Source organism: Saccostrea echinata, unplaced genomic scaffold (genome assembly GCF_033153115.1).
Source record: "Saccostrea echinata isolate AGI-Se365-2 ecotype Australia unplaced genomic scaffold, CSIRO_AGI_Sech_v1 ptg000041l, whole genome shotgun sequence".
Taxonomy (NCBI): Eukaryota; Metazoa; Mollusca; class Bivalvia; order Ostreida; family Ostreidae; genus Saccostrea; species Saccostrea echinata.
In genome coordinates, this window is record NW_026889790.1 from 2,814,251 (window position 1) to 2,884,345 (window position 70,095).

Sequence of the window (70,095 nt, forward strand, 5' to 3'; positions counted from 1 at the left end):
AACCTATCCCCGGGGGTTATAATTTTAACAAACTTGAACATACACTACCTGAGGATGCTTCATATCAAAATGACTAATCATGGCTTTGCAGTTCTTCAGAAGTAGATATTTTCGTATATATTTCTATTTAAGACTTTGATCCTCCATTGTGGCCCCACCCTACCCTGGGGGGTCATGATTTGAACAAAATAGAATCTACACTACCCCAGGATGCTTCCATATAAATATGACTCATCATGGCTTTGCTGTTCTTGAGAAGAAGATTTTTAAAGATTTTTCCTACATATTTCTATGTAAAACTTTGATCCTGCATTGTGGCCTCGCCCTACCCCCAGGGGTCATGATTTGAACAAACTTGAATCTACACTACCTGAAGATGCTTCCATATAAATATGACCAATCATGGCTTTGCTGTTCTTGAGAAGAAGATTTTTAATGGTTTTTCCTATATATTTCTATGTAAAACTTTGATCCTCCATTGTGGCCCCGCCCTACCCCCAGGGGTCATGATTTGAACAAAATGGAATCTACACTACCTGAGGATGCTTCCAAATAAATATGACTCACCATGGCTTTGCTGTTCTTGAGAAGAAGATTTTTAAAAGTTTTTCCTACATATTTCTATGTAAAACTTTGATCCTCCATTGTGGCCCCACCCTACCCCCAGGGGTCATGATTTGGACAAATTTGAATCTACACTACCTTAGGATGATTCCACATGAGTTTCATCTTTCCTGGCCCTGTGGTTCTTGAGAAGAAGATATTTAAAAGATGCTATTAATTTTTCACTAATTCTTTATTATCTCCCCTTGAAAGAGGGCGTGGCCCTTCATTTGAACAAACTTGAATCCCCTTTACCCAGGGATACTTTGTGGCAAGTTTGGTTGAAATTGGCCCAGTGGTTCTTGAGAAGAAGTCGAAAATATTAAAAGTTTACAGACAGACAGACAGACGGACGCCGGACAAAAAGTGATCAGAAACGCTCACTTGAGCCTTTGGCTCAGGTGAGCTAAAAACAATGTGCCATCTTCAAAGTCGGGACTGCATAAAACAGAAATAGCTAAAAATCCTCCGAGTCTCTATAACAAAATTTGTGACAAGCCTTAAGTAAGGAGCTAATTAAATTAAGCGAATGATGGTTTTATCGAATAAGATGTATTTTCATATACTTATAAAAATCAACTGAGGCTAGCTTGGAATACTGCTTCTCAGAGTAACAATACATATATATCACCCAAGGAACATTGATACCCCATTTTAAAATTTGTGTAGCTTTTCTAGAATAGTTGGAAGTGTTCTTATGTGAGCGGAGTATGAATGAAGAATGGATTACAAACTGATTAAAGATTGGGTTTGATCAGATGAGGTCAACTGAGCCTCCATTCATGTGAGGTAAATTATTTAATGAGGTAACTGTTCAGCTCTATCAGGTTAACATATAGATAGTATTTGTAGAAAATTCCCAATAATGTTAGAGAAAGTAAATGGCACGCTAAAAATGAATTTAATTCAAATCAAGGAAATAAATTCAAAAAGAACTCAATATATTGTCTAACACCTGGATTGGTCTTCTTTCTTCCTGAACAAGGATGACTGACTGACTGAGATGATCTGAGTAGATGTCTGTTCACTGCAGACAGCAGTAGATAATGGCGTAATACAATGTCCTTCAGCTGCCTCACCAAGGTTAAATAAGTCTCTATGCCTTTAGTTTTATTGTGAATGCTGATATATTGAAATGATCACACATTTCTTGAACCTAAAAAAAAAAAAGTAATAACTGATATGTTAAATGATTTCCATTTGATAAAATCTTAAGTTTATTCATTTGAACATTAATACAACAATGTACCACACGTCATCCCCAATTTGTACTTAAATTCTGAAGGTTTATTTGAAGTTTTACTTCTCGACAAGATCCTAAAGCATTCAGTACGATTTTCCTTACCACATGGACCCCAAAGTGAAGATGAGCAGCAGTGACTAGAAAGCAATAGCCCCAGAGAAGGTACACCTCTACATGTCCGAGTGACAGCAGTGAACATGCCGTTACTATAGTAACCAGGGGTAGGAGGAGCCAGTTGATGAGTTCACATCGCGTATCACTCATCTGACTGATGATTAGATGACACTGAAATTCACATTTAATGAATCATTATATAAATCATCGACCAAATGATTTGAGCTAAAATCAGGATGAAATCTATAAAGTCTTTTTTCCAAGTGTTGCTACAGGCAATAAACATGTACAAACTGGGTATCCTCTATTTATAGATAACAATAGTATTACATTAAATATTGCTAGACAGAATTCTTTAGTATCCTACAGTGTATGTAGAATAAATAATAGATTTATTTCCCATAGTATTCCACCAGAGTTCTTTATTCATTCATAAGTACAACCTACCAAAGTTACACTTAAATCAAGCTCTAGCAAATCAATGTGCTTTACAGCATTACTGCATGTGAAAGATGTGTAGGTATGATTACCAATTTTAAAGCAATAGTGGCATTTTGTAATCAGTCCTACAAATATCTACTCCTCTGTCAGTTAGGTAGACAATACTTACAGCAATGTTAGAGAAAGCAGTCCCTGTGGTCCAGTAAAAGAGGCGGGGCTGTAACTCCATCACCTGGCAGCTGGACACGCGTGCCCAAAAGACCATTAGAAAGAATAAGATAAATGTGGACACCAGGGGGCGCATCATCTCCCATGGATCATACATTTTACCTGTCTTATCCCGATAAGATCTAAAATAAACATAACAGTGAGACCTACATTTTAAATTTTATATTTTGTGTGGAAGATACTGTTATATAAATTGAAGGCATGCATGCACAAAACATGCACATAGAGATCAACCTTACGGATGTGTACATTGATCCTGTTACTAACTTGTTTTAAGCTCCAATCACTTACTTGTATATATTCCAGAAAGTTGCAGGGAAAGTCAAAACAAAGAATCCAACTGTAAAAATATGAAATTTTTTTAAAGACTGCTTAACGAAATACTGATATACTGGATATCTCAAACTTAATGGAATTGTCTACAAACTTTGAGATATCCAAGGGTTCAAGATATCAAAGTTGTTTCTTTAATTATATTACCATTGGGACACACATTGGTATACCCCCCAGCCTGGTATTTGACAAACAGCCTACTTAGTGTTCAAGACACCACTGCTTAACTCTAGTATTACAGAAACTTTTAAAATTACAAGTTCTGTGTACAAAATGAAATACATAATTGTACAATAATACCGTGGTACACCAATATTTAATCTGAATGATAAACCAAAAAACTGGCATATATAACGCAAGGCATCTTACAGGTATGAACAGGGAAAAAAGTACATAGTACATGTATAACAACTGACAGTTAATAATTACTATGTGCCATTGATGGCTATTTTTGCTGAGTAAGTAGTGGAGAGAGATGACTAAGCTCTACTTACCATACATCCCTGTCTCTATAAACTCTGAGCAGTAGATATCAATTACTGAGTAAGTAGTGGAGAGAGATGACTAAGCTCTACTTACCATACATACCTATCTCTATAAACTCTGAGCAGTAGATATCAATCACTGAGTAAGTAGTGGAGAGAGATGACTAAGCTCTACTTACCATACATACCTATCTCTATAAACTCTGAGCAGTACATATCAATCACTGAGTAAGTAGTGGAGAGAGATGACTAAGCTCTACTTACCATACATCCCTATCTCTATAAACTCTGAGCAGTAGATATCAATCACTGAGTAAGTAGTGGAGAGAGATGACTAAGCTCTACTTACCATACATTCCTATCTCTATAAACTCTGAACAGTAGATATCAATCACTGAGTAAGTAGTGGAGAGAGATGACTAAGCTCTACTTACCATACATCCCTATCTCTATAAACTCTGAGCAGTAGATATCAATCACTGAGTAAGTAGTGGAGAGAGATGACTAAGCTCTACTTACCATACATCCCTATCTCTATAAACTCTGAGCAGTAGATATCAATCACTGAGTAAGTAGTGGAGAGAGATGACTAAGCTCTACTTACCATACATCCCTATCTCTATAAACTCTGAGCAGTAGATATCAATCACTGGAATTTTAAATTTCCACATGTTCTGACCCCCAACAAAGGTCAAAAGATATACTCCTGTCATGGCCTGTGGTAAAATAAAAAAAAGTAGGTTTTTGGACTTTACACATACACAGACTATACATATTTTTATTAACATAAAACTAAAGAATAAATTTCAATAAAGGATGTGATTAAGTCAACATTAATTGCTGAATGTAAACAAAATTATAACTTTTTAGATTACTTCAAATCATTTTTTCATATTAAAAGAAGATAACTGGCTATGAAAAGTGGTGAAATTAATCTGACTTGTTTAAAATTCAGACAACAGCACAACAATAAAGCCTTATTGTTGGCGAAATATAATGAAAAGAAACAATTTCAATACTTTTTGTTCCAAAGACTTGCATTATACACAATGAAACAATAGTCGAATAAAATTTTTAACTCAAGGTCATGTTCAATATATATTTTGCTGTACACACTTCTTTAGTGTTACTTTTGAAGTATGACATATATATTCTTTATTATCAAATACTGTTCTGTGAGCAAAATGTTCATATGAGAATTACCAGTTGGCTGAGATCATAGCCCCAGGGTAGAAATAAGACAAAATGTTCACATGAGAATTACCAGTTGGCTGAGATCATAGACCCAGGGTAGAAATAAGACAAAATGTTCATATGAGAATTACCAGTTGGCTGAAATCGTAGCCCCAGGGTAGAAATAAGACAAAATGTTCATATGAGAATTACCAGTTGGCTGAGATCGTAGCCCCAGGGTAGAAATAAGACAAAATGTTCATATGAGAATTACCAGTTGGCTGAGATCGTAGCCCCAGGGTAGAAATAAGATTTTGGTGTTGTATTTCTCCCAGTGAGACAGGATAAAACACAACATGACACCAGTCACGATGAAGTACACTCTAAACACCCCCACTCCATATTCCCCACGGCCAAAAATAGAATACAGAGCCACTGGCAGGAAAAGGGTGGCCCAGCTGTCTAGTCCATGGTCAAATAACTCCCCCAGAGGCGAGCTGGACCCTGTTCTCCGTGCCTGCTTCCCATCAATGCCATCTGTTGAGATTATAGAAAGTGTTTAATTTAAAAAGTATGAAAGAGATTTTTATTTATAAATGTTTGAGGTAATAGATTATATAAACCAATCAATATATACATATTATCAGCTAAATATGACATTCTCATTTAACTCTAACACTGAAAACATAAGTAGGAAGCTCTTTTATTTCAGTTTCTTTAATGATTAATTATTAACACAGCTACCCTAAAAAAAAATTGCATGTTCTTTATACTAGTAAATCAAATATTTTACCAGGGTTGTCTCTAAGATTTAAAATAGCTGGGGACATTAAACAAGAGGCTCAAGGGCCTTAACGGTCACTTGAGTACAACAATTTAGAGGATCCATAAACTGATAAATGAAGCTTTGTTGTCCAAAAGCAAGAAAAATAGTATGATTAAGATCAACAAAATAATTGGTCTATCTATCTGTCCCCCATTCATCATTATTACCATGCACACTTTTAACAAAATATCTATTTTTAACCCCATATTATTACCTCTCACATTGGCCTCACTTGGCCTAATTGAAGAACATTTAAGAAGATAAGTTATTTTTGTTTCATTTTTATTCATCTATTATTTCCAAGTCTACCTGATCATTAAAACTATGAAAGTACTTTTTGTATTATACAATTAATGTTCTTGCATAATAATCTTTCAGATACATTATCTACAGTGATTAATTATCAAAGGTGAATGGCAAAGGGGAATAACTTCACTCAGTAGAATACAAATTAATAGAGCCCTAGCCAGGACCAGAACACTTGACCAAATGGTCCAGATGTTTAAAATTCTGGTAAAAATACCCTTGCTTATTAAAACTTTTACTCTGTTTGCCTCCAATATGCCCAGGAGCAGAGAAGATTTTCCAGAAATAATGCATTTTCACTATTGAACACAGTCCTAACCTAACACCAGAACCCATGACCCAGGGTCATGAAATTTACAAATTTGGAAGAGGTACCCTCATCATCATACCTATGCAATTAGTTGAAGATTTTCAAAGAATTCACACATTTTCACTATATTATCAATAGAGCCCCCCCCCCCCTCTCAGAGAAACAACAGAACCCCTGTGACCACAAGTTTTAAAAATTTTGTAAAAGCATCCTTGCTCATCATAACTATACATTTGTTTCTTTGCTTTATAACCAGGAGTAGAAAAAAATATTTTGAAAGAAATAATGATTTTTCACTTTATAATCAGTAGAGTCCCCCCCCCCTTTTACCAGAACCCCTGACCCTGGGGCCATGAATTTCACAATTTTGGAAGAGACATTCTTGCTTATCATAACCATGCACTTCCTTTGCTTAAATAATACCCAGAAGCAGAGAAGACTTTCAAAGAATTGATGCATTTTCACTGTATAATCAATAGAGCCCCACCCTAACACCAGAACCCCTGACCCTGGGGCCATGAATTTCACAATTTTGGAAGAGGCACTCTTGTTCATCATAACTATATTCTTAGTTAGTTTATTTAATACCCAGGAGCAGAGAAGAAGATTTCCAAAGATTTAATGCATTTTCACTATATAATCAATAGAGCCCCACCCTAACACCAGAACCCCTGACCCTGGGGCCATAAAATTTACAATTTTGGGAGAGGCACTCTTGCTCATCATAACTATGTTCTTAGTTAGTTTATTTAATACCCAGGAGCAGAGAAGAAGATTTTCAAAGATTTAATGCATTTTCACTATATAATCAATAGAGCCCCACCCTAACACCAGAACCCCTGACCCTGGGGCCATGAATTTCACAATTTTGGAAGAGGCACTCTTGCTCATCATAACTATGTTCTTAGTTAGTTTATTTCACACCAGGAGCAGAGAAGAAGATTTTCAAAGAATTAATGCATTTAAACTTTATAATCAATAGAGCCCCGCCCTAACACCAGAACCCCAGACCCAGGGGCCATCAAATTCACAATTTTGGAAAAGGCATTCTTGCTTATCATAACTATGTACTTAGTTAGTTTATTCAATACTCAGGAGCAGAGAGGAAGATTTTCAAAGAAATAATGCACTTTACTGTATGATCTATATAGCCCCACCCTAGTCCCAGAACCCCTGACCTTGGGGCCATGAATTTCACAATTTTGGTAGAGGGTTCAATGCTTATTACAATCATGCCAACAGTTTGACTGCTTGATGTCCAGGAGTAAAGAAGAAGATTTTTAAAGATTGCATTGATTTTAGTGTTTTTTGCCCCACCCCTAAGGCCCCAGGGGGACAGGGACCATGAAATTCATAAATTTTGTCCCCCTTCACCCATACATGCTATATGCCAAATTTGGTTGAAATTGGTTGAGCGGTTTCAGAGAAGAAGCTGAAAATGTTCAAATGTTAACGCACGACGCGCGCCGATGGACGAAAACAGATAGCAATAGGTCACCTGAGTAAACTCAGATGACCTAAAAAGGATGTCTGGTGCTCCTCCCCTAAGAGGGAGTTGAGGGGGAATACCAGAATAATCATTATAGGCAGGAAAATTTCCCAAACTCCAGGTCTTAGGGACAACCCTATTTACAGAACTTGTGATCTTGAATATATGTAGCTACACATGTTTGTTTGATTTTTACCTAAGGTGTGTGACATGAAGTTGTTAAATGCACAGACAAGCCACACCCAGTTAGGAATGGGGGGACATTCAGGATGGTCTCTACTGGCAGAAAAAAAGTGGGGATCATAGTAGGTCAAAAGGACAAAGTTCATCATCAGCTGACCAAATCCTGTCAAGGTTAATACATTTGGTGCGATCCATTTTGGAACAAACTGAAAAGAAAATCAATAGTAACTGTTATAATATTAAATGGGCTCATTATAATATTAAATAGGCTCAAAGGCCTTTTTAACTGAGTATTGTGAGTTATGAAACAACCAAATAATAGCCCCACCTAAGATAGAAACTTTGGATTCATTTTCAGAAGAGTTTTAAATTTTTGGTATAGAATACCTTGCTTATATCTTAATGAATATAAAAAGTTTATCTTCTAGATGTCAAGGTGCAAAGAAAGTTCTTAAAATATTATGTATTTTCAATTAATCAACTTAGTCTCTCCATTAAGCCTGCATGGTGGACGGACAAGAAAACAGATATTTCACAATCTTTGTATCGGGCTAACTGCTAATAATAATTATACAAACAGTTTGCCTGTTGGATATTCTGGAGTATAGTACAAAAGGTTTCCAAAGACATAAGTATTTTTCAATGTATGTCAACTAGACCCACCTTGGGATATGAACCTTGGATCCAAGGAACATGAATTTCAATTTTGATAGAGGGACAGCTGCTCTTCATAATCATACAGTCTAACTGCATGATGTCCGAGAGCAAAGAAGACGATTTTCAAATCATAATAAATTTTCAAGGTATACCCACTTTCACCCTACTATGCAGCTAAAATCCTGCAAATCCTTGCAGGGCTCTAATGACAATTTATGATATCAAATAGATAAAGTTTGATTTACCTCAACCACCCAGTTCCAAAAAGGGTGTGTTATGTATATGCTAACTGGGCTTGTGTCTACTGCACTATACTGAAAAACAATGAAGAATACTTATTATTTGCAATTGACAATTCCATTTTGCATTGGATACATGTACATATGTGATAGGGTGATTTATTTCATATATTAATTATTATATTTCAGGATTAAATTAATTCAGTTAAATTGTCATATTTATTTCTTTACAGCATTTCATTTATTGAATAAATCCACATGGAATTATTTACATCAATATGTGTTTATTGAGTTATTTATAGATGTATGACATCACAGTGGTCATTTAAACCCCTGTCCCTTTCTATATATATCTTGTGTAGTGTCCACGTAGGCCAACTTGGATTTCATTGGTTGGTTAGTTTCCCTCTCTTTTGGTTTTTACTTAGTTAATTACTTTTGTTGGAGATCTTGGTCTGAGTAGACATATTGGCCTTTTGATATTTTATGATTTATTTATGACAATGACCAAGACAGGACAGAATGTAAGTTTACTTTTACTGATTTCATTATTTCTATATAATTGTTTATCTGCTAAATTACCAAATAATAATATTCTAATATAAAGTATGAAAGTTCAGTTTGTGTGATTATTTTATGACTTTGTAAATATTCAGAGTAATAAGTATATTTTATATCTGTGACAATAAGTGTGTAATATAGTAAAGTTATATTTATATTATTCATACACAGATCACTGAATAGAGTACAGCTGTGTTCAGCTATATATATACATGTATATTGGAGTTATGGCTCTATATCACATATAGGTATGATGTATATATTTTGTATATTGTCAATATAATTATATTATTCTGGAAGAGTTCAGTATAATTTGATCTCATTGTTTTATCTATATATTCCAGAGTGTTCATACTTTGTACATATTATTGATTAAGAAAGATAACTCTTAATGTTTCATCTATTAGCACAATTAAAGGGAAATAACTCTTCATTTGACCGTGCTATCTGGCAAGTGATCTACATGTATGCTTTGTTATAAAATATTTATGATTGTTTATATATATTTCAGAGCTGTGATAATACTGATTATACTGAGAGTGAATATATTTATCAACAACGACAGCATGGCGTTTGTCATTATTTTCATATAAACGAACCCCATTTCACATACATACAAGTTAACAGTATAAATACACTGTAACTCAAGATCTTGGAACAATAGAATTTGTCTGTAAAAAGAGGCTTATTATGAGAACGTTAGCAAAAAAAAGAAGCCTCAATCTGACAGAAATAAAGAAGAGTTACCCCGGTAATTGTCAGTGTTGTATGAGATTGGGGTTATGTGTTTATTCTCGCCAGTTGTATCCATTTGAAAATTGATGCTAGATTCAGATGAGACAATTTATGTAACCACTTAAGTTTCCAAAAATAGGTGCACTTAAGGGAAAATACTTTAGATAGTTGCAATAAACTTATTAAAGCATTTCAATGATTTTCTTAATCTTTAATCTTGCTTTAGTCATATTTAACTAACTCTCTAACCTAACTAATCTTTGCCCTGTAATATTCTTTTTCTTTAATTCTATACTATATAATCTGTCACTATGATCTACATGTATACAGTAAAACACACTTATAGTGAACACACTTACAATGAATTAACGCTTACAGCAAGTGATTTTCATTTCCTTGGCTTTGAAATATATAATTGTGAACTAAATGGATATAACTGAAAACTTTCATAATGAAGCAAAATTGTCCCTGGCACTTTCTTATAAGCATATTTTCATTTATTGTACAGAATTGTGTTGTCATTCTGTCAACGACTAAGGGCTAGTTAAACTCACATTAAGTCATATTTAGTTAATTATAGCCTTTTCAAGTTGATTTAAAACACTTAATACTGTAATTATGTATTCATTTTATATTCATTAATATTTACTTCCTAAATGCAAGAAGTCTTCAAAATGGATACACTTAGATCATATAACAGACACGAGATACTTCTGATGACGTCCAAATCTAGCTTCTGCATTTCTCTATATAGAAAATGTTGGAGAATATACCCATCAGTCTTGAAATTTTGTTGGCAAATAAAAACCTCCCCCTTCAGTCTCTGTTTCTATTTGTCAATGAAATCTCTCGACCATTGGGGTATATTCGCCAACAATACCTGCGATGCTGGAATAATTTCTGAAGTCTACTCCAAACATTATCCAAAAATGATGAAGTCAGGCCTCCATATATAAAAAAAAATGCACCAGCTCAAAAGGATATGCCACTGATTTTGGAACCCCTCTGATTTAGAAACAAGCATTTATGGGCAAAATTAAAATTTAAAGCTTTTCAAAATATTTTCCTCTTCTACTATTCTTTTCTTTTCCAATCCAAGCCAGAGGAATGAGTTTTTTTTTCAGATGAAAAAGTGTTTATTCACGCCAAAAAGAAATCAGCATCTTCGTATCACAAAATTTGTTGAAAAAAGTCCATGTATTCACGGATAGACCAGTCAATGCATGTTGTAAAGTATTAAAAGGTATTCTGCAATATATCGATGTCTTAATTATTTTTCACTATATCCGGGCTTGACCACACATTTCTGATTACATCTGAAGAACTATGGTTTCAGTTTTTACCTTATATTTGTCAAATCCAGACAAAACTTCTGGGGAAAGATATTTGTATGTTGTCATGCTGCTGAAGTCTCATTCTCCGAAGTGAAAGAAGACAAATCCTCATTGGCCTTTTCATAAGTAATAACCAATCAAAAGCCTCGTTCCGAAACGTCGAAGTCGTCTGCAGCGAGTTGTTCGGAAGTTTTCGGTGTTTATATTAGGACAGCCTGAGGGAATATCGACACGCTGTCTGTCATTTCTGTCATATTTACTAATTTTATCTTTGTACCAAGTGTACTTTGTCAAGGCAGGTGAAGTCCATTTACAATGGCAGATAGTCGGAGAGGGTAAAGTATTTTGTTTTATTTGATTGCATAATATTATCAAGATTTAGGTGGGCGTGGCATCCACGTTGCGAGTGTACCGTATATACACACAACTCATGTTCAGTCAAATTGCAACAGACCCACTTAAAATAAATTGAGATGTTTCCATGAATTTTGATATTTCCCAATCTATAATTTAACAAATCACAATTTGTTTCATTTGTAAAATAGGCCTTCAACTTAAGGTGATAAAAATGTGCAGAATTATGAGAATACAAGCCAGCTAGACTACTGTAAACCAACTTTTATTCGCGTGCGAGGAAATATCCGCGAGTTTCGCGACCTTCTTTTCTTGCAGCAAACTATATATATTTCATTGTGTATTTTTGAAGGATAATTCCTCAGTCGCAATAATTACTCGTAGCGGATGGATTTCAAAATTACAAAATTTTAAAGTGAACAAAAGTTGTCACTTGTCAAGACTATAGGTGCTTATTTGGTGGTTTACAGTATTTAGCATACTTAAGTATATACAAGTTTTGATTTGAAATTTCCACTTAATAATTTTTCAATGCCGTTCATACCGATTTCAAAATAAAATCTTTTAATACTATCAACAATCACCTATACTGATCATTGAGCTAGTTAATTTCAATTTTTAAGACTATAGGCATTTATGTGTTTGTCGTCTGTCTGTTTTTCTGTCTGTCTAGCTATATATATTCAGTTACAGTTTTTCAAAATACTGCTCATATTACAGTTTTGGTCAAATTTCAATACAACTGATGGCACACAAGTAATAAAACAAAACCAAGTATTATTCTGTTTATTGGTTTTTGATTTTGATCAACAATGCTGGCATGTTACTTCTCCTTTCCTGGTTACATTTGGTGCCTTGCCATGCCCCGGAAGTGACAGGTGAAAGACCTGTCGGGGAAAAGTCTGGGTTTGTGTCTTTGGGAGCGAAGACATTTAAGGAGGGAGGAATGTGGTGTTCAGATAGGTTGGATTGCCGGTGGCAAGAGAGCTTATTTGGTAGAGCACATGACTAGTGATTATGGGTACCTGGGTTCGTATCCTGATCTGTTCCGTCACATTTTTCACCTTTGCTGTTACAATAATAAGAGTAGAAATTCTGTGAAATCTTTTCAAAACACTGATATATATATATATATATATATATATATATATATATATATATATATATATATATATATATATATATATATCTTCCTATAGTTTTTGGTCTGATAAGATGCATAATTGTGTTTACATGCATCAGTTTTTGATATCAATGAAGAGTATTGCTATGATCACACAAAATAGAAAGAAATGTGAAATCCTTCAAAGTGTCACTCCTTTTACAGTTTTTTTTTTCAGACTTTGTAGACAGTTAAGCTAGATTCTGATTACCAGTATTTTGTTGCCATATGTTTACCAAAATAAAACAACTGTGAAAATCTTTCAAAGTTTCACTCCTTTTACAGTTTTGTTTGATTTCAATAAATCTTGATAAAAGTTAAAAAAAAAAAAACAAACATCAAGATACCTGTACGTAATTATGTAAACATACAATTAAAGGTGTTTCAAGTTCAGGTGGCAACTATTCTCATCCACATCTATAAGGTCAAACCAGAAGAGTTACAGTCTTATTAGAGACATCTGTTTTTTGAATAATTTTTTAATATGCAAGAAAATATACTACATATTTATAAATATCTTGGAAGACCTGTTAGTGTCAGGATTGTATTTTTCAAAGGTCATTCAACATAAGGATTGGAATAACTATATATTTTCAGTGCTAATATTCTTACAGATTTCATCCAGATCCCGAACTCACTGAGATACTTGGGAGACTATGGGAACTGGACACAAACAAATGTTATGCTGGTCAGGACTTTGATATTGATCTGCAAGGTAAGGAATGAAGGAAGATTTTACATAATATACAGATGAAAATTTGGTAAAATTTAATGACCTGTTAATATTGTTAGTATATTTAACCAGATTACCAATTTACCAATTTATTGCATAAAAATCTGAATTCAAGGACAATTAAGATACTTGTATTATACATTCAGTTACTGATTCTTATTAGAACCAATTACCAGATGAATTGGTTAACTGATTAACCATACTGTCCCTAACAACAGAGAAACCAATAAGTAGATGACATGTTTAACTGATAAACCATATACATGTACTGTCTTTAACAGTAAGGAAACTTTATTCATGTTTTTTAAAGTGGGGAAAAGTCAAAATGATTGTATTAGTGGTTACCGTAATAACTTTTTAGCTCACCTGAGCTGAAAGCTCTTGAGCTTTCCTGATCACATTTTGTTTGGCGTCCTTCTGTCTGTCTGTCTGTAAACTTTTCACATTTTCGACTTCTTCTCAAGAACCACTGGGTCAATTTTGACCAAACTTGCCACAAAGCATCCTTGGGTAAAGTGGATTCAAATTTGTTCAAAGGAAGGCCCTCTTTTAAGGGGAGATAATTAAGAATTGGTGAAACTTAATTAAAACCTTCATTACATAGTGTAGATTCAAATTTTTTCAAATCATGACCCTCAGAGGAAGGGTGGAGCCACAATGGGTGATCAAGTTTTAAATGGGTATAAATAGGAAAAAAAACTTTTAAATATCTTCTTCTCAAGAACAACAAAGCCATGATTAGTCATATTGATATGGAAGCATCCTCAGATAGTGTAGATTCAAGTTTATTCAAATCATGACCCCTTCGGTAGGGTGGGGCCACTATGGGGGATCAAAGTTTTACATAGGAATATATAAGAAAAAACTTTAAAAATCTTCTTCTCAAGAAAAACAAAGCCACAGTTAGTCATATTGATATGGAAGCATCCTCAGATAATGTAGATTCAAGTTTGTTCAAATCATGACCCCCATGGTAGGGTGGGTCTACAATGGGGATCAAAGTTTTACATAGGAATATATAGGAAAACTTTTTTGAAAATCTTCTCAAGAACAACAAAGCCACAGTTAAACCTATTGATATGAAAGCATTCCTAGGTAGTGTAGAATCAAATTTGTTCAGATCATCACCCCCGGGGGTAGGGTAGGACCACAATTGGGGGTCAATGTTTTACATAGGAATATTTAGGGGAAAATACTTTTAAAAATTTTCTCAAGAACAACAAAGCCATGATTAGTCATATTGCTATGGAAGCATCCTCAGGTAGTTTAGATTCTAGTTTGTTCAAATTATGACCCCTGGGGGTAGGGTGGGGCCACAATGGAGGATCAAAGTTTTGAATAGGAATATATACATGATATGGAAAAAAATCTTTAAAAAATATTCTCAAGAACAACAAAGCCATGATTACCGGGTAGACATATTGATATAAAAGCATCCTCAGGTAGTGTAGAATCAAATTTGTTCAAATCATGACCCCAGAGGGTAGGGTGGGGCCACAATGGGGGATCAAAATTTTACTTAGGAATATAGAGGAAAAATCTTTAAAATCTTTGAACAACAAAGCCATGATTAGTCATATTGATATGGAAGCATCCCCAAGTATTGTAGATTTAAGTTTGTTCAAGTCATCTTCCAGTAGTAGAGTTGAGCCATAACGGGGAATCGAAGTTTTACGTATGAACATATATAGGAAAATCTTTAAAATTCTTCTTCTTGTAAACAACAAAGCCATGATCAGTCATGGTAGTGTAGATTCAAGTTTGTTCAAATCATGCCCCCCCTCCCCAGGGTAGGGTGGCAGACATTAAAATTCTGTTTTCAAGAACACAAAGCCATGATTGGTCATATGAATATGGAAGTATCCTAAGATAGTGTAGATTCAGTGTCATTCAAAACATGACCCCTGGGGGTAGGTGTGGCTAGAAAGGTGATCAAAGCTTTACATATGAATATGTAGGAGAAGAATCTGCTGATTAAGAACAGCGGGCCATGTTGACTCAGGTGAGCATTGTGACCCATGGGCTTCTTGTTGTAGCTACTGAGCTACGGTTTGTTAGCTACATGTATCTGTCTTGAAAAATAAACAAAATCTAGCATTTTTTGAAAGGATACCTTGTACTTATAGATATAATTCATTATCTTTAACAACTACTATTGAACTTCGTTATCTTGAACACAGATATCTTGAGTACCAGGGATATGTCAATGTAAGATGGTAGTCCCAACTACTTTTTCTTAATGTTTTTACCCTCATTATCTCCAGTCTTTGGATATCTTGAACTTTAACCTTGGTCCCTCTGAGTTGGAGATAATGAGATTTGACTAATTTTTTCAGGGTATGTTACCAGTGGCAGAGAACTCCAGAGAGACAGGGCTCGATACACACTTTTTGCTTGGGTTGATGAAGAAAATGTATTTGAAAGAAAGACCTATAAAAGTACGAACAGAATTATGATATATTTAGATATCTGACTCTTTCATCCTAGTGTTACAATACATGACGTTTTATTAAAAATTCTGCACATTCATAGACTGGACTTTAAAGTATGTATTTGTTTTAACAAATAAACTTAATTGAGTCAAATGAACAGACCAGTGGATGGTTTGGTGATAGATTTTCAACACACAATTTTTTCACACGTTAACAAACATTTACAAAGGTTTCCTTTCACATGTTGACAAACATTTACAAAGATTTCCTTTCACATGTTGACAAACATTTACAAAGATTTCCTTTCACACTTTAACAAACATTTACAGAGGTTTCCTTTCACATGTTGACAAACATTCACAAAGGTTTTCTTTAACATGTTGACAAACATTTACAGAGGTTTCCTTTCACATGTTGACAAACATTTACAAAGGTTTCCTTTCACATATGGACAAACATTTATAAAGGTTTCCTTTCACATGTTGACAAACATTTATAAAGGTTTCCTTTCACATGTTGACAAACATTTACAAAGGTTTCCTTTCATGTGTTGACAAACATTTACCGAGTTTTCCTTTCATGTGTTAACAAACATTTATAAAGGTTTCCTTTCAGAAGTTGACAAACATTTACAAAGGTTTTCTTTCACGTGTTGACAAACATTTATAAAGGTTTCCTTTCACATGTTAACAAACATTTACCAAGGTTTCCTTTCACGTGTTGACAAACATTTACCAAGGTTTCCTTTCACGTGTTGACAAACATTTACCAAGGTTTCCTTTCACGTGTTGACAAACATTTACCACAGTATAAAGGTTTCTTTTCACATGTTGACAAACATTTACAGAGGTTTCCTTATATATTGTACATGATTTACATTGAAGCATTTAAAGCTCTACTAGACAACTATGAACTCGAGTGTGGAAAACAGGAAGTGGTAACAAACGAAGAAAGAAAAGAGAATCGAGACTTCATTGATGCCATCATGGAGACAGATGTAATGCAGGAAGCTCACCGTTATCTCGTAGAGAAGGGAAAAGCACCGGAGGATGAGATTGAGTTCAAAAGACTGCTGTACAGAACCTGGTTCAGTCTCATACGCAGGACAAAGGGGGATAGGTGAGCTTCAGTTCACATCAAGCCTTTAAGAATCACAAGTAACAGTATATTTATAGATCTATGATTCATTAATTTATTTATACTGGTATCTCAGATTAACCGGGGAAGGAATATCTTTGAATTATACTAATTGTACAATTAAACAAATAAATGATTTGGTTTTATGTTTCAAGTATGCAATGACATTTTCTTAGCAGCAGCTATAAGTTTAAATGTTACAGTACATTGTATTTCTGAGAACATTAATTTCATCCTTTGAGATCATGTTGTAAGGATAAATGTCATAAGGATTTTGATTTTTGTGCCGTTTTTTAGGGACTTTGACTCCAGCAGTTTTGAACATGTATTTGTTGGTGAGGGACGTGAGGATGAATTTATTGGGCTTCATAATTGGATTCAGTTCTACCTCCAGGAAAAAGCAGGGAACATTGACTACCATGGATACTTTAGAAGGGAAACGGTGAGTAGTAGATCATTACAGATATGGCACCGGGGCCATAAAACTTAGATGAGCTCACTTTTGATCTCAGTCTCACTTTTCCACTCTATATTCCTTTTATAAAAGTGAGACTGAGATCAAAAGTGAGCTCATCTAAATTTCATGGCCCCGGAGCATGGACTCTAGATGATGTCTAAAGACTATTTATTCCTCTATGATTGAATCAGAGTGTGACAATTACAGTCACCTTTGTTAGGATTCAGATTTTCTTTTTAATAAAAGAAAAAGTCAGATTAAACCAGCATAACTTACTGTATCTTTTGAAGGACAGATTTTTGGGGTTTCCCATAGCAAAGCATGGACACTGCCATATGCATTCTTTCTATAATATTGGGATTAACTGACTCTTATCCACATCTCATATACCACTGAATGAAATTCAATGATACTTTCACAGAATCTTTACTACATACTGTAAACCAACTTTTATTCTTAAATTATACCATAATGCTGTTATCAAGAGTTGTAACAACAATTAAAGCCATCTGTAAATCTAAATACCGTAAACCAGCTTTTATTTGTGTGCGAGAAATATTCGCGAGTTTCGCGACCAACTTTAACTTGTGAATGTTAATCGCCGCAAACCAATTATTTTGCTTTGTATTTGTAGAGAATGATTCCTCAGTTGCAAGAATTAATTGTCGCATATTGATTTCAAACTGACAATTCCTGAATAAATGATGACGCAAATAATAGTTGGTTTACAGTAGTGTCATTGTGCATTTCCTATTTTATGTTCTGATCAGACAAATATTTGGGGTTTCCTGTAGCAAAACTTGTACTCTGCCATTATACTCACATGGGAGCAGGGTTATCATTATGTGAGCTCAGTGCTCACCGTACCTCTAATTTAGGTATAATCTATAGAAATGTTTTATTGTGTAGGTCAAGGATGATGAACATTTCCGGTTGATAGCTCTGCAATTTAATTGGCGGGGAGAGAAAGGTAAGCCAATGAGTTCCTGCTTCCTGGGGACCAGTCCAGAGTTCGAGATCGCAGCTTACACAATCTGCTTCCTGAGTGGTAAGCACGGACGTAACATGGACGTTCAGTTGGGAGAATACGAAGTGGAAATCAGCTGTTTACCTCTGGGAAAGCATTGTATAGGGACGGCTTATATTGCAGCAGCTAGAATGAGTTAGACAGTTACCTCCCCAATGTCAGTCTCTGGCATTGTGTACATATTGGCCTTTAATGAGAACAAGACAACTCCCCCCAATGATAAGTCTATATAAACCCTTCATAGAAACCAAAAACTTTCTTATCAACTTCAAACTATTGCCTTAATCTATATTTTGACTTAGAACATGAAAGTGTGCACTGTTCTGTATCCTTAAATGTTCTGAAATACTCAGCAATACATATCAGAATGTATAGATATCAATTTTTGAAAATGATTTTGATAAACTTTTAAATAGCATTTGCTAAATACTTTAGTTTATCAATTGGTGCTCTTTGGATTATGCAATATTGAAATACTTCTTTTTATTACAGTGGTAAAACTGAAAATCAGTTTTATGTCACAGTAAATTATTGTATGGATTGTAAACAATTAAGATACACGTAGTTATTTCTGTTATTTTGTGATTTTTTTTAGATTTCTAAAATTAATGTCATATACATTTTTGTCATTCTTTTTTCAATAGCATTCTTGTGAATTGTTAGTGATTTTTGAGATCTGATTTATATATTTTATAAATTAAGGAACATGTATTATTTTTTTTATTACTTTCATATTCCTAATTGTATTGTTATACACTGTACTGCTGTTTATTTTGTTTGTACTCAATTCGTCCAGTTATAGTGGGGCATTACTTTAATATTGCAATATTCAATACCTTTTAAATTAGTTATACATGTAACATTTATCTGTCCAGTATTGAGCTGACCAAAGGCTTTCTTAAGACATAACGATGCTCAAAAGTTGATATTTGCTATAGTCTTTCCATTCCCCATTTGTCTGAAGACAGTAAAATTTATTTATGTTGGTTTATTTCCCATGGATATATAAAACAAAATTATAACCATGACAGAATATGAGAGTCTGAAAAAGTAAAATTAGAACTTTTGACTGAGAGAAAAAAAATCATGAATTGACAACCTCAGTGAATATAGATATATATGTAATCCCTGTCTTAAAGAGATGCTTGCCAGAAAACTTATGTCCCTACAAAACTGTAAATATGAGGGCTGTTGGAAAATTATTGTGACATTCTGATTATTTTTCTTTTAGTGAAAATTGGTATATACATTTACCAAACACCAACAATATATAAAAGCAAGAGATATTTAAGAAATATTTTAATTTTTCTTTTAAATGACCCTTTAATGTGTCCATGCATGGTAGAGGTACCTGGTGCAGTCTCGAAGTGTTGGAAGTCTGTAACTACTATGTACTACATCCTCATTGACTCGAATAATGTATGAAAATTCATGAAATTATGCATGTCATGCATGTATTTCGATCTTTATCTTGCCTTTATTTTGTGCAAGTGCAATAAATTTTTTTTTAAAAATACGGATAGCATAAAGATTTTTGATAAGGCTATAAAAATCTTATGGTGACAGCAAAATGAATTTTGGCGTAAAGACTAGCTGAGCAATGGGCATACATTAATTTTTGTGTAGAGTTGATTAGAACTGTTCAAACAAAGGACCTTCTGAAACAAACACAATGCAAAGGAAATTGTATTTTGGCATTTATCTTTGATGTAAACATTTTTCTGACAACAACATAGGAATTGGCTCTTAACTTGAAGCTGGATGACTATCAGTTATTAGGGACAAATTAACATCACCAGTCCTAAAATTGATACCAAATGATGCACGTCTGACTGTAAGAGATATTTCAGGGAAATTTGAAATTGGAGTAAACAACAGGATATAATTGTTTGTATAAAGGGGAAAAATAAAAAATGGAGAGAATTTGGGTTGTTTGGTTTCCAGAGGGTTATCAAGTAATGACAAAAAAGAGAACAGTTGATGTTTCCCGATTGTTTCAGTGTGAGAAAAAAATCTAACAGTGAAGTAATGTCAAAATGATGTTATTATTATCTCTGCAGAGCACTCCGAATCAATAGACATATTCAAGTTTTGAAATTTTACCAGGTTTTATCCAATGATGCTATCAGCAAGATATTTTGCATATTTGTATTATATGTTCTTGATAAAATTCTGGTGAACTTTCATGAATTTATCAGTGTTTCTTCCCTGGAGTCAAAGTTAAAGTCTCAATATTTCCAAACAGCCCTTGTATATAGCAATTCACAAATATTAGCCCACATGAATTCAAGTAATTCCATGGTAAGATAAAATTTCTTATAAGTAGTGATGTTTATGTGACATTGTTAAGATTTAATACATATATACATGCTGGCCTTAATTTGTTACAATATATACTCTATATTTAATAGCTTTATATACAATTAGAGGGATATCTATTATTAGATACATGTAACTATATAAAAGATTTTAAAATATATCTAAATAGGTGGTGGAAGATAATGGAGTCTAGTTTATAGGGGGTACTTGTATTTGCATATCTAAATTTTATTGTCTCATTCTAAAACTAATGAACAGAAGGCATTTCAATGATAATGCTTAAAAAGTCGGTGTAAAGTAAAGTTTAAAGGATTGTGAGACATTTTTGTAGCCTTTCATTTACCATTTGATGTTAAAATGTTGTGAAATCATCATTGTTCATGGGGGACTAATGATTGTAGATTTCATAGTCCCCCTTACCCAAGAATTTACATTCTTATGAATGATTACTTTGTCAACAAATTCCTTCATTGGATCATTGTATATACGATTTACCCACGAAATTATTTTCCCACGAACATGTAAAATTTTGGTTCCCAATGAACATTGCCACAAATTAAAATGATTCTACATAAGTAAAGAGATTTATGACAAGTTCTTTCCTTTCTGAAGATGTTTAAATAATTTTCTAGTCACTGAATGCATTTTTCCTCCTCAATGTTTTATTTTTCTTCTATCTTAGAAAAGGGTTATAACAGGGTACACATCAGAAAGAAAGTACTCCAGTAAGTGTAGAATATAATAGAACACTTTTTTGCAGAATAGTCTTCAAAATTAAGCTTTTCCATTTTAGTTTTTTTTTATTTGCTTATGATATGTTGGAAATTTAATAATCAGAATTATATTCAATCTTTAAACAGACAGTTTGTGTAACCGTAAATATACAAAGTCAGAACCTTCTCTGTCTATACATATTTATCTGTACATTAAAGATCTTTGATGTGCATAGCTGATACAGGATTTTCTTATTTATTGTAATTATCAATATTTATTTTCCTTGTGGTTTCACTTTAAATTTTAAACTTTTTTTTTCGTAAGGATTTTTTTATTTACACCAGATTATGATTTTCAAACATTTTGGTTTTTGTATACATGAATAAAATCTATTGCCTTCATGGATGTTTTTTATTTTTTTTTTAATTTTTTATTAAGAACTAAATATTTTGGTATGAATTAAATCTTTATCATGTAAATGTGTAATCATGGCTTCCTACTAGCTTGGGCTACTGGGTTAACAATTAAGCCCAATAAGGGCATACAAAAGAACTTACGACTAAGACCAAAATTTTATTCTGCTTATAACTTTCTAATTATACCCCCACTCTGAAGGAGAGGGGGGTATACTGTTTTACCCTTGTGTGTCTGTCTGTGTGTCTGTCTGTAACAAATTTTTGGTCACAGTTTTCTCAGCAACTACTCATCGCAGATGCTTGAAATTTTAGCACACACTTTGTTGAGGTATGCCATATGGTGGGATTCATTTTTGTACAAATCGGATGTCAACTTCCTGTTTATCCGTGCGTATGTCTGTACCATACATAACAAACTTTGGTCACAGTTTTCTCAGCAATTACTGATTGCAGATGCTTGAAATTTTAGCACATTCTTTGTTTAGGCATGCCATATGGTGGGATTCATTTTTGTACGAATTCGATGTCAACTTCCTGTTTATCCGTGCATCTGTCCATGCCATACATAGCAAATTTTTGTTGTAGTTTTCTCAGCAACTACTGATTGCAAATGCTTGAAATTTTAGCACACTCTTTGTTTAGGCCTGCAATATGGTGTGATTCATTTTTGTACGAATCTGATGTTAACTTCTTGTTCATCCTTGTGTCTGTCCATAACTGAACTTGTGTACATTCACATCAGAATGTATTATTCACATCAAAGTGGGGGTATTACTAGTGAGCATTGGTTCACAGACTTCTTGTTTACATTAAATTGAAAATGATTTTAATCTTTTTAAAAGGAATGTAGAAAGATATTTCTATGTTAGCAATTTTAAACAGAATCCTTAATTTTGCAAAATTTTACATTCAACTAAAGTTTTTCGTCTTAGTCATAAGTTCTTTTGTAAAACGAACCACAGGGTTCAATCCCAAACAGAGGTACAAACCTATCTCTGTTACATAAATAATAAAACTTTAATTAAATATTTTGTATTTATCTTTTTGAAGAAGACCATTTTTGAATTATGTCCAGTATCGAACTCTTCAGAAAATAATTTTGTTTTGAGTCTAAGGAGGTAAGATATGATGGACATCTGCAGAAAGTATTTTGTGGGTTGACATTACGAAAAGGCCATTGGACTCTTACGGCAACCATGAGAGTGGTACACAAGAGATAGCACCAAAGGCTCTAAAGATGAATCCCGCCAAAATAATTACACAAATAGAAGTTAATTCCATGTTAATCAGTATGTGGCAGAGAAATCAATACACAAATTATGAACTTGTCTTTCTGAATTCAGAATAAATTATTTGAATTACCTTAGGTCTCTATGTTATGTTGGGTATAACATCATTTTTCAGTTAAAGATTGTACCTCATTCTGCATCTTAATTATTTACATACAAGTACACATACTAGGCATTCTTAAATCAATATCATCTTACTGTATACAGGCTTTTATAACTGTGCATCTACATGTATTTACTTGAAATTTATAATATAAGGGTATCTTTTGAATATGACCCATTAGCTAGGAGGTGTCCACAATGTGGCTTGAACCTAAAAACCACAAATTTAAAATCCAATGCTCTACCGACTGAGTTAAAATGAGCAGTTACAGTAAAAGTCTGGAAATATCAGGCTGGAAATATATTCCAAATTAGAGCATTATATCCTGATCAGAGTTTTAAATTTATACAAATGTTTTATAATGAAGTCAAAATTATATTGGATAGTGCTCATAGTACTTTGTAGTATTGCAGTGCTTATTGCGAAAAAAAAAATTGTGTTGCATGTCTATGAAGTTAAGATGAGTAATGCCATATCCCGGCACCAGCGCCCCGTTTAAGGTTTTAGGAGCAGGTCTCATTCCCAAGTAACTGTTAGCCCTACCTGGACCAAACTTGCAAGGATGATACATCTAGGGATGTACACTACCAGAGTTGCTTTGGATGCAGGAAGTGATCTACATTTCCCTGATGAGAGACCAGGTTAAAGTTTTTGGAGCATGCTAAAATATTTTGGATTAAGCTCAAGTTTTAGGAGCAGGTCTCATTTTCAAGTAACTATAAGCCCCATCTGGACCAAACTTGCATGAATGATGCATGTAGGGATGCACATTCATTTACCAGACTTCTTTAGATGCTGGATCTGACCTACATCTTCCGGGTGCATGACAGTTTAAAGTTTGTTAGAGTTTCAGTCTTTAGAGCAGGTTTATTCCCAAGTAACTTAAGCCCTACCTGGACCAAACTTGCATGGATAATGCATCTAGGGCTGTACACTACCACACTTGCTTTTGATGCTGGATAAGACCTACATTTTCTGGATGAGTGACTAGATAAAGCTTATGGAGCAGTTTCACTCTTAAATGTACATCCTTTCTGGACCAAACTTGCATGAATGATGCACCCAGGGATGCACACTATCAGACTTGCTTGGATGCAGGATCTGATGTACATCTGTTGAAGCAGGTTCACTCTCAAGTAACTATAAACCCTATAGTGACATAATGTACAAGGATGTTGTATCTATAGGGATGACAGACTTGTTTCAGATGCTGGATCAGACCTACATTTTCCAGGTTAATGCAATAGGTAAAATTTTCAGAGCTGGTCCATTTCCAAGTTACTATAAGACATATAGTGACTGAGCTTGCATTGATGAGCCATGTTACCAAGAGATGCACCCAACCAGATTTGGAAACTGGATCTGACTTGCATTTACAGGGTGATTGAACAGTAGGAGTTTTGGAGCAGATATATTTTCAAGTATCTACAAATCCTACCTGGACCAAACTTGTATAGATGTTGTACCTAGGAATGCACACTACCAGAACATTTGTTTGGTGTGAGAATTTGCTTTACTTATAGATAACATTTGTCGAGGTGAGCTTTGTAATCTTTGATTACCTATGTTTCCTTTCAGACTAATTCATTGCTAAGTAAACAACATATTATACATGTATGTTCTTAAAAGCAGTTTACAAGAGACTTGTCTAATAGTCCTTGTATATATATTTCATAAGCAAAATTCACACCTTGCCTATTTGTCATTGAAATGTGTATCTTTAGTCAAATTTATAACATCATGTTTTGAAAAAACATCAAATTAAAAATGTTGAGATCTTTTAAAATTCAATTGATTAACCCACAATATAAGCCCAATCATAATTCATCATAACAAGCCCAATCATATTTTTTTCCAAATTGGCTTTAAAATGGAATATTTTCTGATGATGGAATAATTAATATGCGTTCCATGAATACTATTTTATCAAAAAGCATCTGAAAGGGAGACAACTTTCAATAAAACTGAAATGCAATATGATTGAATATAAAATTACCTGGTTTCAAGACCATGAACTGAGTATAGACTTCAGTCAAAATTTCAAATTTAATAATTTTTGAAATAATTTTAAAAATCAAGTATTTGAATTTAAATATACAAACTTTAAACTTTTAAAACATCATTAAGATACTAAAAACCTAAATCTGACAGAAGTCTGTCCTCAGTTTATGGTCATTTTGGTCTGTATTGGGAATTGCCAAAAAGACACCACTGGGAAATATCCAGATTGGGATATGAACCCCACCTGTGATATATTCCAGACCTGTTTGTATATACAATGTACATGTAATATCAGTTTACAGTATATGGATAGTGCATTACCTGAACTGAGCATCATTTAATAGTGTTTAGAATGTCTGCTATTCAAAAATTGTATATAAGTACTTTAACTCTTCCATTCAGAATTTAGTATCAAGTTTATATTACAGTGTTACATGTACCCGTACATGAATAATATAAGCACTATTTCACTCAGAATAACTACTTGTTTCCCAATCCATCACCAATATATTCTGAATTCCAGATAAAGCATTTTCTCTACACAATAGTATGTTAGCTCACAATATAAAATATATATCTTAAGGTATTTCCACCCTCCTGTGATGTCATAGGTTTTTGCAAAAACTGTTACACTGTATTAATTTAATTTCATACCCCATAGAAAAATATCTTTTAGAAGAATGTTTTTCAATGGGTGTAAAAACAAATACTGTTTAGTAAAAGAGTTTAAAAATTGAATATTTTCTTTATTAAATCAATTATTCAATCTTCAAAAAGTGTTGCAAAGGGCAATAACTCTTTCTCATGCATCTATATTCAGACATTTTCCTTAGTGTATTTCTAATGTATAATGGTTTCCCTGATATTCACAATTCAAACATATTTATAAAGCGGCAATTATTCTGGAACTTTCAGCATCAAAATTATGTATTTAAACCAGTTTTTACATTATTTTTATAAAACTGTTTACTAAAATTGTACAATTTTTTAATTCTGAAATACCCCGGTAGACTTCTGTTTATTTATGTCTAACGTCTTAAAAAATATGGCAACCTATATATTTTTTTGTGATTATTCATTAATTTAAACTATATTCAGTGAAAATAAATGCAGTTTTTCTAATTTGAACCCATAAAATTGCGAAGATGGAAATACCTTAAGCAGAAATTACTGCAGAAATTATTCCTTTAGTTACAGTATTCAACCATTAAAATACTCGCATCAACAAACATTATAATAGCAATTTCAATGGACAAGTATTTATTCTGCATACGAAAACACACATGAAACAAATGACATACATGTACTTTATTGATAACCATCACTGATATATGTCCTGAGACATTATTGCATTACCTTGTCCTTTCTATCTATTATCACAAGAGGTACAAAAAAATTTTAGAAAAAAATGTACAAAAAGTGTAGAAATCATTACAAAGCTAGAGATGACATGTCTATAACCAATGGCACGCAATCCGATGACTGAGGGATGAAGTTTAACTGATTGGGTGATGAAAGTTTTCAAAGTCATCAGCTTTATGATCTTCTGGCATTGGTCTAGCTTCGTACGTTGCTATAACAACCTCTTGTCGACGGGCCTTAGACAGAAAACAATTTTATAGATAAGAAAAAGAAACTGTTTTTTCCAGTAACATGTAGCAAACTGAATTTTATCTCTTAGTTTGAGTTAGATCAATATTCTGCCAAAACAATTAAAATTTTTAACAAGAGGCCCATGGGCCTTAACAGTCACCTGATAATCACCAATTTCTTTAGTTATAACCAATTTAACCCCTTCTGAACTGAAACCCTGATCTCTTGTAACAAAAATAATTGTCTGGATAGGATTTAAGGTATTTCCACCCTCCTGTGATGTTATAGGTTTTTGCAAAAACTGTTATTAATTTAAATTCATACGCATAGAAAAATACCTTTAGAAGAATGTTTTTCAATGGGTGTAATAACAAATATTGTTTAGTAAAAGAGTTAAAAAAATTGAATATTTTCTTTAAAAAATTATTCAATCTTTAAAAAGTGTTGCTAAGGGCAATAACTCTTTCTCATGTATCTATATTCAGGCATTTTCCTTATTGAGCTTCTAATGTATAAAGGTTTCCCTGATATTCACAATTTAAACATTTATAAAGAAGCAATTATTTTGAAACTTTCAGCATCACAATTATGTACAGTTGAACTTCGGTATCTCGAACTCTGATATCTTGATTACAATGGATATGTGGAAGTGATTTTGAAGTCCCAACCACGTATTTTTAAGTATTTTACCCCTGATATCTCGAATACTCGGATATCTCGAAGTATTTTCTTGGTCCCATTGAGTTCGAGAAAATGAGGTTTGACTGTATTTGAACCAGTTTTTACATTATTTTTATAATACTGTTTACTAAAAATGTATGATTTTTGAATTCTGACATAGACTACTTCTGTTTAATATGTCTAACATCTTAAAAAATATGGCAGCCTATATATTTTTTGCGAATATTCATTAATTTAAACTATATTCAGTGAAAAAAATGCAGTTTTCTACTGAGAACCCATAAAATTGTGAGGATGGAAATACCTTAATCATTATCAATCATCATATTCATGCAACTTGTCTCCAAGAAGTACAGAAGTAAAGAAGATAAGGTATACTGTATAATAAATTTCTATATACAGTACATGTATGATCAACTTAGCCCCATCCTAGGGCCTGAATCATGGGCCAGTGGGCCATGATATTCACAATTTTGGTAGAGAGCTCATGCAATGTTTATTATAATCATCAAAAAAATTTGTATACTAAAAGACCATGAATACTGAGCAGAGAAGAATATTTTCAAAGATGTAATGTATTTTCAATACTGTGGAATCATTTTAATTCATGGGGGGTTAATGTTTGTGGGTGACCAAAATGTTACTGGTTTGTGGGGACATACTTTTGTGGGTAATCTCACATAAACAGAAGATCAATGAATCAATACGTTGAAAAAACTAATTGTTCATGGAGATGTTAATTCGTGGGTGAGGGTGACCAATAAAATTCATGAACATTGGTCCCCCCACGAACATTGATGATTCCTCAGTACATGACCAACTTATGCCCCACCCTAAAGCCTGAAGTGCCGTGAACTAACTTACTAAGGACCCAGGGACCAAGAGTTTCACAATTTTAGTAAATGGTTGAGTACTCATTATAATTATCGTTTATGGAACAGTTTGCCTGCTAGATATCCATGAGTAAAGAAGTAGATTTTAAAAGATAATGCATTTTCAACATATGAACAACTTAGCCTGAACCCTGAATTTCAAAATTTTGGTAAAAGGGCTTAATACTATAATCATGCACACAGTTTGACTGCTGGATGTCAAGGGGTAAAGAAGATTTTTGTGGAGACAAGCATTAACTTTGCTGGTTTTAACAACACTCCTTAGATCCCCTGGGGACAGGAACCATGAAATTAACAATTTTTGTTTCCCTTTGCCTACATTTACTATGTACCAAATAGGCTGGAATTGGTTCAACCTTCCAGAGAAAAAGCAGAAAATATTCCAATAAGTGGCCTAGGTGACCTGAAATTTATAAATTTCATATATTTTTTTCAGTCTTTTAAACCAAAATTAAAAAAAAAAATTTCAAGTTATGACCAATATTTACATCTGTGCTGCAGTGATCAGTGAAATTCAGTTGTAAATAAAAGAGAGTGGGTGATGGTCCAGCTAACCTGAAACAAATAATCCGACTTAACTCGTATATGAGTTAAATCATGTTATTGAGATGACTAGAGCAAGTCCAAGAAAGATAACTCGTATGATCTCCCATTAGTTCAGCTTCGGTAAATGTCATCAGTTTCCACAACCCTGGTTTCAATGAAGCATGCGCAAACTATTGAACAGTCAGTGATCATTGTTTATATTCATTGTATTGTACCATTGAACAGTCATTTATATTTGTTTGCATTGTATGATTATTCATTTTACATTCTATTTCAAAGTAAAGCCATGACAAAAACTGCCAAATCACTGTTGCTTTATTCTATCGAAATAATACACTAAAATGTCTGTATACTGTTTAATATCACCTAAGATTAGCCTGCTTACCTCTTGAAAGTCCCCCTTCAGTCCAATGTAGTATATCTTCGTGTTTTCACCTCCAAAACTGGATGGAAAATGGATGGTAAGTGTATCTACACTATTGAACCTTGCTGCTCTGTTCAACAAAATGTAGATTCTCATTTACTCCAAATCATACTAATTTTTAGATATATTTCTAAATTGTAAATAAATATTGGGAGAAAAGTTCACATCAACAGCTCTGATTCAGCTTACATGACACCATACTGTAGAGTGCCTTCTGGGTCAGGGGTCAGCTCAAATTCTTGGTCTGCCTTACGACCTACATCATCGAAGGTCATTTCCGGGGCATTTTTGAACCTATGAAAAGTGTTATACCTATATGATATTTCAGTTAATTAACCAGAGAAGAAATGATTCTGTAGATATTCAACTCACAGTCTCATTTTGCTAGGATGGTTTTCCCCTTGTTCTCCAATTACTATGATGCCTTTTAATTTCACATTTCCTGTAAATCTGCAACACAAATACAATTTTAAAAACTTGCATTTATTACAAAATTAAAGTACAGTATTTACTTGCAATTTATGGATCTTTCAAGATTTTTAATAGTGCTGCAATTTCTTCAGATTTCCAATATATAGGTATTTAAAATATTTTGAAGAAGTCTATGTTAAAAATTCCTTTAATATATAAAATAAATGTAGACAGGCTTTGATGATAAGAATCAAAACTAACAATACAAAATTTTTTTTTCCCTTATGTAGCTTTGCTTCATGTCATGAATTTAAAATTGATCTAGGAGCAAAACACTTTCCAATAGCAATTCTTTATCCTGACATAATTTACTTACGGGATTTTGAACAGCAATTCTGGATCAGCATCACTTTCTACAAACTGTTTTAAAAAATGTACGCAATTAAAATTTTTCAGCAGAAATTTGTCACAGCATACTTTAAGTGCATGTAAGTCATATACGATGGTAATCCAAGAAATCAATGTAATTTTCTACCTGCAGATTGAACAGACTGTGATTTCATTGAATTACATCACATAACTGTAAGTGTGATCTGACTTTCTGGATCGCCACACTATCATTCTGACGTTAAAATTTACTATTATAGTAAATAACAACAGATTTCAGATTAGCAATAATCTTCTCCCTACTTTTCATGCAACAATGTATAAAATAATATATGAGAAATAATTTGTGAAACGCCACTTAATTTCAGATCAAGTATCGTCAATTCTCATTATATCGTGGGTTCTATTGTATCACAGTATATTCCAAAAATTAGGATATATAGCTCATATCCTTTTTGTTGATGGACTATCTGTCTGTCATCTGAATGTTGACTAATGTGATGATTAAAAAGCATGGAACACCCGTTTGAATTTTTTTTATTTAAATAAAACGTAATTTTACAGATTTCAATTCCCGTTTTTATTTTATTTGGACCATTGAATTTATATCCTAGTAAAATCCATAATAAAATTCATATTTTGAAAGTCTTATATTTGTATTATTGTTTAGTTTTCATGAAGATTTACATCGTAAATTTAAAAATAAAAATTGTTCTTCGTGACTGCCCCAAGCATCCATGTTTTTCAGTACCATGATACAATGAGACTCTCCACTTTAGGAGGTAAATAAGACTTCCAGTTTTAAAAATAGACCACGAATTAAACGAAGCAAGCTTGGGAAATAATTAGTCACGGAAATGTTAGGCCATTGTTAGGTTTTATTATGAATAGCATTTGATGAAAAGTTAAAGTAAGAATTTGGAATAACTTTTTTTATGCAAAAAAAAAAAAAAAAATAAGTACCGCGATAAAATGAGATACCAGTATACTTTGTTTATCTCTTTTTTATGAATATCGGGGTAAGGCAGATAATTTCAAACTTTAATGCTTTCTATAAAATATACAGCAAATTTCCCATTTGGCCGTGACACTATGATCGACAGCTGTATCATACCCTCTCTTTGTCGAGTCTCTGATCCCAGGGTTTGAAGACAGACTTGGGTGAATTTTCTGTATTCAGACACTGGACAGCTTCCATGTTTATTTTAGTATATAAACTGTACGCATCAGCCAATTGATCTTCTGTCAAGTGATCATCACAATTATGATTCCCACCACATCCCCCGCTGCCATGACTATGACCGTGCCCCGACATCCTTAATTTTACAAATATTTACTGTTCTTCAGAATCTACGCCGTATGTCCTCTACTTTCAATTTGTCAGTCAGTCTTTTCTGGAAGGTTCTATAAAAGTAAGAATAGAATCACCTTGATACCAAACGTGTCAGTGACCAAGCATTTAATCCTTTCGGAGGCCTTCTGACATTATCTTATGCAGAAATCGGTTATAATAGAGAGCTTCGAATAAAAGTAAACATGGCAGAAAATTCTCACGTGGATCTGGGTTTCGTTGAGAAAACAGACACAGGGAAATTATCATGCCAATATTTCCCGAGCAAAGTCGGCGGAAAACCTGCCTGGTTATCACTTTCATCGCTTCCCTCACCAAATCAAATTCTATGTTCTAAATGTAATAACATATGCGTATTTTTACTCCAAGTGTACGCACCGATTGAGGATGATGACAATTCGTTTCACAGAACAGTTTTTGTATTTCTTTGTAAGAATCCGAACTGTCACCAGCCAAACTCCAGTGTTCCTTTTATCGCACTGAGGTCTCAGCTTCCCAGGATCAATGACTTTTACAGCCCAGATCCTCCAACACCTGTCACACCTGTTCCAGACAATGGGGACAAACTCTGTGTGGTCTGCGGAATTTCTGGACCAAAATGTTGTTCTAAATGTCATTCCAGGTCGTACTGCTCCAAAGAACATCAAATTATTGACTGGAAAAAAGGCCACAAACTCAACTGCAATGAGTGCAAAGGTTGTTTTAAACTTTTAATCCCCCCCCCCCTTTTTCAAAACAAAAAATATAAATTCCTGAAATTTACTACATGTCAGGAAGAAACTATAAATATCTTTGCCAGGCTTTGAATCAAATATCAGCAGACTTATTAATAGATAGAACGTTCTATCGTTAAAATGATATTGACCTATGGACCCGGTTTAACGATAGAATTCGTTCCGTGTATTGGCAATGTTGCAAAATAAACGCGGGCGATAACTTGAACGCTGTGTATTTTCTATGAACAATCCAGAGAGTTCTGAATGTCAACATGGCGTTAAATTTGAAGCGAGGAAAAAACGTTGAGAAAATTAGTTAAATTTTCGTATTTATATGGATTATTTTTTAGGTTAAAAGGCATATACAATCTCAAAAAGGTTTGTTATCATTAATTTGGTAGTTATTTTCAGTGCAACTCCTTTTGTATTCTTCAAAATCATTTCAGAGTGGATCCACTCCGATTTGCTACATTGCAAGTATATGGGACGTATTCTAACTGTGATGAGGGCTTGTCCCGAGACACAGTTAGATTATTCTAACTAACTTATTAATGGTTCATGTATATCAGCTGTACATGTACATAAAAAAATGTTGCTGTAAGGCCATCTTTAAAAAATTGTTTGGTTGCCCTCTCCCAACCGACTGGCTAAAAAATGCTGACTCAAAACTTTTTTTAACTTCTAGGAAACAATTAATTTTTTTATACATTCCGGAAAAAGATTTTGAAAACTCAGCATTTATGTTGAAATTTTCTGAGAAAAAGAAATGTCCACCTTTCTACCGACCCAAATTTTAGACTGGGTCAAGTTACTCTGTCTATTAGTTTACTGTCTGTTGAAGCCTCGAAACTGTGTTTTTTAATTTAAATTTTATGTTATAAATATTAAATTATAAAAAAAAAATTAAGTTGGTATCAAACCCCTACATAAAATTTCAACATGCAGTAATGAAATTTGAAAGTAATGAAATTTCTTAATTGATCCATCTTTCAGTACTGTATCAGTACTTTGATTTCATCCTGAGTTGGAAGAGGGCAAACAAGCATTATTTTAAAGTTGGCCTAAGCTAATGCATTTAGTTCTGCTGTTTACTTATACAGAAGATCTTTCAGTAGACCTTTGAATTTGGTAGGAGAATCACATTTATCTCTTTTGAGAATGACCTTGCACTGATCAAAATCTGAGTATTTTAACACATTTCATAACTTTTGGTTGAAGAGCCTCCTGAGTTTGGTCAAAGAGCCCCTTAACAAATTGTTTAATAAATTAGTTGTAATGAAAAAAAAAAAAAAAAAAAAAAAAAAAAAAAAAAAATATATATATATATATATATATATATATATATATATATATATATATATATATATATATATATATATATATATATATATATATATATATTTATATATATATATATATATATATATATATATATATATATATATATATATATATATATATGTGTATATATATATATATATATATATATATATATATATATATATATATATATATATATATATATATATATTATATATGTAGGTGATACTCTAAGTGAATGAGTGAGAAGAAAGAATCAGAGAGTGAATGTTTAATAAAAATCCGCAATGTTTATCTGTATAAATATACTGTTATATGAATATTGAAAAGTGGAAATAAAAAAAAAAAATTAGTTGTAATGAGATCACATCCCAGAAGGTCATAGTCATAGCTCGATCCCTTTGTTTTTGCCTGGCAGTATATTCTACACTTAATAGTTATCATTGTTAATGTTTGTCTTGATTTATTTTGTAGAGGACAAAACTACAAACACCTCACAGGTTCTTTTCCAGGAGTATGAATTGCTGATTGAAGATGAAGAATTTCAGAAGGAGGAAGAGAAGTCAGAACCAGAAAAGAAAGAGGAACTTCATTCTTTTCTGAAATCAGAAAAGGCTAGCTCCCTCTTACAGGATTGTTCTTCTGAGGAACTCGAAAAAATGTCAAACCAGTCAGAGGACAAAGTCTTCCTTAAGTTCAGGAAGAGGATAGACCATGCTCCTGAACAGGTAGAGTAGGCCGGGAGATAAAAAAACTATTTATGGCCAGAAGCAAGTTTTTAAAAGAGGAGAGAAAAATTAGGGAAGATATGATATTTATACATTGCCTTTTAAAATTTTGTGAGTGTAGGTTTTGCGCTATGACAGAGGAGGATGTCCGTTATTGGTGTCCAGTGACAACAAGCCAGATAAGATACCAAACTGTACATGTGGAGCCCAGAGACAGTTTGAATTTCAGGTTTGAGTTCTAGATTAGCAGATCATCATTGAATTGTTGTGTAATTTAAATTAAATGTACATTTTTTCCATATCCTGACTATATACCTAGGTTTATGCTTATTTTTTATGATACATTCTTGCCTTGCTGTACGTGTTATCTAGGTTTGTGGAGTACTCAAGGTTTTATTGTGCATTCCAGATTTCAGGTGTGTCCCAGGTCTTTGATTTATTCTAGATTTATTCTGTGTTCAAGGCTGGATGTGTAAAAAAAAATTTTGTGGTGTTTTCCAGATCTGTGGTGCGGGTTTGTGGTTTGTTCCAGGTCTGTGGTGTATTCTAGGTTTATATTCTTTATTCCAGGCTTATTGGGTATTCTAGGTCTGTGGTATTCTGTGTTCCAGGTTTATCCTGTATTTCAGGTCTGTAGTGTATTCTAGGTTTGTGGTGTATATCAGATTTGTGGTGTATACAAGTTTTGTGGTGTTTAGCAGTTTTGTGGTGTGTTTCAGGTTGCCAGTTTGTTGTCTACACCAGGATAATAGCACATTCCAGATTTGTTGTTTCCCCTTTCCTTGTGTATTCCCATGCCAGTTGGTGTTGTGTTTCAGGTTTCTGGTTAAACCTGTTTTATGTTTAATTTCAGTTTTATTAATTTATTTATTGTAAGTTGCATATGATACTTAAAATATGTTATGGTTTAGAATATGTGTGTTCCTACATGTACTGATAACGGCATCATAATTTTCCAAATGGATGAATTTTAATGAAGAGAATAGCATGAATAGGGACTAGTTTAAATTTACATAAGTGTCAGCATACAGATAATCAAAGTACAGAAAATTACATAGTTAACAATTGTTCAAAGTGAACTGCTAATAGTGCTACATTGCACTTTTTTCAGTCACTTGTATTCATTGGTAGTTTGGGATTCAGAATAAACATTTGATGTGTATTCTATAGAACAGGACATACATGTGTATAATGCTTTCACCTGTCAAATCAGCAATGCACTTGTTCATCCAGTGTCCAGCATGGTATATTTATTTCAGAATAGTGATCACAGTTCCATACTGCTCATTATCATGAAAGCTGAAAAAAAAAACCTTTTGCTTAGAATTTATACACATGTTTAATTTCTTCATTGAATGTGTGTTCATGTTGACTGTCAGGAAACACTTTTAAGAAGTGAAGCTATATGATTGTGCAGCCTGTGGCTGGTAGCCAAAGTAATGTTGAACATAAATTCAGTGCCCCAAAACAGCAATATAGGCATAGTTTTACTGACATATATAATTTTATGAAATCAATTATGGAACTGATATAGTTTACACATAGACAACCTCTGTATAATGTAAAATCTAGCTCCACTGACTATAGTTAATCCACTAATACTTACAAGAAATTGGTTTCATCATATATGCAAAAAAAATTTTTAAACACTAGCTAACATAGTCCAGTCAATTTAGCGAAAATATGGGCCCAACATCAAACTAATTGCAATATAAATTATTTTGTCATAAATTAAATCTAACACGTACAAGAATTTGCAGTAAAATTCTTAGAAAATCTAATGAGGGAAAGCATAATTTTGGTATGATTTAATTAGCTATGGGAATTTCTATAGAAAAGGGGCATAACTCTGCAAATCCATCCAATGTTTTGCTGAAGTAATTAAAAGCATGAAAGCATAATCTGATTTAAACTTTTCTGATACAGTTTAATAGATCATTATTTCATATAGATTATATAAATTTGAAACAGATATTTTGAATATAATTTCGTATTTTTTGATAAGTTGGAAATATTAGCATTTTTAATATGCAATAACTTACGTGTTTGCATGTCTTAATTAGATTGCGTCTATCTTTATTAGTTTTATTTGACGCCACTTTGTTTGTTATGAAATATGGGTCAATTGCCCCAATGATTGATAACAATTGAGGGTTACCATCTAGGGTGTAAATCAGATCGTTTACATAATTAGGCAATAGGGGGGGACCCTCTAGGGAATAAGGTCAATGGCCCGGTACCAGGCGCCCCCTGGTGGCTGGACCCTTTTAAGCCAATCAGGGGTCAGGTTTAGCAAATTTTAAATAAAAACAATTTAATTGACCAATCAGATAGCACAATTACAGGCTTACTATCCCTGACTTTGAAAGAAAGTGTCACTTTTTTGAAAAAGGGGAAAGGCCACGAAATTTTTTTTTTTTTTTTGTATGAGAGCAGAGTGTGTGTGTTTGTAGTTAGTCAGAGGTTAACCATGATTTCGTTTAACCATATGCTTATCACATACATGTCTTATTAGTAGGGATGGCAATTTGTAATCGGTTAACCAGTTACTCGGTCTGAACGTTGGCAATCGGTTAGAAAATCTGTAATCGGTTAGTCGGAAAAAAATTAATATATGTGTAAATTTGAATACAATTTCCTGAAAATTCAATTTAAAAAATACAAATAAAATTTTCTGAAATGTTAGCATGTTCACCTATCTATTTAAGCTGATTCGGAGATAATTAAGGCTCTCCAGATTGACATCTCATGGGGGTAATTGGTCACTTTTCGAGTCGTTAATTGCTGTTTAAACACTCGTCATTACACACCCTGTCCTGTGTTTCTTTAATGATTTTAATTAAATGATCTTTGACTACTGTGAACTGATTATAAGATGTACCTTACCTCTTCTATCCATTGCAGTTACCTATCAAACTATATTCTAAAACAAACATCGTAAGATAAGCGATAACTCAGACTTAATTTTGATTATGGTGACAATGCGGAATGAACTTCCTTGACATCTTTTCTGATTTTTTTTTTAATGCATCTGCAACTTCAGTTTAAAATTGAAATACAATATATGTAGTATTCTCCTCATATATAAATATAAGCATAATATTACTACATGAACATCTTTATAGTCTTACTTATTCGAGTGTAGCTATGTCGAGAATTTTTGATACGATTAACCGACTAATCGGTCGGAACGTCTTGCGGTTAAGCGATTGGCAATTCTGTATTCGATTGCCATCCCTACTTATTAGATATCATTGTATAACAAATAAATCATGGTTATTTCTTGCCCAAACTTACACTGTGTTGGCTTAGTTTATAGCAGCAGTTCAGCAACAATCAGTGTTAGGAAATTAATGCAGGAAAAAAACTTGCAGCAAAGTTGAAAACAGGACAATTTGACTTTGACCTAGTCCAAAGACCATTGTTCAGGATTACATTACATTCTCTACCATAGTTTACTGTTGTAAAAAGTATGCAGTCGCCATTTTGTTTACGTTCAAAAGGCATGTGCTTTAGATAAAAAGGCAAGGAAACCAACTTGAAAGGAAAAAAGGGCAGAAGAGAAGATGAGAAATGAATTTTAATAATATGCCCTAGATTTCAATATAAAGTCTGTGAGTGTGTGTGTTTGTTAATTTTAAAGCTTTGAGTTGTAAAGAGTAATAGAGACGAGAAAGGGACAAGGCGATAGACCAACCCCTCTCCCCCGACCGATTGATCTTGAGCAATACCCCCACCTTCCCTTTGATCTCAAGCATGAGAATGTTGCAAAGGGGGGGGGGGGGGGGGAGTAACATAGCTGAGAACTGTATTACACTTTGTCAATTCATTGCTGCTGTTGTCATTTGTCATTGACATTGTCATTCATTCATTCCTCACTGACTTTGTCATTCACTCATTCATTCCATACTGACTTTGTCAATCACTCATTCCTCACTGACTTTGTCATTCATTCATTTCTCACTGACTTTGTCATTCATTCATTCCTCACTTACTTTTTCATTCATTCATTCATGTTAACAATTGCCTGTCTGTTTGTAGGTGATGCCACAACTCCTTTGCCACCTTGGTGTGGATCAAGTTGGAGACAGCATAGACTGGGGCACACTTTGTGTTTACACTTGCTCAGCAAATTGTTACCATGGTAACCAGTATCAACAAGAGTATCTTTGGAAACAGGACTATTCCAAGTAGACTCTACCAGCCACTGTGATTTCTGCTTTTGTGACCTTAATCTGCCTTTTGTTTTGTTTTTTTCTTTTTGTAAAATAAAGCTGTCATTTCTTTTAATCCCTGACATAAACTGGACATCTAAAGACTAATATTTGATGAAAATATTATTACTATATAGGGATATAATTTGATTAAAATAGATTATTCTTTAAAACTGTATTTTGATCAGAAAACATATAATAAGCAAATTGAAATGGTCAGTTCTGAAAGGTTAGCAATATTGAAATTGAAACCCAAATAAAGAAATGTTTTCCATTCTAGGTAATTCTCTAATGTTTTGAGAGGTTTTATATTATTATTGATAATTTTGGAGACAAATGAGATTTTAAAGTTTGAGTTTTCATCAAACTCTTCAAAGTGATAGGATAATCTCTGATTTAAAGTAGTTTACAAATCTCTGTTATGTAATCATCAATTTGTAGAAGTCATGCCAATCAAAGTCAAATCTGTACACATCCTAGTTGTGAAGGAAAAATATAAATATACTTTTTTTTATGGAGATTATGTGTTGAAATGTTTGATCAACAGATGTTTTATTTCAATATCTTAGTAGTTGAATTATACTGAACATTCTCAATCATACACACACAATAATTTCTGTCTCCTTGAAAGTATTAATGATAAACAAATTTTGATTAAGAGGGATGTTTGATCTGTTGATATTGAGGTTTTGATACACTGATTCACACCTGTCTGGTGGGACCTTATGTCTTTGTGGACTCCCATGTTCATTAGAGATATATACAGAATCTTCAGTAGTGTCCTGGGATTCCTTTAGATGTCTGGGTTTGTGGGGACTCTGTTGACTCCACTGTATACTAGGTAGCTCTACAGCTCCCTTTGAGGACTACTGTGTACACCTATCGGTGTGTACAGGGTAGGGACTCTGTAGATATACCTGGGTTACACCTGACTACCTGTTTTGACTGTGTTGTGTAGTAGGTACCACTACAGTTCCCTTTGAGGTCTACTGTGTACCTGTCAGTGTGTATAGTGTTGGGACTCTAGTAGCTATACCTGGGTTACACCTGACTACCTTTAACTACCAGGTGTGTTGATTGGGGGTACACACATTCACACCTCCAATGTTTGTACAATCAATCTTTTCTCATAGAAGTGTCTTAAAATTAATAAAAAATAAAAAAAAAAAAAATAAATAAATAAAAAAATAAAACAAACAAACAAAAATTGAAGAAAAATATTACAGCTCTTTTTTACAGCATTTTTTAAAAATATTTATATAATACTTGGAGTAATCTAACTTCAAATTACTTTTGTAAAAGGAAGCTTATTAAGGTATATATTAATATTTATAATTATTTTATCAGTATGTAACAATAACATTTACTTTGTAAAAAAAAAATTGGTAATTATTATAGGATCTTTTATCAGCATAAAATTCTTGTACTAACTTTCTTTTGAATTATATCAGTACACCTGAAAAGTATTTGACAAAAATGTATTGTCGGATCAAATAAAATATGCATGTTAATACTAAAATTTATTTAATATGTTTTTACATTTATGAAATAGTCACAAATAGATGAAGAATGAGATACTTTTGACAGTTGTACAAACTGAACTTATTTCCATTTTTTTTTCTTTGGTTGCATGGGGCAGGTGGGCATATCTGTTAACATTGTATTTAAATTTCTGTCATTGAAAGTAAACCTGCTACAATTGCATTTGCATGCACACTTTCCCTCTGACATACCCACAGATGGATAATACTCTGTTACTGTCATTAATTTATACTTTGTGAAGTATACAGGACTTTTTTTTTTTGCTTGTTTTGTTTTTGAATGAGTATCTGATAACTTATGTGAAATTTGTATAGGTGATGAAAACTACATAAAGTAATAAGACTGTTTTAGCTCTTTATACAGATGTTGTTGAAAGAGGCAGAAAAAACATCAGTTTGAAAGCATGTAAGTTTTCCTGCTCTGCAGTATGATTCAATGATATATAAAATGCTTATTTCTATGCATGAAAAAAATATCAAAGTAATGGTAAAATGTTTTGAGAAATTTATTTTACTGTTTTTTTCTTTTTTTAAGATTTGCATGTAATTTTTTTATTTATTTATTTATTTTTTATTTCTCTATTTTTTTTCTCCCAGAGAAAAATATAAAATATCTTGGGATTGGTCAGACTTCAGGTGTTATTTTGACTCTGATTGGTTGCCCAATTACTACTTAAGTACACAGCAGCCCAAGCAGGGACATTCACCTGGTTTACCTGACTACCAGTGACCAACACACCTGTCATCAGACGGTAAGTAGCTTACCTGTAGATATACTGGTTATCTCCCTTACTTCTGTAAAATTCCAAGTAGCAAAAGAGAGTTTTATTTGGAAAAATTAAAAGGGATGAAAAATAAATAAACATTCATTCTGTAAGATGTCTTTAAAAAAGATTACGGAAATGCATTGTAAAAAATTTAACAGTAAAATTTTCAGTAAACTTTCCAAACTTACAAATTAATGAATTATTATTGTAAGGAATAAATATGTTTTATCTTAAGGAGGAATGCCACACCAAAATTTTATTTAATACGTCTTTAAGAAATCCCTTTTAAACTATGGTTTCAGCAATGAAAGATCGATATTAGCTCTTAATTATTTTATACAATTTTTTTTGCATTTTTTTGGAAAAAGTGAAAAATGTTTTATTTGCAAATAGGATGCTTTATGGTTTAAAATTTGCTATTAATAAATGCATTATATGAATGTCTAATAAAATATGTTAATAAAGGCTGGATAAATTTTTAAATAAAAAATAATTTATGAAAATAAAAACACATAATTTATGAATATTTGTTAAACCTATGGTTAAACAGTCTAGACGAACTCCAAAAACAGCGTGAACTCCGAAAATGAAGTCTTTGGCTCCATCATGCATTGCGGCAAAATGGCGTCCGATGTAAACAAACGATGGATTGTCGTTCGCTTTCTCCAAATATATGACTGTGATTAGTGCATATGTGACTTTATTTTAATTTTTGTTGAATGGATAATTACATTTATTAAATTATTTTGTGTATATTGACTTATTTATCGCTTCAAACTCTTGCATAATAGTAAAATGGATGTATGACATCGAATTCAATACTGCCGGTAAGAATTATATTCTTATTTGATTTATTGTCTCCTTGATTTGAATTTTATGTCGTTTCTACAATAAAGGTGCTTTTATTTGTTTTTGAAAACACCCAGCTTGTATTTATTTTAATCAGAAAATGCGTATTTTTCACCACGGAGCAGAGCTATTCACAGGTTCATTTTTAGAAGACGTGTTGTGACCTTAATTTCTAGAAGAGTGGTTTTTGAAGTTTCATATTGATAGATAATAGTTTTAAAAATGTTTTCATAATAATATTTGTTTGTTTGTGATAAAAAAATCGGTAAATAACGATGGTAAGAACTTACGCGTTCAATTCAACTGTCGTACACATATAAAAAAAACCGGACTGCTAATTTATGTGTAAAATTCAGTCAAGTTTTGAACAGTTACAATATATATTGTCCCATTTTGCATATATATGCCTTTTATTATGCATATTTACTTCTCAAACGTATCATTTTCTCTGTAATTGATCTGTCTTTAAACGTCAACTTTGGAAGTAAATATCTCCTTTTTTGCAAATAAAATCAAAAATCTGACAAATACGATCTCTTCCGAAGTCTTTTATTTAGCATTTCTGAGTACTGGCATAATTGCCATACTTTCCAAAACTTTGCATGGAGAGTTTTTGTAGACCCATCATTTTTGCCGAAAAATCGCCATTTTTTGTGTGTGTGCGCATGCGCGGACTCTATTTTCGGAGTCTTTTTCAGTCTCAATTTCTTACTTCCGGAAACGCTGTTTTTGGAGTTCGTCTAGACTGGTTAAAATCTTAATAAAACTATAGTCACAACTAGGGAGAATATATTAGTCAATCATATTTTAAAAAGCAATCTTTTCAAAAGTACTATGATTGTACTTTGATTTGTTTTGATAATGTCAGAAGATGTATTAATATTATTTAAGTTTTTTAAGAATTGATGAATAATACATGTACACTGTCCTTTACTTACATTTGCATTTCTTTGACATAAGGTAATATTTAAAGTAAAATTAATTGAGCTAACATGTAATCATGCATATAGCTTTAGTGAATGAAAGTTGACCTTGGTCACAATATATCTTCTTCCTAGGAATTGCAGGTCAATTATGCTGTTATTTCCTTCTGTTATCTGCTGCATTAACGAGGTTCTTTCCTGAGTTTTTGAGCAGATTTTTGTGTAGACCTCTGTCTAAAAAATTCTGCATAATGTTTTAGGTCTTACAATAAATTTGGATTCTGCAATGCTAATTTAACTATATTCAATTAAAATCCCATGATTAAATTCCATACTGAAAGCATTAAGTTAGGAACTATATTTTGTGGCGGAAGATTTTATAGAAGAAAATGATCAATTTTTCTCATTCGAAATATTTACAGTATTGTTAAGTTTGGATTCCTATCTTTACATGCAGCCTGCACACAAAGTTATTTTGAGCAGTGAAATGTTTTATTCTGGTCCTAAATAATATATTAAATTAACCATTATGAATTCTGTCATCATATTGGACAAATATAACAAATATAAAGTGATAGTCCTGGGGAAAAAATAGCCCATTTTAGGCTAAAAATTAGCACTATTTTAGTTATATCTAAAAATTATCATCAGACCCACACTTTTAAGTTTATTTTCTGAATAAACAAGATAATTTTAACCATTCTGCTTAGACTCAGAAAAATGTCATTACTTTCAAATGATTTTATTGCTTGTTAAATTTTTAATGCCAGAAAAATGACATTTTTTGAGTGCAAAAAGGTCAAATAAATGACTATGCGAAGTAATTTGAAACTTTATTTGTTGTCACAAATTTTAAAGAGACTATTCAAGATGAAAAAAGACTGTATTTGTTCCCATAATTTATTTGGATAAAAAATATTAGAGGAAAAACTTTGAAAAATTGATTTATGTGTTAGACGTAAATACAGTGCAAAAAAGGTCATATTAAATGCTCTGTAGCGCCGAAAGAAGCACATTGACCCCCATTTTTGGTTTTGATTTTTAATTAAGCTATGTGTCTAGATTCCAAAAACATACTTGATAAAAAATTCTCAATATTTTTGATAACAGGATCCAACCTCCTTTTTAGCTCACCTGAGCTGAAAGCTCAAGTGAGCTTTTCTGATCACATTTTGTCTGTAGTTCATTTTTCTGTCTGTCTGTAAACTTTTCACATTTTCGACTTCTTCTCCAGAATCACTGGGCCAATTTCAACCAAACTTGCCACAAAGCATCCTTGGGTGAAGGGGGTTCAAATTTTTTTCAAATGAAGGGCCATTACTTAGTGAAGATTTAAGTTTGTTCAAATGACCCCCAGGAGGTATCAGGTTCATTCGCCCTATCTACCTGTTTGCATGAGTCCGTTCGCGCAAGGTCCGTTCATCATAATTCTTGTTCGCCCTATATCTCGTTCACCCTAATATACAGTATATAGTAAATATTAAAATTTATTATTAATTTTATTCAATATTTTACGACTTGGTGTTTTTTTTTCAAATGTTGCTACAGAATTTTTTTTATTTACTGTTATCTTAATTAAATAATTCAAATTTGAAATTAATGCTTTTTACATGCTTAATTGGTTTAATTATACTTAATAATGTCACTGTAATTAAGGGGATCATATCTGTGTATTTTTTACAATCTGCGTTATGTTTTGAAAACAATTAAAGGACGGAGACGTTAATTTCTGTTGGTCTGCTGGGTCTTTGATAGAGAGATATTTAATGTGACCACATACGTCTGTTGTCTCCCGTGTGCAATTTAAGTACCAATGTACATATAATTTATTTTAAAAATTCCATTGGTCCATTATTCAACTTTCTGCAATATAGATAATAGGGATGCGCGATTTTATCGGTATACTGGTATATCGCGATTTTTCAGTGCATGATACGTATCATGATACGAAAGCTAAAATACTGGTATTTGGTACATAACTATAAATATATGAATTATTCATTTATTTGTTCAAACTATTGAATGACAATTATAGGAAGTGTGAAAAAGGTTGAAAACAGTAAAACAACGGCATCAAGATATGCTTTATATTAAATAAATGAAAATTTAAAAGGTAAAGTTATGTTTTTATAGCATATTTTTAAGAAATATTATGGAAATTTAATTGAAATTGTAGTAAAAATTGTGTTTAAAAATATCATGATTTATCGTGATATTTTTGGGAAAAAAATCGTAATATATCACAATACGAAATTTTTGCCGATACCCATCCCTAATAGATAAGGGGAATGGACCCTCTGGGAACAAGTTTTAGGACGGTCGGACTCTGGGCGAACAAGAATTAGGGCGAACAGTGTCAAGGACAAACAAATTTTAGGGCGAACGAACATACCCCCCCCCCCCCCCCCCCCCCGGCATAGGGTGGGGCCACTATGGAGGATAAAAGTTTGACATAGGAATATATAGGAAAATTCTTTAAAAATCTTCTCAAGAACAACAAAGCCACAATTAGTCATATTGATATGATATGGAATCATCCTCAGGTAGTGTAGATTCAAGTTTGTTCAAATCATGACCCCCAGGGGTAGGGTGGGACCACAATGGGGATCAAATTTTTACATTGGAATAGATAGGAAAAATCTTTTCAAGAACAATAAAGCCACAATTAGTCATATTGATATGGAATTATCCTCAGGTAGTGTAGTTTCAAGTTTGTTCAAATCATGACCCCCAGGGACTGGAAAGCCATGATTAGTCATTGATATGGAAGCATCCCCAAGTTTTGTTCAAGGCATCCTCCAGTAGTAGGGTGGGGCCATAATGGGGGATCAAAGTTTTACAAAAAACATACAGTTGAACTTCGGTATCTCGAACACTGGTATCTCGAATACCATTATAGATATGTCAAATTGATTTGGAAGTCCCAACCACTTATTCCTTAAGTATTTCACCTCTGATATCTTGAATTCTTGGATATCTCAAAGTTTTTTCTCGGTCACACCTCTGATATCTTGAATTCTTGGATATCTCAAAGTTTTTTCTCGGTCACATTGAGTTCAAGATAATGAGATTTGACTGTATATAGGAAATATATTTAAAAATCTTCTTCTCAAGAACAACAAAGCCATGATTAGTCATATTGATAAGGAAGCATCCTCAGGTGCAGGGATCGACATTAATGGTTGTTCGATTGCCCTGGACAAGTAAATCCTCATTTCGGGCAAGTGAAACTGTCAATGTACTTGTCTGGTCGGGCAAGTGAATTTTTCTCATAGAAATGTACATATTTAGTCAGTTTACATTAATTTATAAATAAAACAATAAATTGAATACTTGATTTCCACCAGATACCTGACTGACATTGATTTACATTAGGAAAATCCTTGGTTGCATTTCTATAGAATATACAGACCATTTAAAAATGGGGTTCATTATTCTGTTTTCTTTCGTGGTAAATATGCTCTACGTATAACAAATTTGTTAACCTCTAATTAGGAAATTCATTCACAGAATATAAGTAACACGATGTATCCCAATCCAGATATGGATGTTTTATAGCAATTGTCTTCCTTTATTGTTGCTTTTTATCTCTGAAAATCACGATTCACAAAAGGATTCTACGGAAATTAATTTTTAAAAATATAAAGCTTATTAAAAGAAAACGGGGGGATAATGCTGCATGGCAGTGTGTTAACATATTAAATTGACAAGGAAAGTGATACACATGTACAAACGAAGCATTGAAATTACTTTTTTATGTAGCTCAACTTGCCAAGTTGACAGTAGTGTATTTAGTCACATTTTTTCTTCTCAGTTTACAGTAATAAATAATATTTTTCTTCCCTAATTTTGGGCAACCAAGTTTTGCATTCGGACAAGTCAAAATCTGAGATCACTTGTAGATTCAGTTTGTTCAAATCATGACACCCCCCCCCCCCCCCCCCCAAAGGGTAGGGTGACAGACATCTTTAAAATTCCATTTTCAAGAACTTCGAAACCATGATTAGTTATGTGAATATAGAAGCATCCTCAAAAAGTTTAGATTCAATTTCATTCAAAACATGGCACCTGGGGGTAGGATATGTCTAGAACAGGTGATCAAAGCTTTACATATGAATATATAGGAGAAGAAATCTGCTGACGAAGGACAGCAGGGCCATATTGACTCAGGGCGTTGTGACCCATGGGCCTCTTGTAATTTTTATATATTCTCATGTACCACTGCATCAATTTCAACCAAACTTGCCACATCTTATGGTGAAAAATATTAAAGAGTGTTCAAATTGAGAGTCATATTCCTAATAGAGAAAACAAACAACGCAGTGTCATTAAAAAATTTCTACAGAACCACTGGGCTATAAAAGATAATTAAAACTAATATGATGTAGATTCAAGTTAATCATGGTCCCTGAGGTAAGGGAGGGACCACAGATAGAATCGAGTATTACACTGGAATATATATAGGAAAATTCTCAATTTCTTGAAAAATCATCTCAAAAACTACTACTAATAGTCATATGAATATACAAGCATCATCATGTAGCCAGAAACATTAATAACATGTTGTTTATTTCTCTGATGTCTCGTAAATTCAAATTGTTCAAATCAAGGTCTTTAGGACTAGGGTCGAACAGTTTAGGCAAGAAATTGTTTTTAAAGGTCTGCATGTTCTCAAGAACAAAATGCGAAAGGACAGTGGTTATAGAAAGTCATTTCAGCTTCCCCATGTTTTCCTATGTACATTAATTTTTGAACCAGAAAAGCTTGAGGAATGGTAAGGTGTTCCTTGTCTGTCTGTTTGACTTTGAAACCAATTTTATGTAAACTGGCTACTCTTCCATCTGATTGGTCCGAGTTTCAAAATCACTGTAGACTTTACCAAGATACGCAAATCTATACATGGGTTTTTGACTTTGTCAGTGTTTCCATATGGTTCACAAAAATAGAAAATTCTGTGATAAAACAGATGTGAAACTTTCTTTACATGTGTAGATTGAAGTTTGTTCAAATTGTGACCCCTGGGGGAATGGTTCGGCCACAATGGGGGATCAAAGTTTTACATAGAAATATATAGGATAAGATGTATAAAAAAAATCTTCTCAAGAACTGAACAGCAAAACCATGTTTAGTCATATTGATATGGTAGCATCTCCAGGTTGTGTTAATTTAAGTTTGTTCAAATCATGACCCCGAGGGGGGAGGGTAGGTGGGACCACATTGGGCAATCAAAGTTTTACATGTGGATAAATAGTTTCTTAAGTACATCAAAGCTATGTTTAGTTGTGTTGATATTAAAGCATCCTCAGGAAGTGTCTATTCAAGTTTGTTCATATCTTGACCACCAGGGTTGGATTGGGCACAATTTGATATCAAAGTTTTACATAGGAATACATGTATATAGCAAAAAATCTTTAGAAGTCTTCTTCTCTAGAACCACAAAGCCATGCTTAGTCTTATTGGTATGGAAGCATTCCAGGTAGTGTAGATTCAGATTTATTCAAATCATGACCCCTGGGGGTAGGCCCATGTTAAAAATAGGAATATATGGGAAAAAAATCTGAGAAAATCTTCTTCTCAGGAAGAGTTAAGCCATGTTTAGTCATATTGATGTGGAAGCATCCTCATGTAGTGTAGATTTAAGTTTGTTCAACATGAGCCCTGGGGGTAGGTTGGGGCCACATAAGGCAATCAAAGTTTTACATAGAAATAAAAAGTTTAAAAATCTTCTCAAGAAGAGCAAAGTTTTTCAAAACTCAACAAATACTTTGAATAATAATATTTTTTTTTAATGGGTGGGGATACTTTGGCACACATTGAATTACAAATTGCTAAAAAAAAATTGAGATTCAACTTTATTTACAACTTTTTATTTCTAATTTAAAATCATCTCAAAATCCCAACAAAGGTCAAGTTTGATTTCTTGGGTACTCTACTGTGTATTAAATCATTTCCAGTGTATAGGGATTAGGAGATGAAGGTTTGTTCCCATTTTGCACACATTTGAATTTTAGGTATTGAAAAAATGTGTGCAAAACGGGAATTTGTCCAGGTAAGATAATTACCTAATTGCTATAGTCTATATCATAGTTGTGAATTTGGAGAAAGAGATTCTACAGAAAGAAAAGGAAGAAAAAATGTTAATTTTACACTTGACATTTTGACTTATTTCTTTAAAAAAATAATTTAAAACATAAAAAAATATCACAAATACCAATCAAAACTATAATTATATTCACATGATACTAACTGGATGGGTTATTTTTTTTCATGAATTAAGATTGAATTCATTTACTTATTCATTTTATCTTTATGAAGGTAACCAGGTAAATCCCAGATGGAGATCAGACTATAATTGCTATCAAAACATATTTCACACCTATTGTTCTATACCTAATTATCAAATGTGTGCAAAACGGGAACACACCGAGATGAATGACCACAGCCTCAAGGCATTCACACCTCTACAAAATAAGCCCCTCCCTCACCTTGAATTTACCACCCGGTAAAAAATCTCTACCATTTTGATATGGAGGCAGCCTCAGGTAGTCTAGATTAAAGTGTGTTTAAATCTAAACCTCTTGGGGTAGGAGTGGGCCACAATGGGGGATCAAACTTTTGCATAGGAATATATAGGAAAAAATCTTTAAAAGTCTTCTTCTCAAGAACCCATAGCCATGTTTAGTCATATTTATATGGAAGCATTTCTGGTAGTGTAAATTCAAGTGTGTTTAAATCTTAACCTCTTGGTGTAGGAGTAGACCACAATGGGGGATCAAAGTTTTGCATAGGAATACATAGGAAAAAATCTTTAAAAATCTACAAAAGAGCAAAGCCATATTTAGTCATTTTGATGTGGAAGCATCCTCAGATAATGTAGATTTAAGTTTGTTCAAATCTTAACCCCCCAGGGTTAGGGTATAGCCACATTGGGCAAACAAGGTTTTACATAGGAATAAGTAGTTTAAAAATCTTCTCAAGACCAGCAAAGCCATATTTAGTCATATTGATGTGGAAGCTTCCACAGATAGTGTAGATTTAAGTTTGTTCAAATCATGCCCGGGGGAGGGGGGCACTATCGGCAATCAAAGGTTTACATAGAAATATATAGTTTAAAAATCTTCTCAAGAACAACAAAGCCAGTCATATACAGCCATTTAGTCATATTGATATGGAGGCATCCTCAGGTAGTGTAGATTAAAGTTTGTTCATATCTTAGTTTCTGGGGGTAGGAGTAGGCCACAAGGGGGAACAAAGTTTTTCATAGGAATAAATAGGGAAAAATCTTTAAAAAATCTTCTCATGAAGAGCAAAGCCCTATTTAGTCATATTGATGTGGAAACATCCTCATGTAGTGTAGATTTAAGTTTGTTCACATTATCACCCCTGGGGGTAGTGTGGGGCCACATTGGGCAATCAAAGTTTTACATAGGAATAAAATTATGAATTGTTTAAAAATCTTCTCAAAAACAGCAAAGCCATGTTAAGTAATATTGATATGGAGGCATCCTCAGGTAGTCTAGATTAAAGTTTGTTTATATCTAAACCTCTTGGGGTAGGAATAGGCCACAATGAGGGATCAAAGTTTTACATAGGAATATATAGGAAAAAATCTTTAAAAGTCTTCTACTCAAGAACAGCAAAGCCATGTTTAGTCATATTGATATGGTAGCATTCCAGGTAGTGTAGATTCAAGTTGTTCAAATCATGGCCCTCGGGGGAAAGTTGGGCCACATTGGGCCATCAGTTTTACATAGAAACATATAGTTTATAAAACCATCTCAAGAACAGCAAAGCCACATTTAATCATATTGAAATGGAGGCATCCTCAGGTAGTGCAGATTCAAGTTTGCTCAAATCAAGACCCTGAGGGTTAGAATGGGGCTATTTCTTTAAAAATCATGACACCTGGGGTAGGGTGGGGCCACAACAGGGATCAAAGTTTAACATAGGAAATTAGGAATATATAATAGAAAAAAATCTGCTGATGAATAACAGCAGGACCATATTTACTCAGGGGAGCATTGTTGAAATGGGCATCTTGTTTTCATGATTTAACCATTACATCTTCAAATTTTGTATGCAAATTAAGGAGGGATTCTTCTCTTAAAACACTTATTTCTTATATTTAAAAATCAATGAAATTTTCACAGAATCAAGAAGACAATATCACTTAGTGATGGTATCAGTTAGATTAAATTTGACCGTTTTATATTAGAGGCAAGGTCAGGTCAAGTCAATACCTTTTCCCTGGACATTAAGAATAAAAAAATTACTGTTGCCAATCATGCAATGCCTACTTCTATTTCAAAAGATTAAATGTTTTTCTTTTTGCATAAAGAGATAATACCATATAGGGTCTATAAGATGATATTACCAAATTGACATAAATAATTTAACTAAAATGGATATTGGCTAATCCGAATTTTCTCTATTTTTTTTTTTAAATTTTAAGATATTTTAGTTATTTTTATATGCTTCCTATATTTAAATTTTTCTTATTTTCATATGTGGTAAAGTTGTCACATAAAGATACAAAATGATATAAAAACAAAAAGTTTTGACCGTTTACTAAGAAAGAAAAAACACCTTCTACAGATTTTTGGCTCTAATCTAAACTTAGATTGGAAGCTTTTAAAAGCTAACATAATTGTAGTTTGTTTGGAAAATCATATTCATTTGATATATTTTAAAAATTTAGTCCCTTATTATTAATTTAACTTACTTTTAAAAATTTTCTCCAAGTCTTTGATTGTGTAAAAATTATAACTAAATTCATTGTTCTATAATTATTTTGAGAGGCAGAAAGAAGATATTTTCATATGCCGCCATTCCACCAAAAATATAGTCCCTGCTAGATTTCAAACTCAGTTTACCATTTCTATTTAAAGCTGTACAACTGTGATGAGGAAAGAAAAATATGATCTTTTAAATCTCTTACATCTAAATATATCAAACATATAAGCAAATATACTTTGAATATTTCATCTAGTCAGAAACCAGACAAGAATCCCTCCTTAAGAGAACAAAACATACAATTCTTTGACTCCTATTCCACCTTATGTGTCTGTGTAGATTCAATTTTGTTCAAATTAAGCCCCCCGGGGGTAAGGTGGTGCCACAATAAGAATATAATTTTTTACATCAAAATATATACAACATTTTCTTTTGAAGTACAGCAGGGCCAAGACTAGTTGTATTAATATGGAAGTATCTTCAGATAATTAAGATTCAAGTTTGTTTAAAGGGGGGGGGGGGGCTCTCTAGGTAGCATGGGGATAAAATAAGAAATCAAAGTGTTTCATGGAAATATATCAGATATTCTGAAAGAGAGATTAGTCATTTTAGTTGTCAAAAGTTCACGTTTAGTGTCATCTGCTCACATTGGTTTAAGAGAAATCATGGTTTTGAAAAAATGAAACAAACAATCCCTTTTTTAAAAGCAAATTATTTCAATTTGCTTATACTTTTAGAAACTAGTTTAAGTCAGTCAATTTAGTGGAAATATGGGCCCAGTGTCAAACTAATTGCAACAAAAATTATCTTGTCATAAATTAAATCTAACATGTACAAAATATTTTCATTAAAAAATCTTAGAAAATTTAATGAGTGGTAAGTATAATTTTGATAGGATTTAATTGTTGCTATGAGAATTATTGTAAGAAAGGGGCATAACAAAGGGGCATAACTCTGCAAATCCATCCAGTGTTTTGCTGAAGTAATAAAAAAAATCCCTGTTTTTCATTAAAGCATAAATTGATTTGGACTTTTCTGGTACAGTTTAATAGATAATTATTTCACATAGATAATATAAATTTGAAACGGTTATTTTAAATTTAATTTCATACTTTTTGTTAATTAGGAAATAATAGCATTTTAAAAGAGAGAGTGTCAATTACAGAGTTTAATTTAGTATGCATGGATCATTTCATTTAGTACATAAATACTAAATATAATTTAAAAGCATATCCATAAAAATTTAGATTCAAAATTTGACCTATGATAACCTTTCTCCTAAAAAATTAATTATTATGTGGGAGGAAATTCGACATACACTCTGAAGTAAGCCTAAACATCTGTAAGAAATATTTCCTGGGTATAAAAGGTTTTCCTTCATCTATAGATGTCATGAATCACAGTTTAGTTCATTTCTTCTTTCTTCAAGTTAGAAAAAATGCACAAAAAGTTTAACTAAAATTTACTAATTAAAATTGACAAGAGTTATGCCCCTTTCCTATAGTAATTTTCTTAGAAAAACTATGAACCCTATATAATACTTTCCCCTCATCCAATCTTGTTAGATTTTTTATTACAATTATTTTGTGCAATTTAGAGTTTATTTATAAGAAAAGGAATTGTGTTGCAGTTAGTTTGATGTTTCATGATAAATTGACTGGACTAAAACTGCATTTTTTAGGAAAAGACAATATATGGAGCCCTTTATTATTTATAAAGTGTATTTGGTATGCTCTCTGAGGATATCTCTTTAAACTGACAGGTTCATTTTTTAAAAAAAAAAAAGTCCTTTAACTGAAAGCCTACACATGAAGCTCAATTACTCTAAAAAAAATTTATACATTTTTTAATTGTTTTTAAATTTCTTCTCCCTCCCTAGTAGGATTTAATTTTTAGGTGACATTAAACATGGAATTAATTTCAGACAGCCTTAATATCATTATTGAAATATCCTCAGATAGTGTAGATTCAAGTTTGTTCAAATCGGGACTCCAAGGGAAGGGTTGGACCACAGTATAATATAAAAATTTTACATGGGAAAACAAAGGAAAAATTTTAAAAGCCTTCTTCATCAAAACATGACGGCCATAATTATAAAATAGGGGATCAGAGTTTTCTCAAGTTATAGCAGGACCATGATTAGTGATACAATATTCAAGCATCCCTGGGAAGTGCAGATTCAAGTTTGTTCAAATTATGGGCGTAAGGGGTGGGGTAAAACCACAAAAATTAGTGTTTAATCTTTAAAAATCTTCTTAACTCCTGGACTACAAGCATATAGCATCTATGGGTAAAGGGGAACAAAAATTACAAATTCCATGGTCCCTGCCCCCCTGGGGTTTGAGGGGTGGGCCAAAACCACTAAAATTAATGTAATCTTTAAAAATCTTCTTCTTTACTCCTGGACATCAAGCAGTCAAACTGTTGGCATGATTGTAATGAGCATTGAGCCCTCTACCAAAATTTTGAAATTCATGGCCCCCGAGTCAGGGGTTCTGGAGTTAAGGTGGGGCTCTAATGATATTATAGTGAAAATGCATAAATTCTTCTCTATCCCTGTATATAGAGCAGATAAACTGGGTGCATGGTTATAATGATCAAGGGTACCTCTTCCAAAATTAAGAAATTTGATGCCCCAGGATGAGGATTTCTGTTGGGGGGGGGTTGTATTGATTATATAGTGAAAGTGTATTATTTCTCTTCTCTGCTCCTCTGTATATAAGCAAACTTATATAGTAACAATAAGCAAAGCTGCATCTTCCAAAATTATGAATTTCATGGCCTCTGGGTCAGGGATTCTGGTGTTAAAGCGGGGCTCTATTGATTATTATATAGTGAAAATTAGGGATGTCAAAATATTTATTTTCCTTAGTCGATCATTCGATTGCATTATTCGAACGATAGTCGAATATTCGGAACATTTTCTGAAAATAAAATTTTATTTCATACTTCATTGGTACATACTCAGAAACCTTTTTACTTAAATCTATTTAAAAAGTAACATCAAAATTAATGCAACGTAACGCGTGGATCTATTAGCATGATTCTTTGAAATAAATTTAGAAACCTAATTCTCCAAAATTTATTATTTCCCCATAAACAGAATTCATAAATCGGCCTGTACATGCGGTCAATTTTTTATTTAGTAAGCATTAAAAAATCGCCAACTGATTTTTTTTTTTAAAGCTTATTATGAAATAAAATGTAAGTGCACTGTTTTAATAATTATCGATGTATCAAAACAGGTTACTTTATTCCTTGCATTTTAGCAAACTTAAAATAACAAAAGATAATTGTCCAATGAATAATTTTACAAACAAAGCCCATTATATTGGTTAATTTATTACAAAAACAACACAGGCAGTTACTGACAATTAATTCTCGCAGTAGTGAAGCATTTATAATTGCTGTACTTTCTATACGTACATGGAAAATCTACCGTTTTTTGTTGAGGAAAATTATCGACTGTATATGAGAAAAGACTGTTTCTCATTTTTTGATGAGAATTCCATCTCATCTATCACTCATTTATTGCATTTATTTAGTTAAAATAATATTCGAATGTCGTTTCATTATTCAATCGTCGGTCCATTCGAATGATAGTCGAATAGTCGACTATTCGTTGACATCCCTAGTGAAAATGCATTAATTTTCTGAAAATCCTTTTCTCAACTCAACTATTTACATGTAGCAGATAAACTAAGTGCATGATTATAATGATAAATGCAAAGTTATGATGAGCAAGGATGCCTTTTCAGAACGTTTAAAATTCATAACCCCTGGGTTGGGGTTTTGGTGTTGATTGGAGCTCTTTGGAATATATAGTAAAAAATGCATTATTTCTTTGAAAATCTTCTCTGTCCAAGGGTTTTTAGCAAACATACTAAGCAAGGGTGCCTTTTCCAAAATTAAGAATTTCTTGAACCCTTGGTCAGGGGCTCCGGTGTTAGGGTGGGGCTATGTTGAATATATAGTGAAAATGCATTATTTCTTGTTTGGAAATTCTGACCACTTGGTCTAAATTTATTAATTTGTATTCTACTGAAAAGAAGTTACTCCCCTTTGCTATTCATCTGGATGTAGTTAAAGCATGTAAAAGGTCAATTGAATAACAGAATTATGCAAGAATTTTTATAATATCGGTATTAAATACAAACTGTACTTTCATAGTTTTTAGTAATCATGTATACTTTTAAATAAAAGATAAATCAAAATGGGACAAAAATGACTTATCTTTAAGATGTGTATGGAGAGTAATCATGTTCAAAAATCCAGACTTGTAGGTTTGTGAATCCAAACTTGCAATCACATCAGTTTCATAGGTTACAGATGTAAGTACCAGTAGCCAAACTTCTTTTTCCAAGTCGCCCATGTGGCGCAGTGGTTAGAGCGTCTGCTCTAGAGTCGCAGAGTAAGGAGTTGATCCTTACATCTCGGGTTGATCCTTGCATCACGGGTTCGAATCCCACTGTGGGATGTGGAGACCCGGTCCTTCAGATGAGACTGTATAAATGGAGGTCCTGTGTTGCAGCAGGTGTTGGCACGGAAAAGATCCCTCACTGCTCAATGGCCCTGAGTGCCGAGTATAGGTCAAAATTTGAAGCTCTCCACTGGCAAGTGGTGGCGTCTCCATATGAGTGAAAAATTCTCGAGAGGGACGTTAAACAACAAACAAAGAAAAATCCTCTGTTTCCAAATGAAATAAATTATTTAGTTTTTATTTCTTGTTTTTATTCTAACTTTCAATTTTATATTAAGAATTTTATTTAAAATTCTTATTTTAATTCTAACTTCTTGTTTATTTTTTTCCAATTTTATACTATTTTCTAAATTTTATTATTTTACATTACCCACTTATACACGGCTTGCACTGATCTACAGGGGCTTCAGTTTTTAAGGTCTCCTTATGCAGCTGTTACATTTGGCATGGCACTAGGAACTTCGGACATCCCCATGGCTTGCAAAGCTAGTGCCCAAGCACTAGGCTACTGTGATCAGTGCCCTAGTTTATTAAGAACTAATGTAATTGCAATAGTATCATGTTAAAAAAAAAACAAGCACTCAGTAGATGCAGATGTAACAATGTTTTTCAATGGGAGGGAGGGGGGGGGGTGTCTAAATAATTTTGACGAGCAAAAAATAAATAAACTGCCAAAACTTCTCCTTTATGGGAGGGTGAAACAATGTTTAGGATCTTTCTTTAACCTTTCAGTAGCTTTTTTCCAGCACAAGAATTTGATGATACTGTAAAATAAGGGGGAGGGGGGCATACAGCCTATTAATAAATTTTTCATACTAAAACAACTGCAAAAGATTTTTCTCCACACAAAAGAATGGGGAGCCCAACCTTCCATCACCCTCGCACTTTGGCCTCTGACATTTTTTTTTCAGTCCCACTTTGAAAAAAATAATTTGATGACCATATCAATTGAAAGATACCTGATTTTTGTGTACCATAAACAGGTAATCAAAAATGGTGGTCATATTTATCATATTTTAAACATCAGGCTCCAGGCCATAAAACTTAGACAAGATCACTTTTGATCTCAGTCTCACTTTTACCCAAGGAATTAATAGTAGAAAAGATGAGATTGAGATCAAAAGTTATCAAAATTCGACAAATAAGCCTTTTCTGATTGTGTGCCCTCAATAATTTTGCTGGTAAATACATGAGAAAAGGCTAATTTATCGTTGTGCCCCCTCAACAGTAATGTCTGTTGGGTGGGGGGGGGGGGGGGGGGGCTTGTCAAAAATTTGTCTCCAAATAAAATTGCTTCCTGCGGACCTGAAAACGAGAACAATCACGCAAGCATTATATAATATGATTTTTAAAATTAAAAAAAAAATTATGTTCCGGTGATATATTTCAACGTTTCATAGACTGTTCGTGCAAGATCTCACGTACACATACATTAAAGGCCCATTCGAATTCCTTAATTTAACTCTCTTAAGCTAAGTCCTACTTTTCTAATTCAAACTTCCGTTCCTGCTATTAGTTCTAACCAAAAAATAGATTTAAGTTATAGGTATAGTGCAACATAAAATTTAAGATAGAATTAAAATACGAAATAAAGCAAAATTGTCAAAATAAAAGAAATATTAAAAGAACATAAAATAAAGTTGGAAAATATAAATAAGAAGTTAGAATTAAAAGAGGAAATAAAAAATAAAGAATTTATTTAATTTGGAAAACAAGAAGTTAGAATAAAAAACATTTAAAAGGAATTGTGGCACTAATGCCCTCCATAGTTTCTCATATCAAAATTCAACAAACGTTCAAACTTGTAGACTTGTGAATTGTCTTTGTGTTTCATTCAGAGAGCGGAAATACAGATTACAGAAAACAAAGTTTAAAACATAAAAAAAAAACCACATTCATAGAATAAACTCAAAGTCAACACAGTTGTATTTTCAAAACTACAAGCTTGGATGTCGGAATACTACCTACTTACATGTGTAACCTATGAAACTGATAGGATTGCAAGTTAAAATTTACAAACTAACAAGTCTGGATCTTTTAACACAATTACTCTCCATAAATGTGAGAGGTAATGAGATGGGGTTACTAAAAGTGCTCAAGAACTTTTGTTTTGTTTAGTCACATGCATCGTCGCAAGCCACGGGTTTTGTGTCCATTCTATTTCCACAAAATAGAATGGACACAAAACCCGTGGCTTGCGACGATGAGTCACATGGAGAGACAAATATTTTATATTCAATCTATGGTTCCTTTACAAAGTTACATTATACTCAGGTGACTGTTAAGGCCCTTGGGCCTTCTGTTGTAAATATGCTAAGTATCTTTTACTTTGATTTCAGATTACCCAAGCATACTAGAAGTTTGACCAGAAGCAAAGAAAACACAGTAAGGTAAAGAAATTTTAACATATTCATATATTCACACATGCATTATGCATTATACTCACTAAAGTTTGAGTTGTAAAAGTTGATTAAAAAGTGGTTACATCCCATATTACAATCAGCATGCAGTTTTAATTTTTCTTATCTCAAGGAGATGGGTCTAAGATTTTTTAGCTCAAGTGAGCTGAAAGCTCAAGTGAGCTTTTTTTGATCACCCGTTGTCAGTCATCCGGTCGTCTGTAAACAACTGGGCCAATTTTAACTAAAGTATTACAAGGCATTCTTAGGTGAAGAGACTTCTTGATTTTGTAAATTAAGGACCAAGCCACATTTCAAGGGGAGATAATCAAGAAAAGGTGAAAATAGGGTGGGAACATTAAACAAGAGGCCCAAGGGCCTTAAAGGACTTAATGCATGATCTTTCAGAAATCGTAATTTTATGAAAAATATTATCTATAACCCTGTTTATTAAAATACTGAATACAATAGGAGATATAAAGAGTTGAAATTCAAATACGGCAATATGCATATTTCAGTCAGATTTCGGCGAAATACTGCTCTGATGGCATAGGCAACAATTCTGAGTGATAGAGAGATGAGAATATGCACACTATTATTAATGGAGTTAAAAACAAAGAATAACAAAGTTATATAATGTTAAATGTGTGAATCAGATAAGTTAATACATGTGATAAGAGGACAAATCAAAATGTATTGTGATGGGGCATTTCTTCGTCTTCACCGTGTCTCCCTCACTATCGTCGCTGCTATTTTTACAATGTTAACAGATTTTTCAGATTTTTTCTTGCTGACAATTCTAAAATATATGGTTGGATATTCGATTTCATTTCATTTCGATAAAATCAGTGATTTGTTCATCCACAACTCAGAAAATTCAGGTTGAATCGTGTATATTTTAGTAAGATTAACGTGAAGAGCTGATCAGCCACTATCACCTTTGACGTCATGAGATCACATGATCGCTATCTAATCTTTTTTTAATCCAGGGGTTTTCATTTGAGTCAATAATTGGTTAAATACCGTGGTTTATCCAGAGTAAAAACACAGAATTTATAAATAGTGGTCATAAGGAACGTAATATGCTTTTAATTTCAAATAAACTAAGAAAGATGCAATAAGTCCTCTAACGGTCACCAAAGTATAAAACAACAATCCATAGAGGATCCATATAGAGTATAAAATAAACTGAGGCCAAATAAAAAAAATATGTGTGGTTCCGGTTACCCGACCGTCCCTATTTTATACCCCCGACCCTAAACTTTTTTTGGCAATTTTCATACTTTTTCCGGAATTTTCCCAGATTTCTATCAATGGCTCCGGTTTAAGTTTTAGTTTCAGCAATGACAGCCTCCTTGCAAAACATAGTGTAAGTGTTTAATAGTATTAAATCCAAAGCAAGCTAGCATGTAGATGTCCCCTACCAATATTGACTAGTATATTATCATACCACATCTAAATGCCACTTGCAAAGTAGTGATAGGTATTATTTAGAAAAATTAAGAAAATCATTTTGTTAAAAAAAAAAAAAAAAAAAAAAAAAACTACCTACCTACCCTAATTTTTTTGGAGGTGTAACCGGAACCACACATATTTTTTTGTTTGGCCTGATAGAAGCAGCTTTGTTGCCCAAAAGCAAGAGAAATAGGATGATCAGGATCATTGAAATAATTAGTCTAATATTCAGTAACAACTCAATAATTAAGAAATAATTAGTCTAGTATTCAGTAACATTCCATTTGGAATTTTTTCCTATTATGTCCCCCCCCCCCCCCCCCCCCAGTGATGATTTGAACAATCTTGAATCTACACTGTAAATAACAAGAACTTTATTTTCGCATAATTACGCGAGACATTGTGCTCGTGAAAAATTTCATTCTCGTATATTAGTATTCCTAAAGATTATATAGAGCAATAACCACAATTCCTGAATATTCTGTCTCGCTAATAAAGAGTCAATATCTCTCTCGCAAAAATAAGGTGTCGTGAAAATTTAGTGATCTACAGTTCCTTAAGATGCATCTGTATTAATATGACTTATCATGGCTTTGTTGTTCTTGAGAAGGAGATTTTTAAATGATCTTTCTTATATATTCCTAACTAAAACTTTGATCACCTGTTGTCTCCCTTTCCTACCCCAGGGGGTCATGATTTGAACAAATTTGAGGATGCTTCCATAAAAATAAGACAAATCATGGCTTTGCTATTCTTGAGAAGAAGATTGTTATAGATTTTTCCTATGTATTCATATGTAAATCATTGATCGTCCATTGTGGCCCCACCCTACCCGTGTGGGTCATGATTTGAACAGACTTGAATCTATGCTACCTGAGGATGCTTCCATGTATATATAACCAATCATGGCTTTGCTTTTCTTGAGAAAAGAATTTTTTCAAGATTTTTCAAGATTTTTCCTACGTAAAACTTTCATTGTCCATTGTGGTCCCACCCTACCCCCAGGGATCATGAATTTAACAAATTTGAATCTACATTACCTGAAGATGTTTCCACATAAGTGTCATCTTTCTTGGCCCAGTGGTTCTGAAGAAGAATTTTTTTCCTATGTATTCCTATGCTAAACATTGATTGTCCATTGTCCATTGTGGCCCCACCCTACCCCTGGGGATTATGATTTTAACATATTTGAGTCTACACTACCTGAGGATGTTTCCGCATGTTTCATCATACCTGGTCCAGTGGTTCTTGAGAAGAAAATTTTTAAAAGATGCCATTAATTTTTCACTAATTCTTAATTACATCCCATTGGAAGAAGGTGTGGCCCTTCATTTAAATAAACTTGAATCACCTTTACCCAAGGATACTTTGTGGCAAGTTGGGTTGAAATTGGCCCAGTGGTTCTTGAGAAGTCGAAAATGTGAAAAGTTTACGCAAGATGCACACCCGCACGACAACAGACGGAAACAGATAGCAATAGGTCACCTGAGTTTCAGGAAACACTGGACCAGGATAGTTGAAACTTATGTGGAAGCCTCCTGAGGTAGGCTAGATTTTACATTATTCAAATCATGACCCCCGGCGGAAGGATGGGGCCACAATAGGGAATCAAAGTTTTACATTGAAATATATAGGAAAAATCTTTAAAAATCTTCTCCTCAAGAACCACTGGGCCAGAAAAGCTGAAACTTTTAGGGAAGCTTCCTGAGGTGGTACAATTCAACTTTTACTATTCCAACATATGTTATAAAAGGGGTAAATTGACACAAAGGCTTCATTGTTTTACTTAAGTTGATGGCATAATTACTGAAGATTTCTCATTATCAAAGTGTGTAGGGGGGATTGTGTGCCTGAAGTACTAAACTTTGACAAACAAAAATAACACTAAAAGTGAGGATTGGTCTATAATACAACTAAATCAACAGCAAAAGACTGTTTTTCGCAAGTGGAATAACCCCCCCCCCCCCCAATACTGCTAGTTTAAATCTCTGGTACTTCTTAATTTGTTACTTGGTAAGGTATCTCTGGTTCCATTCCCCACCATTTAATTATGAAATAAATCTCTACATTATCCCTGGATATTTTTAATATATTTACATTTACTTAAGTGTATTTCACATATCATACATAGCCTAGTAAAAGTATAGTTCATATACATTTATAATAATTTTTCTTAATGGCCAAACACTTGTCACTTTTTGGCTCACCTGAACCAAAGGCTCAAGTGATTGAAGAATGTCTGGCATCTGTCATATGTAGTCTGTTGTCTGTAAACTTTTCACATTTTCGACCACTGAACCAAACTTGCCACAAAGCATCACTGAGTGAAGTGAATTCAATTTTGTTCAAATAAACGGTCATACCCTCTGTTAAGGGGAGATAATACAGAATTAGTAAAAATTTTATTGCATCTTTTAAAATTCAAGAACCACAGTGTGTGAAAGCTTCATTACATAGTGTAGATTCAAGTTTGTTCAAAACATGAACCCCTGGGACAGGGTGAGGCTACAATGGGCAGTTAAAGTTTTGACATAGGAATATATAGGGAAAATCTGTAAAAAAAAAAAATCTTCTCTTTAAAAACAGCAAAACCATAATCAACCATATTGAGGTGGAATCATCCACAGGTAGTCTAGATTCAAGTTTGTTCAAATCATGACCCCAAAGGTAGGATGGGGCCAAAATGGGCAATCAAATTTTACCTAAGAATATTTAGGAAGAATCTTTAAAAATCTTCATTTTGAAAAAAATTCACAGAAATTTCTTTTCTTAGTAACCATGGCAACACCATTCATCATCAAAACATTATGTATCTCAGTGTAGTAGTCTACTTATGTACCAAGTTATATTGAAATCTGACTAAAACTCTACAGTAAAACAAGTAGCATTTTGAAAGAATAACTTAAAGTAAGATTTGTTACTATTATAGTATATTATATATTTAATATTAACTACAGTCAAGGGACATAATTATTTGCCACACCTGCACAAATCGTGTCACCTTTTCTCGCATGTGGCGAGCTTCAAATTAACTTTTGATCTTTTGATATTTGCCTCACGTGTATAGAGAAGCTGTATTACTGAAGTTTTTAGCTTGATAATATATATTTATGTTTATATACTTACCTTTAGTATTTGAAATAATTATAATATTCTTCATGATAATATATCAAAATTTTGGACGCTTTGACACACATTCAAATACAAATTAATATAAAGTATTGAGATGAAACTTTATTTATAACTTTCTACTTCCAATTTAAAATCAAAATCCCAACACAAGTAAAGTTTGACTTCTTGGGTATTTTACTGTGTATTTAATCACGTCCTGTGTATAGGGATTAGGAGACAAATGACCGCAGGTACACTGCAAGCCCTCAAGGCATTCACACCTGCACAAAGTAAGCCCCTCCCTCACCTGGAATTTACCACATGGTAAAAAATCTCTGCCTTTAAAGATGAATCCTATATATATCCTATTTAAGGACATACGTACCTTAGCTACTGATAATTTTTCCAAGATCTTAATTTGAAATTATAGTACCATTAGATGTTCGTAGACGAAAATCAGCATGGGGTTTTGAAAAGGTATCAATTGATGAAAATTCTTGTATAATTCAAAGAAAAATATACAAAAATTACTAAATATATATTGTAGATGTTTTTACATCCAAATTTGTTTTAGAAGAGGTGTACAGCACCATATATAGAGTAGCACACAGGTCCTTCAAGTATTGGTACTCTTCAACTCCAGGGGAAAAGACAATAATGTTCAAACTATGTTGCCATGTCTTTAAAGAAAAAAATTTAAGAAATTTACACAGATTAAAGATGTTATAATTAAGAATATGGGATTTTATGTGCATCCTGATTGGTATATTGGATGTAACCACTTTTTAATCAACTTTTACAACTCAATCTTTAGTGGGTATAGTGAGATACATGGACCATTTGTTTTTCATCATCCCCACCTCAAAGGAATGAGTGCTGATGTTGTAATTCTTGTGGCACATTCCTCTTATTTAAACACTGATAAATCGAATTTCAACATTGAAATTCCCTGGACCCTGAATGGGATATTGGCCCATTGAACAATATTGTATTGATTTAACATTGATAACATTGTTAATGGAATATTGGTCCATTGAATTATTTTGACATTGATAACATTGTTAATGGGATATTGGTCCATTGTACCCAAATTGCATTGCATTGTACATTCATGATCTTCACCAAGTGCACAATTTAGCCCACTTCGGATTGCCACGTTTGTTGTTGATTGCTGAGGATACGACCTGCTCCTAAATTTGACATAAATCATGTCACAATGACCAGATATCCCAAACTCTAAATAAATCTCTTAAAAGAATTTAGAGTTATTTTTAATAACATCTGAGATAATATGAATTATTCTTTAAAAACAAAAGACAGTTATGGTAAATTCTGTAAAATAAACATTATTTAACTAACTTAAACCAAACATTGGTATTAACTTAGTTTCCTAATAATTTTCAATTATTTACTACATGTATTTTACTGATATGAAATTTTAAAATAAAGGATTTTAAAGTGTATAGATAATCAAATGCTACATTGATTTGTCAACAATATTCATGATGACATAATTTTCACAGAAATTTCTTTGATAGCAAACATAGTGAAATTAAGAACATCACAACGTTTTCCCATTTTTACAGTAACTTATAAATAACAATTCATTTCGTGTTATAAGAGTTTATCTGACTTTTAAGCCTACAGGGTATATAAGGTAAATAAAATCATATCAAATTATAACAAAGATCACAAAATTTTCACCATTGAAGTATGTCTGTATATCTGCCAACATATTGCAGATGCTAAAACTTTTTTTAGGTCACCTGAGTCACTCAGGTCACATGTGAGTTAAGTCTAGGTGAAGGCGTTTCTATGCAAATGAGCTAATAAAAAAAGCATAAGAGGTATATTTATTATTCAGAGAAAGTGTTGATTTATTTTCTTATGCATACTTAGTACCCATGATATGTTATAGCCAATACACATTATGACGTCATATTATGACGTCTTTGATCCTACCTACTGGAGGTAATAAAACACATCAACAAAACAGCTTCGGCGCAAGGGATTAGCCTATTTCTTTTTAAATAAAAATTGTATAATGCTAAGAAGAATATTCTATAGATTAATAAAACTGCTGCACAAATCCTAGGCATTTTTTCATTTGATTGGAATTTGAGGAAACTTATACCGGTCTGTACATTTTTACCCTTATTCAACTTAAAACTTTTCAAATAGAAATTATACAACCAAGCTGTTGATATTTGTGCAGCAATGCCGGCAAACCTTTGAATATTTCACTTCTAAATATACCTTGTTTCAGTTAAATAAAATAGAGCATGCCCTTGCGCCGAAGCATTTTTGTTGATATCCATTATAATCTTGTGTTGTAAAGAACAATGACGTCATAATATGACATCATAATGTGTACTGGCTATGTCACGTCGTGGGTACCTAGTATGTATTAGACAATAAGTTTTAACGTTCTCTGTATAATAGATATAGTCCTTAGGCATTTTAATTAGATAATTTGGATAGAAACGCCTATACTTAGCCTTAACTCACCTGCGGTGACCTGTTGCTATCCATTTTCGTCCATCGCCATGCGTTAACATTTGAACATTTTTAGCTTCTTCTCTGTAACCGCTCAGCCAATTTCAACCAAATTTGGCATATAGCATCTATGGGTGAAGGGGAACAAAAATTGTGAATTTCATGGTCCCTGCCCCCCTGGGGCCGAGGGGTGGGGCTAAAACCACCAAAATTAATGCAATTTTTAAAAATCCTCTTCTGTACTCCTGAACATCAAGCAGTCAAACTGTTGGCATGATTGTAATAAGCATTGAGCTCTCTACCAAAATTGTGAAATTCATCCATGGCTGAAGGGTCAGGGGTTCTGGTGCTAGGGTGGGGCTATATAGATCATATAGTGAAAGTGCATTATTTCTTTGAGGACATTTCTTCTTCTCTGCTCTTGGGTATTAAATAAAGTAACTAAGTACAAAGTTATGATGAGCAAGAGTGCCTCTTCCAAAATTGTGAATTTCATGGCCCCTGGGTCAGGGGTTCTGGTGTTAGGGTGGGGCTCTATTGATTATATAGCGAAAATGCATTAATTCTTTGAAAATCTTCTTCTCTGCTCCTGGGTATTATTCAAACAGAGGAAGTGCATGGTTATGATAAGGAAGAACGCTTCTTCCAAAATTGTGAAATTCAAGGCCCCTGGATCAGGGGTTCAGGTTAAAGGTGGGGGGGGGGGGCTCTATTGAATATATAGCGAAAATGCATAATTTCTTTCAAAAATATTTTTTTCTACTACTGGTTATAAAGCTAAGAAACAAGTTTTCAGTTATGATGAGCAAGGGTGCTTCTTCCAGAATTGTGAGTTCATGGCCAATGGGTCAGATGTTCTGGTTTAAGGGTGGGGCGTTATTTATTTAATAATATAGTGAAAATGTGTTTCTTTGAAAATCTTCTATGCTTATATTCTAATGCTAAAATCTTCTATGCTAATATCCGAGGCAAACAGAGTAAAAGTTTTAATATGCAAGGGCATTTTTACCAGAATTTTGAACACATGGACCATTTAGTCAAGTGTTCTGGTCCTGGCAAGGGCACTATTAACTTGTATTCTGCTGAGCAAAGTTATTCCCCTTTGCCATGCACCTTTGATAATTAATCACTGTAAATAATGTATTTGAAAGGTTAATAGAATAAGAGAATTATGCAAGAATATCTATTGTATAACACAAAAAGTACTTTCATAGTTTTAATGATCAGGTAGACTTGGAAATAATAGATGAATAAAAATGAGACAAAAATAACTTATCTTTTTAAATGTTCTTCAAAGGCCAAGAGAGGCCAATGTGAGAAGTATTAATATGGGGTTAAAAAATAGACATTTTGTTAATAGTCTGCATGGTAATAGTGATAAATGGGGGACAGATAGATACTATATAGACCAATTATTTTGTTGATGCTAATCATACTATTTTTCTTGCTGTTGGGCAACAGAGCTTCATTTATCAGTTTATGGATCCTCTAAATTGTTGTATTGTACTCAGGTGACCGTTAAGGCTCTTGTATTGCTTGTAGATAAGGAGTTAGTTTTTTGTATGTCTCGATCTCAATATTGTATGCCAAAGGCTCAAGTGAGCTTTTCTGATCAAAATTTGTCTGTTGGTCTGTCATCATTGTTGTAAACCTTTTACAATTTCATCTTTTTCTGTATAACCACTAAGCCAATTTCAACCAAACTTGGCACAGGGTATTCATGGGTAAAGGGGATTCAAGTTTATTCAAATGAAGGGCTACACCCTATTCCAAGGGAAAAAGTAAAAATTGGGTGAGGTCATTTAAAATTCTTCTCAAGAACCATAGGGCCAGAGAAGATGAAACTTTTGTGAAAGGTTCCTGACTTGTAGACTTGTAGGTTTAAGTTTGTTCAAATCATGACCCCCGGGGGTAGGGTGGGATCATTATGGACAATCAAATTTTAACTGGGTATATATAGCAAAAATCTTATAAAAATCCTCCTCAAGAATAGGAAAGCCAGGCTTGATCACATTTACATTGAAGCATTACCTTAGGTAGCACAGATTCTCAAGTTTGTTCAAATCATGACCCACAGGGAAGGGTGGGGCTATGATATGCAATCAAAGTTTTAAATAGGTATATGTAGGAAAAATCTTTAAAAATGTTCTTCAGAACAGCAAAGCCAGAATCAGTCATAGATATTTGGAAGCATCCATAGGTAGTGTAGATTCAAATTTCTCCAAATGATGACTCCTGGGGGTAGGGTGGGGACACTATGGGCAATCAAAGTTTACATGGGTATAATTAGAAAAAAAATCTTTAAAAATCTTTTTCTCAAGTATAGGAAAGCAATTATTTATATGGAAGCATCCTCAGGTAGTGAAGATTCAAGTTCGTTCAAATCATGAACCCTGGGGATAGGGTGTTGCCACTATGGACAACCAATCTTTTACATAAAAGTAATATAGGAAAGATCTGTAAAAATTCTTTTGAAGAACAGCAAAATCATGATCAGTCATAATTATATGGAATTAATCACAGGTAGTGCATATTCAAGTTTGTTCAAATAATGACCCCACGAGAAAGGATGTACAATAAGTTTACAGAGGAATACATAGAAAAAATCTCTTTCCCAGGAACAGCAAAGTCATGATTAATCATATCTTTATGGAAGCATCCTCAAATAGTGTACATTCAAGTTTGTTCAAATAATGACCCCCGGGAGTAGGATAGTGCTTCATGGGTGATCAAATTTTAAATGGGAATATATAGGAAAAAGAAGCTGATGAAAGAAAGGCATACTGTATACAGGGAAATTTTCGTCCCCTGTTTTATTTTCGCCCCTTTTGCCCTAATTACAGGTGGGCGAATTTAAAATAGGAAGAATTCAAAGAACACAATATAATTTCTTAAACAAAACTGTGACTGGGTGAATTTTAAATGGGGCAAAATTGTTCGCAAGTGCGAATGGGCAAAAATAACCCTGTATACAGTATTTACCATGGTGAGCACTGTGGCTCATAGGCCTATTGTTATAAGATTTATGTCACTTAGACTTAAAAGATTTCTAATAATTCACTGCTTGCAGGGCTTTTTTCTGCTTGTTCAGAAAGAGCTAATACTGTTAAGAGACCAGAAGAGCTTATGATAGTAAGGTGTCCATCTTCCATCTGTCTGCTCTGTTTGTCTGTAAACAATTTTAAAAACACTACTTCTCCAATGTTGTACACATGCTGACTATACTAATATACATAATTCTGTGTATCAGTGTTGCCATGGTCTAAAAATAGAAATTTCTTTGAAATACTTTCAAAATGCAACTCCTCCTACAGTTTTAGTCTGATTTCAATATAACTTGGCACACAACTAGACAAAACTAAGATACGTAATGCTGTATATCAGTTTTTGCTTTTGATGAACGATGCAGCCATTTATAAAAAATAGAAATTTCTGTGAAATACTTTTAAAATGCTACTCCTACCACGGTTTTAGTCTGATTTCAATATAACTTGGCACACAAGTAGACTACACTAAGATACATAATTCTTTATATCGGTTTTTGATTTTTTGAATGGTATTTCCATGGTTACTAAAAATAAATTTTTTTGTGAAATACTTTCAAAATGCTACTCCTCTTACAGTTAGATTTCAATATAACTTGACACACAATTAGACTACACTAAGATACATACTTCTGTTTATCATTTTTGTTATTTCAATGAATGGTGTTGCCATGGTTACTAAAGAAATTTCTGTGAAATACTTTCAAAATGCTACTCCTCCTACAGTTATGGTTTGATTTCAATATTACTTGACACACAAGTAGACTACACTAAAATACATAATTCTGATTATCAGTTTTTGATTTCAATGAACGTTGATGAAAAAAACAGAAATTTCTTTGAAATATTTTCAAAATTACTTCTCCTACAGTTTTGGTCTGTTTTTTATATAACTTGGCACACAAGTAGACAACACTAAGATACATAATTCTGTGTATCAATTTCTGATTTCAATGAACAGTATTTCCATGTTAACTAAAGATAGAAATTTCTGTGAAATACTTTTAAAATACTACTCCTCCTACAGTTTGGTCTGATTTTAATATAACTTGGCATGCAAGTAGATTACACTGAGATACATAATTGTCTTTATTGCTTTAATGATGTTGCCATAGTTTCTAAAATTGAAATTTTTATAAAACTCTTTAAAAGGCTACTCCTCCTACAGTTAAGTGTGATTGCAATAAATCTTGCTACAAAAAAGAGACTAAACCAAGGATCATTATTATTCCATTATTATTGCTGTTGCAAAGTTTCAAGTCCAAGTGCTACTCTTCTCTTCCTTTGTTATAAGTACAAATCAGTAGAGCTAGTCTCATCAGAGACTTCTGGTGTGTACGTCTCTTGAATATGATTGACTTTCCAACCCAATTCACGTTTCATGATGATTGACCTATTTTTAGGAAAATTATTGCCTTTAGACCTTCAAAATTTCTAAGTATTCATTTTTTCTTATATATTTTGTGCTGGCTTGTAGATAATGATCATTAGTTTGTCTCTTTGTATTGATGAATTCCAAATCAAATATAAGTATTGTGATATTGACCCATTTATACAAAAGTGATGTCCTTTAAATTTCTAAATATTCACTGTTTTTGCACCTTTTTTATTACTTTGCTTGTAAGTGAT

General features: G+C 33.1%; 4 protein-coding genes across 4 annotated transcripts; 2 read left to right on the plus strand and 2 right to left on the minus strand.

Annotated features, from left to right (window-relative positions):
- Positions 1-813: 813 nt before the first annotated feature.
- On the minus strand, positions 814-11,433 carry LOC133200760 (ethanolaminephosphotransferase 1-like). Its single transcript, XM_061336546.1, has 9 exons — positions 11,270-11,433; positions 8,637-8,705; positions 7,748-7,940; positions 4,895-5,157; positions 4,052-4,163; positions 2,921-2,969; positions 2,571-2,751; positions 1,949-2,131; positions 814-1,759 (listed from the first exon to the last, which is right to left on the minus strand). The coding sequence occupies exons 1-9, from the start codon at positions 11,324-11,326 to the stop codon at positions 1,700-1,702; spliced, it is 1,167 nt and encodes a 388-aa protein (XP_061192530.1). The 5' UTR covers positions 11,327-11,433; the 3' UTR covers positions 814-1,699.
- Positions 11,434-11,450: 17 nt separating this feature from the next.
- Positions 11,451-19,094, plus strand: LOC133200761 (poly(U)-specific endoribonuclease-A-like). The gene is made up of 6 exons (XM_061336547.1): positions 11,451-11,595; positions 13,391-13,491; positions 15,846-15,947; positions 16,826-17,060; positions 17,376-17,520; positions 18,445-19,094. Exons 1-6 carry the CDS (start codon positions 11,576-11,578, stop codon positions 18,700-18,702), a joined length of 861 nt encoding a protein of 286 aa, XP_061192531.1. The 5' UTR covers positions 11,451-11,575; the 3' UTR covers positions 18,703-19,094.
- A 7,603-nt stretch (positions 19,095-26,697) lies between these two features.
- On the minus strand, positions 26,698-31,725 carry LOC133200930 (PITH domain-containing protein GA19395-like). The gene is made up of 6 exons (XM_061336745.1): positions 31,454-31,725; positions 30,329-30,372; positions 29,914-29,991; positions 29,731-29,835; positions 29,503-29,611; positions 26,698-27,002 (listed from the first exon to the last, which is right to left on the minus strand). The coding sequence occupies exons 1-6, from the start codon at positions 31,652-31,654 to the stop codon at positions 26,901-26,903; spliced, it is 639 nt and encodes a 212-aa protein (XP_061192729.1). The 5' UTR covers positions 31,655-31,725; the 3' UTR covers positions 26,698-26,900.
- Positions 31,726-31,840: 115 nt separating this feature from the next.
- Positions 31,841-39,174, plus strand: LOC133200932 (programmed cell death protein 2-like). The gene is made up of 4 exons (XM_061336746.1): positions 31,841-32,386; positions 34,201-34,454; positions 34,576-34,683; positions 38,496-39,174. Exons 1-4 carry the CDS (start codon positions 31,876-31,878, stop codon positions 38,646-38,648), a joined length of 1,026 nt encoding a protein of 341 aa, XP_061192730.1. The 5' UTR covers positions 31,841-31,875; the 3' UTR covers positions 38,649-39,174.
- The last annotated feature ends 30,921 nt before the right edge of the window (positions 39,175-70,095 follow it).

Bases quoted from the DNA above. Each gene is read 5' to 3' on its own strand.
- LOC133200760 (XM_061336546.1), bottom strand. From the start codon at position 11,326: ATGACAACATACAAATATCTTTCCCCAGAAGTTTTGTCTGGATTTGAC. The intron at 4,164-4,894 runs GTAATTCTCATA...ATTTTACCACAG, and splicing joins GCTACGATCTCAGCCAACTG to GCCATGACAGGAGTATATCT. The intron at 2,132-2,570 runs GTAAGTATTGTC...TGTGAATTTCAG, and splicing joins CTGCTTTCTCTAACATTGCT to TGTCATCTAATCATCAGTCA.
- LOC133200761 (XM_061336547.1), top strand. From the start codon at position 11,576: ATGGCAGATAGTCGGAGAGG. The intron at 17,061-17,375 runs GTGAGCTTCAGT...GCCGTTTTTTAG, and splicing joins CGCAGGACAAAGGGGGATAG to GGACTTTGACTCCAGCAGTT. The intron at 17,521-18,444 runs GTGAGTAGTAGA...TTTATTGTGTAG, and splicing joins GATACTTTAGAAGGGAAACG to GTCAAGGATGATGAACATTT.
- LOC133200930 (XM_061336745.1), bottom strand. From the start codon at position 31,654: ATGTCGGGGCACGGTCATAGTCATGGCAGCGGGGGATGTGGTGGGAAT. The intron at 29,836-29,913 runs GTGAGTTGAATA...CACTTTTCATAG, and splicing joins CATCCTAGCAAAATGAGACT to GTTCAAAAATGCCCCGGAAA. The intron at 27,003-29,502 runs GTAAGCAGGCTA...TTTCTGTCTAAG, and splicing joins TGAAGGGGGACTTTCAAGAG to GCCCGTCGACAAGAGGTTGT.
- LOC133200932 (XM_061336746.1), top strand. From the start codon at position 31,876: ATGGCAGAAAATTCTCACGTGGATCTGGGTTTCGTTGAGAAAACAGAC. The intron at 34,455-34,575 runs GTAGAGTAGGCC...TTGTGAGTGTAG, and splicing joins TAGACCATGCTCCTGAACAG to GTTTTGCGCTATGACAGAGG. The intron at 34,684-38,495 runs GTTTGAGTTCTA...GTCTGTTTGTAG, and splicing joins AGAGACAGTTTGAATTTCAG to GTGATGCCACAACTCCTTTG.